We start from the raw sequence: 69,940 nt of genomic DNA, 5'->3' as shown, positions 1-69,940 counted from the left end.
ATCTGAAAGTCCAGTGATGTCTCTAATAAATTTCCGTCTCAAAGCATCTCCCTCCCCCACCTGTGGACTCCACCCTCGCTCTCTGGGGCTGAAACCGGGAAGATGGAACGAGGGGGAAAGTGAGGGTTGTCCTTCTGCCCATCGGGCTCCGCTGGTCAACACTGCCCATCAGAGCTCTGTGACAGCAGGCTGGCCCTTGCATGGGGGCTTTTTGGAGACCAGTCCCCACCAACCTACACAGAGCCCTCTGCCCTGGGCCTTTGTGGTGGACACAAAGGTGTACTGCCCAGACCCCAACTCCAGGAAGAGCCCGCTGCCCAGCCGCCGTGGGCGCCGTCAGCCCCTGGGGCAGCTGCAGAGAGTGGCCTCGTCCCAGTCGTGCCCTTCCCATGGCACCCGGTGACCGGGGGAGGGCCTGGCCACTTCAGCCACATGGGCCGGCTCTGACAGGCGCTTTCTTTCTTTTTTAAGATTTTATTTACTTATTTTTACATCAAGGGGAAGAAAGGGAGGGAGAAAGACATCGATGTGAGAGAAACACTGATCAGCTGCGTCTCTGACACACCCCAACCGGGGACCCACAACCCAGGTAGGTATGTGCCCTAACCTGGAATCGAACCTGTAGCCTCTCACTTTGCAGACGACACCCAACTGAGCCACGCCGGCCAGGGTCTGAAAGGCACTTTCAGCTCCAGCTGAGCCCCATGGATCGGTTGAGGCCGTCAGGACTGCACGACAGCTCGCCTTGCGTCTGCGCAGCCCTGCTGCCTCCCTCCCTCCGGCAGGTATCGACCATGGGCCACGCCATAACAAACACCCCGTACACAGGGCGGTCGCTGTCTGCCTCCCAAAGGACCCTCACCACCCCTTCGGCACGAAGCACATGCACTCTGAGGCCGACCTCTCCCCACCATCTCAGCTCCTGGCCCTGTGGCCCATCCCACCCCGCCTCCTACTGCGGGGACTCCTGAGCCCCATTAGGGGAGGGGTGCATCAGTGATACTGGCTTCACAGTGCCCACTAAACCACGGGAACTTTGGGGATGCCCCGCTTACCAGTACCCCATGAGATGCCAGCAGCAGGGCTCGCCCAACCGCCGCCCCCTGCCCTTGCCCTGCTCTGCCATCCCCCCACCTCCAGACCTCTCCTGGCAGGGAGCAGGCACTGTTCCCTCAAGTCAGGAATCGGTGCCCCACCCAAGCTCCGTGAGACACCTGCAGTTCCTGCCCCCCAAAACTCCGAGTTGCACTCTGCCACAGAGGTGGCGTGGAGTGTGCTCACGGGTTCTCTGCAGCTCGGCAGGCCTCCAGCCAGGGAATGAGACACCTGCCTCCTCTGCCGATTGGCCCACAACTGCTCATATAACGTAGGAAAACAACAAGCCCAGAGTGTCAGCCTAAGCTTTAAAGTATCGGACAGACTAGAATGGTGCCAGAAGCAGTATTCTCAACAGAGGCCACTAAGGAACCTGGCATTCCACACGCCTCCGGTCGCTGCCCGTGCAGTCCTCCGGCCCAAGTTATTCAAACAGCTGTCTTGTTCTGTTATTTTGAATGTGCTTTTGAGAGCTGCTTCGACTCCTTTACAGAATGAGGCAGGAAACCCACAGAGAGGCAAGACAAACCAATGAAATCAGGAGACCTGAGTCCAGGGCCTCCAGGTGACACCGGAGAGAATAGAGTGGGAGGGGCACTGCTCGCTGCAGGTACAGGGACTCTGCCCAACTGACTTTCTAGAGACGGGGTTCTCTGGTCACTCGGAAAAGCTCCTTGGCCTCGTCGGGCCACAAAGAGGTGGGAGATTCCGGAGCCTTAGTGATGGCCCTGTCACCTCCTGCTGCCGTGGGGATGGAGATTAGCAGCACTTAGCTCTCAGGCCCCCTGTGCGTCTCCACCCCGTGGCCCCTGAGTCTGCTGGGTACACCTAATCCACCCTCCTCTGCAAACAGCAGCTGGTCAGGCCGGGCTCCACAGCCGCCTCTCTGCCACCCACCGTCCTGGCCAGGGACACAACATCTCTGCGATGGCCCTCATCCCACAAACCACCTCCCCTCATCCCCCCGCCCCCCATGTGGCTCGGATGGTGGGGACTTCCCACCCTGCCCTTGCGTCCACTGCCGTCCACTGCCGGCACTTCCTCCGTCCCAGGTCCTCCCCGCCGGGCCCCTCTCCGGGCTGCACAACAGGCACCGAGGTCCCATCTGAGCTCTGGCTCCAGCTCTGTGACCTTTGCGAGCTATTTCGTCTCTCTGTGCCCAACGATTTCATCACCTTTTTCATCTCATGGCACACAGAAACTAATGAACTAAAATTCTGCGCACACCAGAAAATATATATTTTTTGCTAAACTGGCCCCCCCCAAAATAGGTATAACTTTGATTTGTTCACACTGGATGGCTATTGCTGTGTTGGCTGATGTCATGTTTGATTTGACATCTAAGGGAAAAGAGGCCAGTGCCCCTGACCACACAGTCGGGGGTGGCGTGTGTTAAACGCTCTTGCGGTTCACGGGGTGAAGATTGCTGATACTGGCGCTTCGGAGGGCTGAGGGGACTCAGTTAGTGAACACGCCTAAAGCACTTTACAGTGTGTGGCTCGAGGGCTCCAGAAACGCAGCTCTTAGCCACCCTGCTCTCCCTCTGAGCCCCAGCAGGGCACCGGGCAGCAAGCCTCCCTCTCACCCAGGCAGGGCCTTCAACTCCACCTTGTCTGACTCTGATGAGGAGACCAAGAAGCAGCTCTACAACGCCCTTCAGAGAGTGTCCTGAGAACTGTGAATGGATCTCGAGAAATCTAGTGGGCGGACAGACGGACAGCCGCATGCCAAGCCTGCCCATCGGTGAACCCCATCCTCACTGTCTCTGGTGGCTCCCGGATCTGCCACAGGGGAATCATGGTGCCTCAGCCTCATTACTCCAGCAGGGGAATCTCAGGAATTGCATGCTATCTCCCGATGCAAAGCGTGTTTAGAAAATGCAGTTTTGATACGAAAATAGTAGTACGTGGGGGCCCCTGCCCGAGAGAGGGAGCCCCCACACCACCCCTCCAGCCGAGCGGGCTCCGGAAGTCTGGCGAGGGCAGGCTGATTGGCAGAGCCTCAGCTGCGGTGCCCTCCAGGGGTAGCCAGTCTTGGCTCCCTGTTAGAAGTCCTTAAACGTAGAATCCCACAAACCCAGAGAGAGTTTGGAATGCTGGGAGAGCAGATGACAATGTCACTCAGCGGTGTGAAGGACTGTGGGACTGAGCCCCACTCCCGCCACCGTGAGGGGGGATGGAGGCCATGCACTTGAAACTGTGGGGGGTCTGAGGATTAGGAGGCCTCCAGCAACCACCCTTTCACTCCAGTGAGGCTGCAGCCCCCAGGCTGCCCACCTTCGCAGCCCCGAGGGGCCCGAGCTCAGCCACACTTTGCATTTTCCGGAGGAGGCGCAGAGAGGACACAATCTTCCATAGCCCTCCCAGGCACGGCCACCCCGACCCAGGCTTCCTGCTGCCCGGCTCCCACACCACGGAGCACACACCTTGGAAGATGTCCCCGGCAGAGACACGCCAGCCTCTGCCTGCACGGTGGGGGACGGAGAGGTGGCGGCTTCCCATTTTCACTTCATCAGTAAGCAGCAGCTGGAAGAGAGGCCGGAACCAAGGGTCTTCATTCCCCATAGAAGTGGGAAAAGCCAGTCCTCTCTCGCCAGGGGTCGGCTGGCTTGAAAATGCTGGGTTAACCCTTCAGGCGCTCACTTGACCCACCCAGACCCAGGGAGAAGCTGTGTGCGCCCCAAGAGAGGAGCGCCTGGCACGGCACCTGCCCAGCACTTCCGTGCAGTGACCATTACCTGCCTGCCCGCCGAGGGGTGGTCCCTTATGCATCCTCCCAGCAACCTCTGGGAGTCCGGATTTCTGTGCCTTCACAGACCCTGAGTCTCAGGGAGGCAGCACAGAAGGGTCGGAGACAGACCAAACTCAGAGGCTCACCGGCTCCCGCCCTCAGGGAGAGGCCGCTGCAGTCTGTCTGTCCAGCCCTCGGCCTCCCCTGTTCTCTGCTTCACTCCAGGTCTGGCCACCTCAGGCTTGCCAGGGTCCTCACCTCCGTCACTGTCTGGCCTGGACAAGCATATGCTCAGGAAATCAGCTCAAGCGTCAGAACCAGAACCGAATGACCTTGACTTTTCCCATTCACCACGTGTTATCTATTTCGTCTGTGGGCCTCCGTGTGCTTATCTGAAAACGGGACAGTTCCTGCCTCTCACAGAGCTGTGTGTTAGGTTTGTGGAAATCACGAGACGACCCCTGGGCTGGGGGCCCAGGGAAGCAGCGACCGGGTGCTGACGGGTCTCCGCAGAAGCCTTGAAAGCAGACCTTCCCCTCAGTTCCCAGGGGCCAGAAGTGTCTTCTCCCCGCCCTCCCTGGTCTTCGAAGTGCTGGCCATGACTCTGCCTCAGGCAGCTATTTGACGAAGTTTGGAGGTCAACACATGTCAAGTGTAAACACCATGCTTGGCACACGGTGACAGCTGATCTTGGCTATTGTTACATTTTCTCTGGAAACAAAACACCAAAACACTCCCCCGGTGATCCTGGCCTCTCTCTGGCTCCTCCCCCCGACCTCCAGTCCACAGCGCCCAGCTCCCATGGCTCGTTACACACCTCTCCCAAGGGTGCCCTCCCTGGACGCCCCATGAGCACCCCCAACCACGCACGTCAGGTCCCAACCCTTCACCATCAGCCTCTTCCTGGGTCCCAGGCTGGGCTGGGCCCCACCTTGGCCACTCGCCCCGTCCCTAACTCTGTGCTTCCCTCGTTCCCCACTACAGCAGCTCACCTCCTCTCTCCCCCGCCCCTTCCGACACTGTCTTCAACGCGCCTGGAGATATTCCACAGGCCTCCCCAACTCTCCATCCCCTGGCCACTGGCAGGACACCAGCACTCCTGACTGTCCCCACGGGCTGCCAGGCACTGAGATGAGGCTGGGATGGCCACAGCCACAGCGCCCGGTGCTGAGAGTACGGCCTGAGAGGCGGCAGGTGGAAGAGGAGCCCGGTTCTCAACCAGCCCTGTTGTCCGACAACAGCTGTGGCTCCCTGAGCCCTGACTCCGGGCCAGCGCCAGGCAGGCCTCCATTCGGAGGAGCATGGGGGCCAGCAGGCAGGTCAACGGGGCTGGTCAGGGCGGGGCGGGCAGGAGTGAAGTGGGTGAGAGAGCACAGGCTGGATGCAGAAGACAGCAGGCCCGGCTGGCAGCCATCTCTGCACCTGGGAAGGCAGGTCTAGTGGGAGGGAAGGGCTCAGGCACAGGGATATTTCACTTCCCGTGTCACCATACAGCCGCTCTGCCGCCCCGCCCCAGCCCCCTCCCCCGCTTCCCAGGCAGGACGAACTCTGGAACTCTCGGCCGCCTGCCTGGGCGGAGGCCCCTTCCCTTCCCTACCCCTGCCCCTCTGCTCATATCACCAGGTAGGGTCCTCTCCTGCGGCGTACCGCTCAGGTGACATCTCTGCCAGAAGCCTTCATGACCGCACTGGCCGGGGTCGGGCCCAGGGTCTCGGCTCCCCTGGCCCCTTGTGCGCCAGTTGAGCACCTGTGTTCCGCGAAGGCCCCCAGACTGTCACCTGGTCTGCCCCCGACCTGGTCCATAACTCAGGACTGGAAAAGACACACCCTGCCGTTCCCGTCAGTAGTTCCAGCTCTGATATTCAGCATAAGCTCAAGAAATGTTTGTGGACCAAATGGATGAGCAAATACAAGGGGCTCCCTGCAGACACAGCCTTGCCGTGGATGTGGAAGGGGGCAGGGCCACACATGGGACAGACCCCAAGATGGGTGGGAGGGTTATGCAAGCTGGAGGCACACGCAGGCTCAATCCAAAGAGGTCCCCAGGGGGCACACAGTCGGCCTCCTGAGGGCAACATAAAAAGGCGGGGTGTTTTACGGATCTGGGAAACTGTGAAAACAACAAGTGCGCCACACGAAGCAAGTCAGGAAGCAGCACCTCGGCTCCAAGCAACCTCTGCAGAAGCGGCAGGTGGGAAGAACAGGTCTGAAGGCCGATCCCTGAGCAGCCCCCTCTCAGACCCATGGAGCAATGGCACGTTCAGGGCAGCGGCCGCAGCCGACACTTTCCTTCCCTCTCCCTTTCTCCGAAGCCCAGGGAAACCCGGGGGAGTCAGCAGGCCCCTGGAATGAAATAAGGCGTTCCTTCTCCCTTGCCCAAGGCAGGGTTGTCCCCTGCCGTCCTGCTTTCCCCCTCGGTCTGAAAGGCAGGCTCTGCCTGCTTCGGGGTGAGACTCTTCCTCAGCCGCACTTCACAACCTCAGAGGACTTTTCTAGACCATGTGGCTCTGTGTTACAGCTGGTGACATTCTTTCCACCTACGCTCACCATGAACTTGAAGGAGAGGGGTAGGGAGGGAAGTCCAAGGGTCCAGAGGTTTGAGCACCAGATCTGGCTTTGCAGGACTCACAGGTTCAGATCACTCACTTCCTCTGGAAAATCAGCCCTAGACCCAGGGTCCCACCCCCACCCCCACCCCCAACTGTGACAGCAGGTGGACCAGTCACCCCCACCCTTGTCTAGAGAGAAGCAATCAGATGTGAGCGTTACATGTTGCTAGGGAGCGACTGGCAACAGCTGGCTGAGAAATAAGTCGTGTCCTTGGGAAGGCATGTTCCTGGCCGCTAATTAAATGTCGCTGAAGCATCTCTTCCTTCAGGGAGCTGCAGAAATGTGCGGAATGAATGCAGGCAGGAGCAGGCAGAGAGCAGCGGGTTCGCAGGCCTGCTAGGACCCCCACGCACAGGAAAGGCTGCGGGGGGGGGCGGGGGCAGGGATGAAATCACTAAGCCCCTGGGAGACTGGAAAAGTAAAAACACAGCCTCAGACAGCTCGGCTGAACGAGCCCCTGCAGGGTTACCTCACCACCTCTGCTGCCGCGGTTAAATGCGTGGGTTAGATATTTTCTTAGAAGCTCATTAAAACCCGAGAGAATCGAGAGAAGGCTCTCAAAAAGAAAAATGTGCACGTTCACGTCCGTGAAAACACTATTCACAAGAGCCCAGAAGCGGAAGCAACCCAAGTGTCTTTTGATGAATGAACCAGTGAACAAAATATGGTTTCGACACCCCATCATACGTAGCGTTAAAAAGGAAGGACAATCTGACACACACGGGGACATGGACGGACCTTGAGGACATCATGCTGAGTGAAGTAAACCAGACCAAGGGCGACAGACACTCTGAGATTCCACTTCCGCGAGGTGTCTGAAGTAGTCAGAGCTGCGGAAACCAGGGGCTGGGCGGGAAAGCACCAGGAGCCGTCACTTACCGGGGACAGAGTTCCAGTCTGCAAGGTGAAAAGGCGTGGAGGGTGGATGCATGATAATGTGAGTCTACCTGATGCTGCTGAACTGTGTACCCCTAGAACAGTTTAGGTGGTTAAGGTTACATTTTGGTTTTTTGCCACAATTAAAAATTTTAACAACTCACTGAGAATTGTAAGTAATACACATTTACGGTAAAAGAATTCCACAGAGAAAGGGAATAAGCTAAAAAGGAAACATTCCCCTTCCTTCTCTCTTGGGCCCACTCTCCTAACATAATCATTGTGAACAGCATTTTTAAAAGTACTTTACTTATTTTTAGAGAGAGGGGGCAGGAAGGAGAAAGGAAGGGAAAGAAACATCAATGTGTGGTTGCCTCTCATGTGACTCCTACTGGGGACCTGGCCTGCAACCCAGGCATGTGCCCTGACTGGGAATCAAACCAGCAACCCTTTGCTTCATAGGCCTATGCTCAATCCACTGAGCTACACCAGCCAGGGTGCAAAAAGTATCTTCATTGGCTTTCAAAAGAGCTCCCTGACTCTATGAGCATGTGTCTATTCAGAGTTATAGTGGCTTCAATTTCAGGACACACTGTAGCCTTTTTTTTTCTTTTTTGCAAAATACAGGGTGGAACCAAAGTAGGTTTATAGTTGTTCCTAGGGGAAATAATACAATAATTAATAAATAGGGATACAATAAATCCTTTCATGTCTTCACAACTGTAAGCCTACCTCGGCCCCACCCTGAACAACATCACCGTAAACACAGCGGTTCAAGGACTCTGTCTCGGACCTTCCGAAATCAGTCTGGACACATCGGACTCTTGGCTTTTAATGGCGGCATCAGACCCCATTTCACAGACAGTTATTTAGCGTGCCCTCTATTGTACTTTTCCACTTTTTAATAATGAAACAGTTACAATGAAACGGCCTTACCCATGTCTTGTTTGCACATGCAAATGTTTGACCTTTAATACATAGAATTTAACTGGGTCAATAGGTAAGCATAGTTATTAATCCGCATAGTTATTAATCCACAGCTCTTTGTCTTTCAAGAAATCTGGATTGACTTCCTCCCTCACCAACAGTGGGTGAGAACACCCTACACTTTTGACTTGTGTAGGGTGAGAGTGCACTACGCTACACTGGGTCATCAAACATTTTTAACCTTCTAGTACATATGCAGAACCCCTCTCTATTCCTTCAACAATTAATGAAAGCTAAGGGACAATCTCTTCTTCTAAGCACCAACCCTAGAAAGTTAATTACTAAGCTTGGAAGAGAAACAGCAGCGAGACCAGCTGTCTGGTCTCAGGAAGCTGAGTGGGGCCGAGAAGAGCAGCTTGACGTGCAACCCGGGGCCTGGGAACCCGGCGCTGCCGTTGGCTAACTGGGCCGCGTGACCGGCAGGTCTCTGGGGCACTGGGAGAGCTCCCCCCAGGGGATGCACCTTCATCATCAGGGAGTGAATGACACATTCCATGGGGAAGCAGTGAGCTCCCACCAAAAAGCTGTCCACCACTCGGCTCTTCCCAGCACCACACTCAAAAAACTGAGTAACCGGGAGCTTGGTGGGGGGCAGGGCGGTGAGCCAGGGCGAAGGCAAACACCACATCAAAGCGCGATCCTGACAGCTTAGGCAGCATGTACATGCAACACACGTGGTCTCACAACAACGCACACACTCACTGGCAGTGATGGTGAGGCGAAGGGCACACTCAATTTGCACACGCACAAGCGATGGCAGCAGGGACGTCACCATGGCCGCGGCCTGGCTGACCCTGCTAAGATGCCATTCTCAGACACACTCCAATTCTGAAACGCGCATCTCAGAACAGACGACTGATGCCAGTACCTTCCTCCCTGTGGTGTTTAGGCCTGTCACGTTGGTAAGCTCTTAATGCACGTTCACAATCGACCACAGTGACGAACTCTCAGTAAACAAAGCTCCTTCTGGCCAATGCAATCGGCTACCAAGAGGGTGAGGGATACCCTGGTCTTCTCGGACCAGGGTGTGCTGGGGACAGAGGCTCTGGCAGAATGGCACCACCTAGGATGCCCCCAGCCTCTGGTTGGTGAGCAGGGTCGGGGCGTGGAGAAGGGGCCAGCGCATGGTGCCTGGGCGTCAGGGACAGGAGAGTCACGGCGAGGCCAGGTGCCCTCTCTGGGACACTACAGAGGCCAAGGGGTCAGAGAGAGGGAGAGGGCGGTCAGCACTTACTCTGCACCGGATGAAGGGCTTGCAGTAAGACTCGTTCAGTGCTCACGTCAACCCTGCAGAGAGATGGCCTCCATTTCACGGAGGAGAAACCGAGTCTCAGTAAAGTTCTTTCAGCTCACACAGCTAGTTGGTGGCAGAGCCGGGGTGCACACAGGGCTCGCCTGCCAGCCTGAGTCACTGCTGCCGTACCCCCGTCAGGACACCGTGGGACAGGGGTGGGAGTCTCACCCCCATCCCTCTGCCTCCTCCCTCATGTCTGCCTCTGGTAAGCGAATGTGGTATGATGGAGCCTCGGACATTTTTTTTTTCAAACAACAAAGGGTGATAGCTTGCAAAGGATATACACTGAGCCGATGAATGTTGCCAACAAAATTGCCCCCTGGAACATCGAAATCACCTAATGTGCCCAATTGCTTTCGGAGCACGCACTGCAGAGGACCGTTATGCTGATTACCAATAATTATAATCTGCTCATTAAGGAAAGTCCCAAAGGTCTCCTACAAAGGAACACTCGGGGCTGAGATGGAGTTACTCTGTGTACTTGAAAATAATGAAGCTGCCGTTCTTTTAAAAATTATCTAATTTAGGCCTTTCACAGATTTATGCTGTGCTTCTCTGCAAGGCCTCTGAGCAAGCGAAGGGGCTTTGCCAAATTTCAACAGAGCCTCTCTCTCAAAGGTCTGCACGGATTGCGGACATGCCAGCTCTCTGAGGAGCAGGGATGAGCGGGGGGAGGTTCGGGGAAGAATTCAGGTCTGAGAGATACGCTGCCCCAAACTTCCTGCTTTTCTTCAACATTCTGGTTCCAAAGAACTTGTTTCTCCAAAGACCCCTGGGATCACCGAGCCCTTGTGAAGAGAAGACTTTTCCTGAGAGCAGCCTTGAAGCCTTTGGAACAAAGTTCATTTAAACAAACACACAGAAGCTGAGAACCTAAAAGGGGCCAAGGACTCGACAGGCTGGGTGCCTGGTCTCCCATTCCAGTTCAGTCCCCGTAGATGTAAGAAACTTCCAGGCCAGCTGAGGCACCGCTCTCTGGCCTAGAGGAGAGCCCAGAATCGTACAGAAACCCAAGGACTGGAATTCAGGAACAGAAGTCACCACCGGGTCTCATGGAAACCAGAACTGGTGTGTTGCCCGGCCAACAGGACTCTCTTTGCACCTTTACTTGGCTTCCAACCACATGAAACAGAATACCCAACTGGAGGCGGCTTGCGTGGGAGGGAGACGAGCCGTCTCACGGACCTGGAAGTGCAGACGGAGGGCAGATAGAAGGTCAACTACGTATCTGTGATCCAGGCTCGCCCCTCCTCACTCTGCCATCCGGAAGGTCAGCTTCCTCCTGAGGGGACACTTTCTGGGTCTGGTCATGGGGTGCTGGACAGTGGACATGTGGGCTTAGTGTCTCCTCATTGACATTTCAAAAGAGAAAGGTCCCCCCCAGCCCCGAAGTCCCACAGACCTTTATGTCACGGTAGCACGCGACTCCTCAGCTCGGCCCTCGGGCGGCCCGGTGTTGGTCTCGCCCCAACTCCAGTCAAAGCAAAGAGTACAGGGCCATCCCAGTCGGTTCAGACCGCTCGGGGCCCCTCCCGGGGGTGAAGCCAGACATGTGGGAAAGCAGAGGGGGGATGGGAAAAGAACACATGAGAATAATTCCCAAGGTTTTGGCTCGAGTAAACGGAGATACTAAAGCCATACAGGAAACCTCAACCAACTCAGAAGCGGGGTGGGCATTAGTTTTGTTTCGGACGCCATGGTTTTGAAATGCCTCTTAGAATCCAAACCGAGACACCAAGTAAGCTATGGGATCTATGAGTCTGGAGGTCAAGGAAGAGGTCAGGACCAGAGTCACAACTTTGAGAGGGATCAGCATACAGCTGGCGATGGAGAAATCAGCTGAAGAAGGAATGTTCATAGAGAAAGAGGAGAGGACCCGAGGCCAAGGGCCGGGGCTCTCCAACACCTACCGGCGGCACAGAGGAGGAAAAGGAGAAGCCAGCAAAGGGACCGGGAACCAAGAATCAGTAAGGCAGCAAGAAAAACCAGACACGTGTAACTGTCCTGAAAAACCGAGAGAAGCCAGTGTTTCTTGATCCAGAGAGAAATCGTTGGGAGGCGGAGTAAGAGCAGGACGAGCAGAGAGCACTGCACCGGCAACACGGAATCACCGGTCACTGGTCCCCGGTCTCCGTGCAGTGGTGGGGACAGAAACCTCCCTGGAGGGAGTTGCGGGAAGACAGAATGAGGGGAAGCAAAAACATTCCATTTAGACAACTCTTTCGAGACGTTTTTCTGTGATGGGTAGCAGAGAAATGGCAGTAACCAAAGGGCCGTGGGGCCAACGCAGCAGTTTTTATTTAAAGAAGGAAGCTCCTCAAGCACGTTTACACGCTAACAGGAATGACCTATCAAGAGCTGGATGATGCAACAGGGAGGCGATAATTCCGGGAGCAAAGACCTTGAGAGGAGTCCAGAGGAGACGGGTGGAAGTAAGTGGGGGAGGAAGGCGGTGGCTTTTCCTAGAAGCAGGGATATTTCACTCAGGGGGAAAGGCAGAGAATAAGCACAGACAGATGCACATCTGATACGGTCAAGAAAAGGTTAGTTCAGTGCTACAACCGCGTGACTGCTTTGGGATCCTGATTTGGTCATGACCTACAAAGGACCCGGGAGGGTGTCTCAGGCGCCCAAGCCTTTCCACTCCCCTTTGCAGTACCGCCCTTGACCTGCCTGGCCTCCCCACCTCTAGTCTCCTTTCCCTCCAGGAACTCTTCCAGACCGCCAAAGGCTGCCTCTGTGAAAGCCACATCCGCCCCACACTGCAGCAACCCTAGCACGTGCACAAGGCTTCTCTTCAGGGGTCAGTCCATTTCCCTTGCCCCCTGCCCCCTGTGCCCAACTTACTCTCTAGCCATATTCTCACCGCGTGCCAGTCCACCACCTCGACAGCCCTGTTCGTGCCTTTGAACATGCCCTGGTCTCTCCTTGAAATGTCCTCTGCCCTGGTGCGCACAACACACTCCCATTCACCCAGCGTTGGTGTCCCTTCCCAGAACAGCTTTCCTCCTCTGCCCCCCCCTGCAGCCCCCTCCACGTTCGTAGACACACGGCACTGGAGCTTTTGCCGTTTTGCATCAGCATTCCCTTCATTTGCCTAGCTCACTCGTCATTTTTAACTTCTTAGGCATCTACTCGACTCACAGTAGGTCGGCACAGGCGCTCAAATGCTAAATGAATTTAGCTGCTCAAACGTTCAAGGTGAGGAAGGGAGCCGAACGGTTTTGATGGGGTTCGGCATCTCACCTCACACTTCTTACGCTCCCCAGGGACGGTGGCCTGGTGCAGAAGGACACAGCATCAGCTGTCGGCAGCCACGGCTCCTTTCACAGCCTGTTCTGAGACCCAACATTTCAAAGTGACCTTCAAAGTCAGACGTCGCTAACAAGCTCACTACATAAACCATGGGTACGTGATGAAGATGAAACATAAACAGCCTGGCAGCCCTCGGGAGGGGACCAGCGGAGAACGTGACAGAAGGCCGCCGGCGGGGGGCCGGCAGGTGTTCGCAGGACAGCTGTGATGGCTCAGCCGTCCAGGAACAGCCAGTCCAATCTCTTCAGGGGACACCTGGAGCTTGCCAGCTCCCGCCACCCAAACCGCGGTACGTGCTAAACAGTGTCTGTTTCTCTGTGACCAGAGAGCCGCACACGCCGGCACCTGCACAACACAGATGGCACAGACGGGAGCATGTCTCCACGCGAGAACCTGCAATTATGCCCGGCCCCCCAGCTGGGGCACAATTACCAGGCGAAAACCCAAGGGAGGGCAGCGATCCTGGCAGATGACCGCCTTCCATGCTGGCACACACCGCTCAGTCTCCCGAGGGCAGCCTTTGGGTCCAGGGCCTCTACCCCCTTTCCCGTTCCTTCCCGGAACCTGTGTATTTGGCAAGCTTTGGGTGAGATCAGAACATAAAGCAGTCATCAAACAGGATATACATAAGTAAGAAAATATCAAGACTTTATTTTGTTTTCTTACAAAGATAGTCCTGCTTGGTGGCTGAGTAGAAAGGATGTACATAATTCTCGCGAGTAAACAAGACGCACCTGCTACAGAATGCATGACCAGGTGACCAGAAGGCGGGGGTAAGAATGTAATGCTCTCATTTCATAGCAATAAAATACAAAATAAAACCAAAAGTAAATGAACTTCATTAGTGCTGGACATTCCCACAGGGAAAAAAAAAAAGCAAGAGGACTTGAAATCAACCAGTCGTTTTCATACACAGTGAAAAATGTCATAAATCTTTTTTTTTTTAAAGTCATTAGGCTGAGCCACGCTCATCCGCGCCCCAGCTCCCCCCTCTGAGGAACGCCCGCCAGTCTCAAATCCATGCAGCTGGCAGCCAGGAGCGCTGCTTTGGGGTCCACCGGACAAGAAGGGTGCAGTCCTGGGAGACCAGCACACCTGGCCCGGGCGAGGCACCTACGTGCAGCAGTGTCTCATGTGGAAGTTGACAACGTACTCAGCGTTAGTCCTCTGCACGGAAATCGCAAAGGGCTCAAAGGGGTGAAAGGTAAAGGCAACAAGGCGTCGCACTGCGTGGTTGATGGGGCGGCCCAGCAAGCCCGCCTGGATCTCAAACTTGAGCAGACCAGAGTCCCGGGCATAGAACCTAAACAGAACAAGAGAGAGAGAGAGAGAGAGGGCGGGGGACGGTAGACATACTCACCACCATCTTCAAACGCCAGGGGAGCACAGCAGGGGAACCCGGCAACTTGTTCCTTCACCTTAACAACGAAATCCCCTCTTACAGTTCTCAGACCTGTGAAATCCCCTTCGCCTTATCAGCTCCTCTTAGGGGCAAGGTGATTGGATTTCACTCTGTTGTCCTCTTATAAGTCACTGGGTCCTTTCTCTCCCCCAAGTGACGGCCCTTAGTGACAGCCTTAATTACAGCCCCCTATTTCCCCCAAAGCTCCCTGCCCTCAAACCATCTGGGCCAGAGCTACAGATGAAACGTGAGCCGTGTAGGCAATTTAAAATTTTTGGGTAGCCACATTAAAAAAATTTTTTTCCAAGGTAAAATAAATTTTCATCATGTATTTTATTTCATCCAATATTGATACTGAAAATATTGTCATTTCAATCTACAGCCGATATAAAACATATGAACGAGCTCTTTCACATTCTTTTTTTTCTTTTGCTCTAACCCTCTGAAATGTGATCTGCATTAGACACTGGAGCACACCTCAACTTGAACTTGCCACACTTCAAGGGCTCACCGGCCATGTGGGGCTGACGGCCACCGGCCACCACACAGGACAGTGCAAGAGATGGACGCACACATGAGTTTTTCATTTTTAAGAATAAATTCTTTGGCAGGTTCTTCTCTTTCACACACAAAAACAAAATACTAAGCAGTTTTTAATCTGTCATCAAATACAGTGAGACTAAAGACACCATCACCCATTCCAGTACTTACATACCCACAATGCAAAGTAAGTGCCCTGGGCTACTGAGAACTACAGCCGATCAGCAAGGCTGGGGCTGACCTGGGGAGAGTTCTAGAAAAGGAAAAGCCTAAATTGAAGAATTCTAATTTCCCCCTTGGAAAGCAAATATATACTAGACACAAAGATATCCATACCCTTTGAGTCAATAGTCCCACATCCAAGAATTTGCACCCTCAGAATTTAACTTAAACAAACAGCGACATGAATAAGTCACCAGTACAGCATTAGCTCTAACAGAAAAATGCAGAAAGAATAATAAACGCTTACTAAGAGGGGAATGGTTAAATACAGAAGGAACATCTATCTGAGGGAGTACTGTGCCCGCGTCAGGACTGTGGCTGTGAGGACTACGTGGCAACGTGGAGACACATTTCTAAAAGACACGCGGACCACACAGTACCACGCTCACCACCACCACAGCTGTGCAAATGCAAACAAGCACGCTGACAAGGACTAGAACGAGATGCACGACCCAGGTGTTAGAGTGACGGCATGGCCTCCTCAAGTACCTTTAACAGCCCTCCACTTCCCATGTTAAATTACAAATAAATAAGAATTACAAGGAAAACGCCTTTACTCAGGGACTATAGCATTTCTGGGTGGGTTATTAAGTTAATCTTTTTTAAAAATATTTTATTTCTTTATTTTTAAAGAGGGGGAAGGGAAGGAGAGAGGGAAAGAAGCATCTGTGTGTGGTTGCCTCTTGCACGCCCCCTACTGGGGACCTGGCCCATAACCCAGGCATGTGCCCGGACAGGGAATCGAACCAGTGGCCCTTTGGTTCACAGGCCAGAGCTCAATCCACTGAGCCATACTAGCCAGGGCTAGGTTGATCTTTTCAAATCAGAAAGGCAAGTCGGAAGGGTGAGAAATGTATCTCATGCTACTGGACAACATCAAATGAGGCCCATTACATGTTTTTAAGTGTGAAAAGCACGAAGACCTTAGCCGCAGCGTCCCCAACATACAAAGGGCTTATAATTTAAAGTGGGTTATCTGAGCGTCTAAATCTGCCCACCAGTTTGCAGGAAACACAGCGAGCAGAGAAAGACGGTGACTGTTACGGCGGGGATGCAGTGAGCAAAACCTGGAACATGAGGAACACTACCGGGTGGACGACCTGGTTCCTTCAATAATTTCCCTGCAAGGAAAATCAGAGGGAAGCCGAACCTACAGAATAAAAAAGACTGAAGGAAACAGTGACCAAATGCAATGCAGGAACCTTGTTTCGATCCTGATTTGGAACAAACCAACTGAAAACAATACTTACGAGACGACAGGCAAATGTGAAATTGGATTAACTATTTGGCCGTCTCAATAAGGTTTTGTTCATTTTCCCTAGATGAAATAATTGTATTGAGGTTGTATTTTTTTTAAGCCTTATCTTTTAAAAACTCATAGGGAAACATGAGGAAAGGGTCACAAGGGCTGGAAGCTGCCCCAGAACAGCCCAGGGTGGCCGTCCGGAGGAAAAAGCGGTATTGGCAGAAAGGGGTGAAGCAGCCCCGACTGTGAGCTGATAACTGCGGAAGCTGGGCAATGGGTTCCTTATACTCTTCTGCTATCTATATGTGTACAATTTTCCATAATAAAAAAAAAATGTCATGTGGTGTTTGGAACTTGACTGCAATTTCCCAAAGGAAATGTTATATGAACAGTGATCAATTATGCAGAATATTTCACAGAAGCCCTATTAACACACCATGAAGCTGGGTGACAAAACACCACCCACGCTGTTGTCATGAGAGAAAGCCTCATGCGCCCGCTCCGGGCTGCAGCCACACACTCTCCTCCCCCAGAATGGCCCCACGGGGACAACAGTGCCTATTCCTGCCTCGAGCCCCTTGTACGGCACACACGGCAACATGAGCTCCCAACTCGGAGAGACAGGGGGCTCTGTGAACTTCACCTCGGTGAGGCAGCGACTGACTGTCAGAGGTTACTTGCAAGGTCCCAGCAATAACACCCAAACGTTTACGAGTGTTACCATCTACATTCCAAAATCCCCCAGGTGGGAACTCGGGAGCTTCTCCAAAACCTCCCATTTCCCAAATTGCTTCTGCTCTCCTTTCTGTTGGGTAACTGGGGAATGAGATAATCTGGGCTAGATAAAATGAAAAAGCCTGCACCGTGAACATTATCATGGAATAGCATTAGATTACCACATGGAAAAGCATTGTTTCCTTCTCTGGTCACCGTTAAAAGTAAAGCACACTTACCCAACCTGTATGTTTTGAAGAGCAGCAGAGTGTAAGCTGTTAATCGATAAGACTAGTGCCTAAGTGATCAAAGAGCCAGCCTTTCCGACTCAACCCATGAGCACCAAAGGACACAATGACACTGAGTGATGTCCGAGAGGAAGGGAGAGAGAGGGCAGGTCAAGACCAGCCCTTTGGCCGTCTGCCGCGGGAGCAGAGATGGTGTACCTGATAGGGTGATCTCCGCAGGTCTTGGGCCGCTCCATGACGGACACCCACTTGTCATCGTAGCTGAAGAGCGACAGGTCAAGGTAGGGGCTGCCGCTGTAAGACTGGGCGCTGATGGGGAGCTGGCCCAGCAGTCGGCGCACGGCCTCGGTGTGACCCCCGTACTTGGCATTTATGATAGTGTCTTTAAACCTACAATGAAGCACCAGTGGGGAAGACTGTGTTAGCGGACACACGTTTTCAACGGACAAACACGCGGAAAAACAAGTCCTTCTGTACATAAAACTCCGAGCACTGACGGAAGTCAGAGCGCACAGACAAGTCTGGCTAGCTTCGAAGACTCTCAAAACAAAACAGAAAACAGGAACAGGGACCATTACTTCACAAACATTTAAAAAGAAGACTCTACAGACAAGTTTAAGATGGGTATAACCGACAACTACGACAACATTTCTACTTGAATTTACCCTCCCAAATAACAGTCTTAGCCTGCATTAAGAAGGAGTGAAGGAAAGCAGAGAACCCTGAGGAAAGCTGCCTCTCTAGCTGTTCCTAGGACCAGTTACCAGCCGACTTTCACCCAACCTTCTGACAGGTCACTCCTTCTTTGTCCAAGTAACTTGGAGAGCCAGCTCCCTGGGCCCTGCAGACACACCAGCATCTGAATGAATAGTAACACGGACAGAGGCACTATCTGACTTCCCTTCAATAATAAATAAAAAGGGAGCTGCTATTTCTCACAAGCGTAACAAACACCAGATTTAAAACCCTTGGGCCAGCTGTTCCTATTCTTCTGGAAATTTACCCTAAAGAAGCAAACCCCTTCAGGCAGAAAACTCCCCATGAGCACAAGAAGGACGAGTTGAAGGAAAAAATAAAATCGACGTGGAAAACAAGTTTTCAAATATTATATAATCACAGGGAAAATGTTAAATGGTAAGTAAAAGAAGTAGGTTACTTGTGCCTGTATAGAATGAGTAAAACCACACAGAAAACAAACATTTATGCCTGAGAGGCAGACTGGCAGAAACACATCAGAATGTCAACTGCTGTGTGTGCAGAATGACATTTTGGGTTTCTTCCTTCCTTTTCACTTGCCTGCGGCTTCTTAGAATGACTATCAGCTGTCAGCATGTATTTTTTTTTAACCTCTATACAAAAGCATATCATATTGTTTAACCATCAAAGGGAAAATAAATAAGTTGTTCTTAGTCTAGCGGCGGCGAAGGAATATAACAACAGCTCGTCCCTGAAACAATGGAATAAAAACTAACGAGATCAAAAACAGAAGGTCCCTAACTGTGACGAGACCAGGAGGGCCGACCAGACGGTGGTGAGTCCCGCTTCACCGCTAACCCGGAGCGCTGGGTGGGCACGAGCCCTTCTCTCCTCCCCCCAGTGGGAGCCCACTGGCAACCCTGCCTTCCCATGGCTCCTCTCGGCTCCTCTCCCTCTCGGTAGTCAAGCCTGCAGCCTCGGTGGAAGTCATCAAATATAACCTCAGGCCACACGGAACTTCTTTCTTTCCCTTTCGTTTGAGCTGGGATCCAAGTTCCCAGGCTCTTTTTTTTCCGGCCCTTTTCTGGCGAAGAGCTGGTGCTGCATGTCACCATCCACTCTCCAACCCTCCTGCCTGGTGGGCTTCTCGAGGCAGAATGAGGGAGGCTGGCCCGTGCTTCGAGATGATCACAAATCAGAGCCTCCATGAAATCCACAGGCTGAGGCAGTTTCTACCCCCCAGCAGCTCCCATGGCCTCCACTCCCCAGGCTCCCCATGGACGGAAAGACGAAGCGGTCCTCCCTCCGGCTCTTCACCAGTATAGCTCGGGACTCACTGTCCCTCTTCATCTGTGGTGAGTTCAAACTCTCAGAGATGACGCTTCCAACACCATGGCCTCCTGGTTCCTGGACCTCCCCTCTGTTTCAACCGCCCATTCCCACAGTCGTACCCTCAATCTCACCATGACCAAGGACTGCCACTGCCCGGTCATCTCAGGGTGCAGCACCCCACTCTGCAACCACCTTCTCCCCCCACTTCCCACTCACCCCCTCTGCTCATCCCGGCTTCCACCAGCCTTCGACCCCACTTGGCAGAGTGGTACAACCATTGATTCCACCCACTTTTGCCACCCTACAACCTCATCACGTCCCCTCCCCCTTCCTTAGCGAGCCTAAATTCCACAGCCAGTCATTCCACTGCAACTCATCCTCAGCACCCTGCCTTCTATTGCTCGGTGGTACCTGCTTGGAAAAACTACGACTCTAAGTTCAGCTCCACCTACTCCATGCCTGTACCACTCGGGAGAGCACCATGGCTGGAGATAAACATGGGACAATGCTCGCTTCAAACCCGTAACCACGGCCCTCCTGAGGGCCCTGAATGCACAGGGTGCTCACGCTGCATTCATTCCCACAGTCCCTGGGGCTCCCGCTCCTCCATGCCCACCCTGACCTCACTGCATTGCCTGCTTTGTTACTGACAAACGTAAGTCGCGAGAAGAGAACTTTCCCAGCCGCCACCAGCACATCGTTCTGATTTAACTGCCATGTTAGGCTGGCAACTCCATTTGGCCTCCAGACCCCACACCCTCTCCTATTCTTAACCAACTCTTTCCGCCCTTCCCCGCGCCATCAGCTTCCCCTGTCCACAGGATCAGTCCTGTCTGCGTCCAAACACGCCATTTCCCCCGCCATTTAAAATAACTAACAAAAACGGGCCCTGGCTGGTGTAGCTCAGTGGATGAAGCACGGGCTGCAAACAAGTGCCGCTTCGATTCATGCCCTCATGTGCCTGGGCCACGTGACAGGCAACCACACAGTGATGTTTCTGTCCCTCTCTTTCTCCCTCCCTTCCTTCTCTCTAAAAATACATAACTAAGCCCTGGCTGGTGTAGCTCAGTGGATTGAGCACGGGCCTGTGAACCAGACAATCGCGGTTCGATTCCCAGTCAGGGCACATGCCTGGGTTGCAGACCAGTTCCCTGCAGGCCAATTCCCAGCAGGGGATGCATGAAAGGCAACCATACATTGATGTTTCTCTCCCTCTCTTTCTCCAGCCCTTCCTTCTCTCTAAAAATACATAAATAAAATCTTTAAAAATAAAAAATAAAAATACTAACAAAAACCAGCCACCGTTTGCTCCTCCAGCTACTTGTGCATCATTCTTGAGCTTCTCCTTTACGACGAGACTCCTCAGAACACTTTTTGGTGCCCCCCTCCCCATTCTCCTCCTCCCATTCTTTCTTCACGCTGTCTCAAACAGACACCCCCTGACGTCCCCGCCACTCCTCTCCGCAAGGTCACCTGTGGTCTCCAGGGTGCTACGTGCAGGAGCAGATGATCGGTCCTGTGATCTTCGACCTGTCAGGAGACGCTGACGCCCCTCCCACAGAGAAACTGCTAGACCGCCCGCTCCCCTTGGAGAGCCCGGTCCCCCCACACTCACCCCACCGCGAGCTCTGCCGTCACCAGGCGCTGGAGACGCTCTCTTGCGAGTCGATTAAAGCCAACAACGCTGGAATCATCTTTGTGCTCTCTCACAGCCCACCTCCCTCCTCCACCAACCTTTCAGGCTCGACCTCCAAAACACAGGTACTTCCCATCCCTAATGTCACTGGCCTGACCCAAGCCACCATTATTCAGTAAACAAGTAATGACTGAAGGCCTAGCACATGCCAGGCATGCTTCCAAGTGCTTAGGATATTATAAATAACCAAAAAAAGAGCTTAAATCCTACTAGCAGGAAACAAAATGCAATGATTTTTTTTTTATTGGTTCATTGCAATAGTCTCCTAACTGCTGTCCCTGCTCCGACGTTACCCCCCAACAGTCTCTTCTGAACACAGCAGCCAGAGTGATCCTGTTAAAACACAAGTGAGACCATGTAGGCCCTCCACTCAAAATCTACACGATCTCACCTGCAGATAAAGCCAAAGCCTCAGAATGGCCTCGTGTGTCTGGCCCCATCTCCAACCGCGTCTCTAACTACTCTGCCTCCTGCTCGCTCCAGCCCAGCCTCTGTGGCCTCCCTGGTGTTGCTCAAATACAGGAGCAAATGCACCTCAGGCCCTTTAGATTTAATGTTCCCTTTGCTGGGTGTATTCTTCCTCCCGACGTCCACACAGCTTGCTCCCTGACCTACTTCAAAAGCTTTGTTCAGCCCCGGCTGGTGTGGCTCAGTAGATTTGAGCACTGGCCAGCACTTCAAAGGATCACTGGTTTGATTCCCAGTTGGGGCACATGCCTGGGTTGCAGGCCAGGTCCCCAGCAGGGGGCGTGCGAGAGGCAACCAATTGATGTATCTCTCCCACATCAATATTTCTCTCTCTGCTTTTCTTTCTCACTCCCTTCCCCTCTCTCTAAAAATAAATAAATAAAATCTTTTTTAAAAAAAAGTCTCTGCTCAAATATCACCTTCTCAATGAGGCTTGTGTGAGGACCCTGCTAGAACAGAACTGACGATCTCTTGTTAACAAGCAAAAACCATCCAATGTTCTACTGCCTGTAGTGTTTCCTTGGACACATTCCCCCCGGACCATCGCCACCCTCCTGCTCCAGCCTGTCTAGCTGGTGTCTGTCATCCTGGAGCTTCCCTTCACCATCGTCCTTGGAATTCGCTTTGCTTCTCTCCAGGGTCAAACTATTTCCTGTACCGTTCGAATTGTGTCTCTTGGTAAAACACATCTTCCAGGTGCTTTCTGAAAAAAGGTACAGAGAGAGCTATTTTCTGCGGCAGCATGTCTGGTAAATGTCTTCACTCCAACGATTAGCCGAATATGGAATTATCGGCCATAAAGTCATTGTTTTCAGAGTGGCCTGAGGGCACGACTTTCAGGACTCCAAGCTTTCGGGGCTGTGGTTCAAAGTCCACCGCCATTTGGACGACTTGTTTTTTTTTTACACGTGAGATGTATGTTGTCTCTGGAAATTTCTACAATCTTCTCTTTATCCCCAATGTTTCCAAATGTCATGGTGACATGCCTCAGTATGAGTCTTTTTTTTTTCCACTGTACTGGATTCCTGACGAATCCAGTAATGTGCTAAGGAAGGTTTAACAAGCATTTCTCCAGGGGGGAAAGGCATAAGGGAGAAGCCTTGCCGGTCTCTGTGGCGTGATCCCCCTGTGACGGTCAGTGTCAAGGTCCCCCTGTGGTGTCCAGAGCTGAGCTGTAGCACATCACTGCCCGGTACCGTCACCACTCAAATAAAATAGACGCAAACATCCGCAAGGGCACATATAACGGCGACATGATTGGAAAATACTTCATTTTCAATGACAACCACATTTAACAGTCTGCTTGCAAAAAAAAAACTAATTCAAGTTTAACTCACAACCAGCTAGTTACACAAACCAGCACAAGCCTGTTTGTGGTACCATTGCAGGGTCCTGCCAGTCTGGAAATGCATGTTCTCAGGACTGGAAAACTGTCTCACATGACTCCCTGGCCTTCATTTTCTCTCCTGCTCCTTCTGGAATTAGCCAGATGTTGGGACGCCAGGGCAAAGCCTGTGAATTTGTCTCCACCCTTTCTCTTCCATCTTTATTCTCCTATCTTTTTGTTCTTCCTTGGAGGGTTCAGCCATGTCTAACAAGTTTTAAATTTCTCAAGTGTCATTGTTCCAGGAGAGTTTCTGTTCTGATAGCGTCAGGAACTCCAAGGAACGCAGGGCCCTGTCTTCCTTCTGCTTGTTTCATTCTGGTCTCTGCCTTTCGGGGTCACGGCTTTCCTTCAGTGACTCGGTGTCCATGTTTCTCCTGAAACTTTTCTTCTAATTATAACAGATCCATTCTCATTTATTTTTACCGCCAGATTTCTGGAGACTATAAATTTGAGCATTTAGAGCCCTGTGTTCCCAAGAAATAAAGAATAATTTTAATTGATGTTAGGTTATATTTTCAATGCAGCAAAGTAGGGTAGGATGGTTAATAAAGTGTTACATTAGGATACAATTCTGTGGGGGAGATGAAATAGATGTATGAATTGGAGGATAAGATTGTAGTAGGCACCCTGGCTGGTGTGGCTCAGTGGACTGAGTACCAGCCTGCAAACCAAAGGGTCACTGGTTCGATTCCCAGTCAGGGTGCACGCCTGGGTTGTAGACCAGGTCTCCAGTAGGGGGTACATGAGAGGCAACCACGCACTGATGTTTCTCTCCCTCTCTAAAAATAAATAAAATCTTTTTTAAAAAAATAAGAAGAAGATTGTAGTACGCTTTCCTGAAGTTCATGACTACTGGCCTAGCCCCAACCGACTGAGAAAAACTAAGCCTGTGAAGATGGGCGGAACAGCTTACCGGCGCTGGATCTGCCTTGCAAAATTGTTGCTGGACGCCGAGCAGGGAAACTGGACGTCGCTGTGCAGGGTGGCGTTACGGAAGAGATCGCAGAAGTTCTCGAAGAGCTCCAAGAGCTCGTCCGACGTATTCTCGAACACGGCAATCACCTCCGTTGTCACCATGTTGTACACCACGAAGAAAGATGCCTGCGGGGGAGCAGAGAGAGCTGAGGGACGGCTCAGTGTGCTGCCTGGCCTAGCGGACTTACCAATTGGCTGAAAATTCGAGCTACCTCGGGACACATGCAAACCCCTCCACTGCAGCTTAGGGCCGAAATGTGGCTCTGAGTGGCTCTGGGAAAGGGGCAGTGGGGGGCCTTGGTGGGCTTCCTCACTCACAGGCCTCGGGGTTGCCAGGTTTCCCACTGCACCTGTGCAGCCGGAATCACGGAACTGGCCAGCATATATGTATAGAAAGGTTTCCAACCTTTCATTTTAAACTGTGCAAATTCAATTATTTTTCCTTCTAAGTGCTTACTTCCTACTTGCTCCCCAACCCACCCTGTGGGAGGAAAAAAAAATACTTTGTTTAAATGCCAGATTTAATTTTCCTTCCTGCTGAGAAACTAATTTGCAGCCTGGAGTTGCCTGTTGACAAATTAGTTTCTCTTGTATATATGGTACAGTTGAAAGTTCAATTTAGGGGGTGTTTATTTTTCTTCTTAATATTTCTAACACGCAGAGAGCGGCCTTAAGTACATTGTGTCCTAAAACTGCCCAGGCAAGTTGTGCCCAATCGGGGCACTGCCGCTGAACAAATGAAACGCCAGAGAGGTCCTTCCGCTTCCTTCGCCATAAAAGTGCCTTCGGCCGAGAGCATCTGCAAGACAGACTGGTGACATAGCAATCTCAGAGAGGGCAACTGAGAAGCCTTCAAATGCCACAGGGGGGCAGAGTTACTGCTTTTCCTTGAGTGGGTGCCTTGGGTGACGAGCCCTTCCCCTTCAAACCTCCAGCTCTCTGCTGGGCTCAACAGGCAGCAGGAAAGCGCCAGGAACAAGGTTTATCACAGCAAAGGGGACAGAGTAAATCAATCTGCAGGCTTCCACAAGGATGCTGGAAGTCTTCAGAACCCTGAGATTAGTCTTCCCCCTCCCGTGATTAAGTTTCAATCTCCATTAACAATTCCTGGAGCCATTTGGCCTACATGTTTTACTAGTAATTAGTCCTTCCCAGAGCTTGTATTACATGACTTTTGTGAACCCCTGGAAATTAAATTTGGCTGCAAATTAAAGAGGCTGGAGGGTAACCCGAGAATAATACCCCTCATATTAGCAAGGCTTTGTTTTGGATGCACTTTTTACTCATTAACCTTATTGGAACCTATCAAATTAAACTGAGGAAGGAGGGAAAGACGACTGGGGCAGAGAGACTGGGTTTCGAGTTACCATTCTGTTAAGCAAAGCACAGAGCCCTAGGAACATTTCTGGCTGTAACTTAGTGCAACTATCAGAAAAAATAAAAAAAAAAAAAGAGGTCCTGTTTTTCTCGAAGAAGAAAGGGATAATCTCAAAGGCAGCCATGGTAGACCTCTTATTCCCTCCAGAACAAAAAAGGTAATTAATTACAGCTCAACTTCAAATAAAGGAGCGACTCAGGTCCTGCCTGTCTGTCGACCTGGGCACCACTTTGATCACGTCGGGGCTTTATCAGGATCCACCCTGATTTCGTGAGTACAGAGTTACACGAACATTTTCTAAGCTTCCCCCTCCCCGCCCAACCCCCCAGACAGACTGGGAAATACAGGACAGGAGGGTGCAGAGGCCACTTCACCGCCAGTCTCCCATGCCACACGAGACGAACTAGGTGCTCCGCCGTGACGGCCCCCCATGGGTGACTTTGTCATTGACAGGGAAGAAAAAGGAATCCAGAAAAAAATGATCTCTAAACCCATAGCACTCCCCATTTTTTAAAGAATTCATGAACTGTGACTCAGAAGGAGAGTGTCGGAAAACATGCCACCTCAAGGGCAGGCCAGGTCTCGGGAGACAAGGCCCCTCTCCGGTCTCTCCTAACGGCAGCCCAGCCCCGGGTCAACGAGCAGCAGCAAACCCAGGTGACGTCGTGGTTTGCGGGTCTGCCACCTGTTCGGAATTTCAAAGTGGCATCTAAGGAGACAATCCGGACACAGGAGAGCAGGGGCAAAGGTACAGAAAGGTGGTCTCTTACTTGGTCTGCACTGGAGTGGAGTGTTTCTTAAAGGGAAACGCCCAGGTTACCCTGAATTTCAACACGGTGTTTCTATCCCAGAATCTCAGAAGATTCCGGGCTCTTACCAACATCTTAGTCCCGTCTGGGCCATGCTCTCTCCCCTACCAACATCTTTCACCCAAATGAAGAACCTCAGGCCCTGCAGCCCCGATGATCCACTTGGGGGATCCAAAATCTGGGCTTCCTTTTCATCTTTTACTGCTCTCCCATCTACGTGCGAAAGGCCAAGGTGAAGTCCTGAGTCTTAACTCCGTCGAATGAACTGGCCTTTAAAGGAGACTTTGTGAAGAAGTATGTCGGCATTAACCACTGAAGCAGGAAAGAGAGGCCAGATTTTCAGAGGATTTTTTTTTTTGGTATGGTGGGCTCCTTCTTATTGCCAGAACTACAGCCAACAAGTAGTCTTGCAAAATCAAGGCAGGATTACCCACAGGTGGTCCACACCTTGACCTTGCACCTCATCTGGGCTTCCACCTCAGGGGCACTAAAAATGTTCTGCAGTCCCCGGCTGGTGTAGCTCAGTGGATTGAGCTCGGGCCTGCAAACCAAAGGATTGTGGTTCGATTCCCAGTCAGGGCACACGCCTGGGTTGCAACCAGTCCCCGCAGGGGACCCACGAGAGGCAACCACACATTAATATTTCCCTCCCTCTCTCCTTCCCTTGCCCTCTAAAGATAAATAAATTTTTTAAAAAACATTCTGCAGAAAGTATAGGGTAATAACTGCAGAGGCGACTATGTACACGGCAACAGCTTGAAGTCTGGCTTCCGGGCATCCAAATACACACACGTGGCCAGAGAAAAACGCAGCTGCTTCAGGTCTGACGGAACCCGAGGACAGCAAACACCGAAGACCACACACAAGACGTGTGTTTCCCAGAGGGCGGCCAGACCCAGACGCAAAGGGAGAAGCCGCCGCCTGCCGAGGAGATCGGAGGAGCGGCAGGCAGGAGGGCACTGCGTACCTGCGACGGGTCCGTGACCCTCAGGGTCACCACGTCCTCGCTGGTGTACTTGATGAACAGGTGGTTTTCGTCCAGAAGCTGCATCTTCCACATGCGCAGCTGCCGCAGCTGGTCGAAGTACTGGAAGAAGCGCCTCTTGGCCATGGCGCTCCCGTCCTGCTCCGCGCGGCGCCACAGGTACACGAGCAGCCGGTGCTTCAGGGAGTTGATGAAGGGGTCCCGGAAAGGGTTGGCCATGCCCGTCTGGCTGTCCCGCTGGACCTCGGGGAAAACAGCCGACACGGTGAGCAGGTCGTCCTCGTAGCAGAAGCGGCCGATGGTCCTCACGTCGATGAAGGTGCCCTCGGGCGTCACCTGGAACACGTGGATGGTCTGCTGCTGCACCGACAGGATGGCCAGGATGTTCTTGTACAAGTACAGCCCTTGGTTGTGCGACAGGACCACCTTGTCGCACTTGAAGGTGCGTGTGTCGCACAGGCGGCCCGTGTGCAGGTCAATGATGTGGAGGGAGTAGTCCTCCAGGGGGGACCGCGGGTTGGGGGTCACGGACTCGCTGTTCCGATACACCTCGTAAAAGGGGGGGTGCGGTTCGTCAGGGAGGTAGGCGGCCGAGCCCACGATGACACAGCGGCAGTCGTCCGTGAACAGGCTGCACTCGCGGTTCAGGTGCTCGCCGTGGGCCGAGACGTTGGTGATGTGCAGCAGGACGAAAAACCGCTCGAAGAGCCGGCCGCGGATGTTGACCGACCGCTGGTCATTGCCGTTGGACAGGATCTCCCCCTCGTAGCCCTGCAGCAGGTCCTCGGCTGCCTGGCAGCCCTGGTACTCGTAGATCTCGAGGGACGTCTGGTCCGAAGAGAAAGCGATGAAGTAGCGCCCGTCGGGGGAGAACTTACGCAGGAAACAGGGCGGCTTCTCCACGTTGACCACCGTGAAGTTGGGGAAGACGTTCTGGTGGAAGACTCGCACCTGGTGCCAGTGGGTGCCCGCCTTGCCGGAACTGATCCGCCGGCGTTCCAGGCGGTGGATGACGTTCTGGTTCTGGATTCTTCGAGGTTTGATGGTGGGGACATGATACTCCATTCTCACATCTCTACAGGGAAAAGTCAAGTCTAAGGAAATACAACAAAAGTTACCAAAACATGTACACATCGAAGAGACATCCCTCCCTTATACCCTGAACCCGGTAGATCCCAAGATGACAAGGGTCAGCATCTCTCCTTCCCTGACTATAATCAGGAAGCGGTCCGACATTTCCAAGTCTAGAAATGGGTTTGAGAGACGGGCCGAATTCAACTGGAATATCTTCAGTGCAGGCATAGCTGCTGGGAAGAGTCAACAAACTTAGAACTGTAAAAAATTTTTTCAATGTATGTTCATTAAAAAATATAGGCAAGGACCTATGTCCAAGATTGCTCTATCCAGCAAAACTTTCATTTGGAATGGAAGGGCAGATAAAGTGCTTCTCAGATAAGGTCAAGTTCATCATCACCAAGCCCTTATTATATGAAATGTTAAAGGAACTTATCTAAGAAAAAGAAGATAAAAAACATGTATAGTAAAATGACAGCAAACTCAGTTATTAACAACTACACCTAAAACAAAAACAAACTAAGCAATCAACTAGAACAGGAACAGAACCATAGAAATGGAGATCACATGGAGGGTTAGCAACAGGGGAGTGGGAGGAGGAGAAAGGAGGGAAAGGTACAGAGAATAAGTAGCATAGATGGTAGGTAGAAAATAGACAGGGGGAGGGCAAGAATAGTATGGGAAATGTAGAAGCCAAAGAACTTATATGTACAACACATGGACATGAACTAAAGGTGGGGAATGTGGGTGGGAGGGGGTGTGGAGGGTGGAAGGGAATGAAGGGGGGAGAAATTGGACAACTGTAATAGCATAATCAATAAAATATATTTTTAAAAGTAAAATAAATTTATATATATGTGCGTGTGTGTGTATTTTTAAAAATATTTATATTTACTGGGCTCTTAAGATGTCTGTACTACCAAAGCAATCTACAAACTCAATATAATCCATACCAAAATCTCAACAGCATTTTTTGCAAAACTAGAATAATGCATCCTAAAATGTACATGTCATCTCAAGGAACCCCAAAAGGCCAACGGTTTTGTAAAAGAAGAACAAAGATGGAAGTCTCACAAGTTATGAATTCAAAACATATTATGAAGCTACAGTAATCAAAAAGTGTGGTACTGGCATAAAGACAAAGATACCAGTGGAATACAATAGAGAGACCAGAAACAAACCTTCATGGATATACATCTGAGACTCAAGAAGTTCATAGGACCCTAAGCACAATAAACACAAAGAAATCCATGCCCAGACACATCAAACTGTGAAAAACTAAAACACAAAACAAAAATCTTAAAGAAAAACAAATAATACATTGCTTACAGGAAACAACAAATGCCTGTGGATTTCTCAGCAGAGGCGAAGAGGAAAATACAGTCAGTCACAGAATTTGCTCTGCCAATAAGAGAAAAACGCAGTAGCTACTTGAGAGAAGCACAGGTCTTTGCAGCACTAGAGTTTAAAAGGAATCTCCCTCAGGAGTTTTTACAAAGGAACTTAGCATGATGCAGCGGGCCACACCTTCCACATTTGAACAATACTAAATTTCATATACCTACTCCTTGTCACATGTGGCCATTTAGAGGTAGCCTTAAAAACACACTACTAACCTGGCTGGTGTAGCTCAGTGGATTGAGCGCAGGCCTGCGAACCAAAGGATTGCGGTTTGATTCCCAGTCAGGGCACAGGCCTGGGCTGCAGGCCAGTTCCCAGCAGGGGGCGCATGAGAAGCAACCACACGTTGATATTTCTCTCCCTCTCTCCTTCCTTTCCCCTCTTAAGATAAATAAATGAAATCTTTTTTTTTTTTTAATGCTTTTGCGGTCACATCCTTTCCACTGTGGTTTAAGCACCTTCCCACTGTCCTTAGTGATAGGACCAAAATCCTTCACAGGACAACCACAGGTCTCCGCTCACCCTCCCCGGCCCCCTTCCCCACTTAACTGACCATCCGTCAGCAGGTGTGCTACCTCCTGCCTGAGAGCACCTTGGCACTTGCCGTCAACCTCCACCTGTAACAGCTCTCCTCACTTCGCTGAGTTGACTCCTATGTCAGGTATCCGCCTAATCATCCCTCAGTCAGAGAAATCTTCCATCACCTCCCCGCTAGATGCAATACCAATCTCCTAGCCATATCTCCCCTTATTGCACTCTCCACGCTTGCAGCTGTGTCTCTGAATGTTACGTATGTCTGTGCCCTCAGTGACTGCCTACTCCTGCCCAAGCCCACACGCACTGCATGCCGTGTGCTCATCACGGTGCCTCACACATCTTAAGCCTCCTTTCCCTCCACACTGCACCTGCCTCACGCCAAGTTCTTTGTCGACGCAGGTTCCAGCAGGGGCTGTCTGTTCCCTCTGCCTGGGATGTAGTTCCTCTGCGTCCCAGCCATAATTCCTCAAGTTGCAGCTTCAGCGATGTCTCCAGGACGTCCTCTCTGACTACCTTTTCTCAAACTGGCCTCCCGTTACATTTCTGTTGGCTCCAAAGTAACTGTCACAATCTATTACGTTTACTTGCAAGGTTATGTGCCTGCTACTGGTTGGACTCCCCGGACAGGACGTAAGTACGTCTGCTCAAGTTCCCTCGGTGTTGTTCTCAGAGCCAGCACTGGGGCTGGCCCACAGTATGCGTTCTGTACTTTATTTACGGGGCGAAAGCAAGCCTGGCTGAATTGGGCCACTAACTCATTTCGTGGTACCAATCCTCTGCCCTTGGCTGGGTCTCCGTTTCCCCAGGGGAGCAGGTGCACAAAGCCCTCAGCTGCTTGTGACAGCTTCCAAAATGGGCAGGATGGAGGGGCGGGTACACCCCCCACCAAGGGGGCACCCCCTGAGAGACAAGTCTGCAACGGGACCTCAAGGGAAAAAGAAATCTGTGAAAGGACAGGGGCCGTGGGATCTCCGGGTCACATGGGGGCAGCCCCAGGGCGGTAACCTGAGGAGGTCTCAGGGAGGGCCCGCCGGGCTTGGAGGCTGGGCTTAGGAAGGAGAAGTCCTCACCTGTCCGTCCGGCTCAAAGGGCGGGGGCTAGGGACCCCCCAGCCACCTGCGCTGCACCTCCCCCGGCCCCGCCCCCGCCATGCCTCAGGGCCCAGTGCCGGAGACCTCAGTCCCTGCTTCCGCCTGCCACCGGAAGTGCGGCTCAGCGAGAAGCAATGCGGGGACTGGGAGGCGCCATCCAGCCGGTAACGACTGGCTTGACAGCGCACCCTCGCGTCCGGAGGCGGATGGAAGCCACAGAGGTCCCATGACTGGGAAGGGAAGACAAATGAACTCAGTGCTGTAACTGAAACCAGCAAAGACACCTGCGTTTGGGCCGCCTGTCACTACCAAACCCAATAAGCAATGATAGCGATTGAATCTTTATGGGCGCTTTATTCAGATGGCTGGCGGTCTGAGAAGATGGCAGGTTCATACCCTAACAGACCATCTTGTCTTTTCTTCCCAGGCCGTTTTTTTTTTATAGCAAGGGATAAACAAGGTGTGGTGAAGGGTTTTGAAATTCAGGGAGGAGCTCATTGGATTAAGAAAACAACTCCAGCATTCTCGCCCTGGGTGGTGGTCTTAAACTGTGCCCCAGGCGGTGGTCACCTCACCCTGGAGTACAATGGCTCAGATATCATCTGGAACTGCTTGCACTCCTTCTGAGGAACAAGGTGGAACCGCTGAGGGTCTCCTGGAGTCAGGGTGGGTCCTACCTTCAGTCCAGGAACAAAAGCTTTTCGTGCACTGACTACTAAGCTTATTAGCTATTACTCAAACTAAAATTTTCCAACTCTGAAACCCTCTATCATTCTGTGGTCTCATTTCTATGAGATCAGCTTCATAAGGAAGTATTCATTTTGTTGCTGGGCGTGTAACTTGGCATCGGACTGTCCAGTGGGGGGTTAGGAACACACCTTACTGCAGACCCATGTAAGGGGGCACATTGTAATGCAACAGCAAGCTATGATACCGAAGAAAATGACAAGGATTACAACAACAAATGCCTCTCAAAGTCCAGGGGTACCAGGCAGCCAGAAGGTTAGTGTAGATAAGTCAATAGCAAAGGATCCCTCTCTGTTTTATATTGGACACCACATCATTTATTTGTTTTACTTTATGCTCTATGGGCTGTAAACTACCAGTTAGGTTAAAACAGCTGAGTCCTTTAAATTCCTCACATCCATGGTTATGCCTTAGAAGAAGGTGTCTACAGCTGCACAATTTTCCAGGACTGCTTCTCTGACTTGTCCTAGTTCTTGACTAATAGCACTGGTGGGCTGCGAGGTGGCATTCAAAGCTTTGGCCATAGCGCAGGCTAATCTGACCGCAGCTGGCATTACAAATATAGTTAAAGACACATACATATTCAGCGCTGGCTGGTGTAGCTCAGTGGATTGAGCACGGGCCTGCGAACCAGAGGATTACGGTTCGATTCCCAGTCAGGGTACATGCCTGGGTTGCAGGCCAGTTCCCAGCAGGGGGCACGCGAGAGGCAACCATACATTGATATTTCTCTCCCTCTCTCCTTCCCTTCCCCTCTAAAGATAAATAAATAAAATCTTTTAAAAAAGACACATATTCAGCAGAGCTAAAAAGGTGTGAGTCACTGTTACAATCGGGTGTGAGGGAGAGGTCCCGTCGGACTCAGGTCAGGTGGGGCTTCTGAGGCGTAAACACCATCAGTCTTCCCAGAGAGCATGGTCCCCCAGAGCTGTTTGCTGGAACATAGGAATAGACATTTTACACATCAGAAACCATTCTGTTCGCAGTTTAACATGAACATAAGCATAAGATACATCAGTGGTGCTGGTGCAGTTCACCTTCACACCTGCTGAGAGCACAAGACAGTTTTAGTGCAGTTCACCAATGTTACACTTTTGTCAGGGGCTACATCAGCGACTTTCAATGAAAACATTCCCCTGTCCTTTATAGTCACTGCCGGTCCCCGATTATAAATGTCAGAGTATGTCATTTTCTTTTCGATACACTCAAACACAGTATAATTTCTAAGGCTTTCCAAAGGGGCACAGACACCGACAAGACATGTAGCGAAAGTCTGTTCAACCTAAGTTCCTCCTGCAAAGCAAAAGTCAGAAATATTCAGAACATTTTTTTGCTAAATATACCCCAATATTTTCAGCCCGTTTGAAGGGAATAAGTTGTCCATAACAAGAGGTAAAGAAAAGAACGTAAGTCATTGTTTCTCAAGGATGACTCCCAGGTCCTCCTCCAGGGCTCTCTTCATTCTGGTGTGAGGGGTCCAAGGTTTTACTTCTGCCAGCTCCACCACGGTGGGGGTGGTGAGGAGTACGCCCCGAAGTCCAGCCCACTTTCCTCCTAGTCGGTTTTTGGAGATGCTGTCACCCAAGTCTTGAGTAGCACCTTGTCTGCAGGCTCGGAGGAAGGCAGCAACCTGTGTGTGTGTGGGGGGGGAGTCTCTAATACAGGCCAGGTCATTCCTCACAGCTCAGGTCTGACTTCAATGTTGCACATTTTCTTCACCTTCAGTTTTTTATCTACATACATATCTCCCACCCCAACTGTGACCTGAAATGGCCACCTGTACACAATTTCACAGGGACTCAACTGCATCCCACTTCGAGGAGACACCCTTCTCCTGAGCAGGGCAAGAGGCAAAGCTTGATCCCGATGGAGATGAGTGTCTTGACCCAGCTTGGCCATATTTTTTTCTTCAAGGTGTGATTTATCTTCTCTACCGTCCCAGAAGCCTGAGGTCTCCATGCCATGTGGAGTCTCCATGTGATTCCTAAAATTTACTAACCTGTGTAATTTCTGAAACAAAAGCAGGTCCATTATCAATCTGGATGCTGCCGGGGAAGCCAGCGCGAGGGATTATTTCCTTCAATAAAGTTTTCGCTGCCTCCCAGGATTTCTCCGTTCTAGTAGGATAACATTCTATCCATCCTGAAAAAGGTGTCCACAAAGACTAACAAATATTTCCACTCTCGGACCCTTGGCATCTGAGTAATGTCTATTTGCCAGTCCTCAAGTGGACCCTGTCCTTGGTATTGCTTTCTCTCTCTGCTTTGATGGGGATCTGTATTGAGGTTGTTCTTCCAGCACACAACACATCCAGCAATTACTTTTCTTAGGGCTCTAGAAATTCCAGGACCCGTGAGCCACCGTTTGACACAGGTGGTTAATGAGTCTCCTCCATAGTGAGTGGCCTCATGTAAATGCGTCATGACGGGCTCTACTAAATGTTTTTCATCAAAACCCCAACGCTTAGCTTTAAGTCTGCCGTCGAATAGTCAGGGTCCAATTGTGACAAGCCCAGAACAAGCACCGAGGGCATTATAAATACTCCTTTCGCAGCCTCTGTTGCTGCCCGTTCAGCCAGACTGCTTCCTCTAGCTGCTTCAGTGCGCTCTCTCTGATGCCCCGGGCAGTGGGTGATTGCCACCTATAAAGGTATCCGAACAGCCTCTAACAATTTAGGAATTTCTGCCACGCACTTCATCTCCTTTTTATTGGAGGTTAAGAGTCCTCTTTCCTTCCACATGGAACCAGGTGCATGCAAAATCAGGAAAGCGTACCTTGAGTCAATACACACATTTGCTTTCTTTCCATGAGACAATTCCAGCGCCCTCGTCAGTGCAGTCAGTTCGGCTTTCTGAGCAGAGGTTCCCGGCGACCAGGCCTGGGCCTCCACTGCTCCTCCAAGAGTCACAACCGCACACCCGGCCTCTCTGCTTCCTTTGTCCGTACCACTGCTTCCGTCTGCATGGAGAGCCCAGTCTGCCTCTTCTGGAGGATGGTCCGGTAATTCAGTTCTGCTAGAAGACTCTTCATCAGTTATCTCAGCACCGTCAGGTTTTAGCGCAGCCGAGTCAGGCTCCGGGGGAAGAGAGGCGGGGTTTAACTCCCTCACAGTTTGGAGGGAGACGCTGGGACCGTGGAGAAGAAGGGCCTGGCGCCTGCCCCTGCTCCCAGCAGGGAGCCGCACATTCCCTTTGGCTCCAGCAGGCTCAGCACTTGCCGGGACACGTAACTGGCACAGGCTGTCCCAGGGAAAACGTTTTCAGCTTCCTGCAAGAGCTCACAGGTGGCTGCCACTGTCAAGCAGGCTGGCCACCCTGGACAGTGTGGTCTAATGTCCTTGACATTATGTGATGGGCTGCAAATGCCACTAAGCATTTGGGTGAGGAATCCTAGGGCAACGCCCTGTCTCTCACCCACGTATCACTGAAAGGGCTTCAGTGGGTTTGGAAGCCCCGAGGGTGGTGCAGAAGCCAGGTGTGCCTTCAGGGACTCCAAAGCCCGAGTGCACTCCTTTGTCCATTTAAAGGGCGATATTCCGGTCCCTTCAGAGCCTCAGACAGTGGTTGAGCAGTGAGCCCAAAGTCTGGAATCCAAAGGCAGCAGTCACTCGCCATCCCCAGGAATCTCCTTAACTGTTTCCTGGTATTGGGAAGGGTCCTCGGTGGACTTCTGTTGCACGGTCTGCACCACAGTGCTCAGACTTTTCCGCTCAGGGACGCCTTCCCCATCCCCTCAAGGAGGCAGCCCTTATGCTGCACTAAGAGAAAGGCCATCCCCGTTAGGGTCCCGGTTGGGCTCAGTTACAGGCATTGCCCTGGGAGGGCCCAGAGCCCCAACTGGACTTTCTTGGTGTAACCTCCGAACCTCTTCATGTGCCTTATCCAACACCAGCCTCTGCTCATGCCCCGTAAGCAAAGGATTCCATAAGGCTTGTATGTCAGCCCAGTTGGGATGATGAGTGGCAAACACGGACACAAACAAGTCAGTCATTTTAGCAGGATCATGTCTACAAGAAGGGTGTGAGCTTTTCCAGTTTGACAGATCTGATGTAGAAAACAGAGTATGCACCCAATAATATCCGGCAGGATGGCCCTCTGACCCCACTCCCACTGAGAGTCTCCAAAAAGGATACTGACTTGCTCCGACAGGGGCTTTTCCTCCACCGAATCGGTTCCCTGACCGATTCCAGACGGCGATGGCAGTTCAGGCGCACTTTGCCCAGCCCCAGGGCTGCGGGAACTCTGACCAGCTTGCAGCGGCCATAATATCCGGATCTTCCTGGCCCCTCTCCCAGATCCAAGCTTCTATCTTTCACATGAAAATTCCCTTTTTTCTGAACCATTAACATATTTCCTTTTAATTTTGCCTCTTTATCATGTAAACTGAAAAAAAAACTTCTAGGTAAGGTATTTTGTCCCACTTCCCTGATTTTTGACAAAACAATTCATTACAGTATAACACAGTGATTTAAAGACCCATTCGGTGACCAGCACCCTCCTGAGTGTAGATTATACAGGACACAAGCCGAACAGTATTACAATAAAACCACATATGCTATAGATACACGCTTGTAAGTTGGCGAATTAGCCAGAATTGGCCCCAAGGGGCCGTTTCCCAGAACGGAGGCTTCCCCCCCCGTTCTACCAGACGGACCTCCAAACGGGGGTACCCAAACCAACCAGACGTCATTTTCTCAGACCGAGCTCTGTTACCCAGAAAGGTGCCTTTACCAGACGACCTACGTCGTGACCCAGGATTTTAACCTGAACCAGAAAGCGCAATGATTCAATCAAACGTGATACGCGACGTGAGGTGCTGGGAGCAAGTCCCCAAATGAGATCACTTGGCAGCTGCTTGGGATTCTCCAACTCCAAACCCCTCTCAGTCCAGGCAGCCAATGGGACTCCCCGCCAAAAACCCAGACTTACCGGAGAGTCCCAAAGTCTGTCCCAGAATGGAGTCGCCAAAATATGTGACCGGAGAAGACACCCGCTTTCCGGCTGCCTGTCACTACCAAACCCAATAAGCAATGACATTGATCAAATCTTTATGGGCGCTTTATCCAGATGGCTGGCGGTCTGAGAAGATGGCAGGTTCATACCCTAACAGACCATCTTGTCTTTTCTTTCCAGGCCAAGGTTTTTATAACAAGGGATAAACAAGGCATGGTGAGGGATTTTGAAATTCAGGGAGCAGTTCATTGGATTAAGAAAACAACTCCAGCATTCTCGCCCTGGGCGGTGGTCTTAAACTGCGCCCCAGGCAGTGGTCACCTCTGGAGTACAATGGCTCAGATATCGAACTGCTTGCACTCCTTCTGAGGAACAAGGTAGAACTGCTGAGGGTCTCCTGGAGTCAGGGTGGGTCCTACCTTCAGTCCAGGAACAAAAGCTTTTCCGTGCATTGACTACTAAGCTTATTAGCTATTACTCAAACTAAAATTTTCCAACTTTTAAGTCCCCTGTCATAACGGGGCACATTTGCAAAAAAAAAAAAAAAGATATAAAAATTATTTTTTCACCCCTTGCTTCGATGCGCATTTCATTAGCTGAGAGACAATCTGCCTTCTGCTGTCTCTTTCTAGACAGTGAGCAAGTTGAGGACGGGGACTCCAGTTATTATCCCTGCCTGTTCAGTACTTAGAGCATTTCCTCATAAAAAAACTCTGTGGCTAAACGAGTCCCATAACCTTTACTCGACTTTCACTTACGTTTATCTCAGGCTCTTAAAACGAGGTTCCTCCCTGGGAATGTCTGCTTTGTCCTACTTCCGCACAGCCTGTCCCCCCCCCCCCCAGTTTTTCTGTCCGCCTCCTTCGGAGCGTCCAGGTCCCAGCGCAAATGTCCCCTCACCAGCGGGCTTTCCTGCCGGTTCTCATGCCGCCGCCATCGTGCTACTGCTTCCAAGGATGCAGGACTCACCACAGTCCGATGTTGTCTGGTTCATGCCTTTGGTTCAGGATGAAATCAAGAGCCAAGGGCAGGCTATGCGCAGAGAAATAGCATAAGCAGACTCATGCTCTGGAAGGTTCACTCTGGCTGCCACAAGGAGAGGGAGCTTTGGAAAGGCCAGCCAGGAGCCCACCGCAATAGTGCAGGCCTGGGTTAAGATGAAGGAGGTGGGAGTGGTGAGGAGTGGTCAGTGGACATACTGAACATGGAGCCCCCAGGACTCGCCAATGCACTGGATAAGCAGTGTGAGAGAAAGAAAGGGCAGAGGCGAAGAAGTCCCGAGGTATTTGGCCTAAGTAACTGTGAACACGTTTGCTCAGAAAGTCGTAGCATGGGGCCCCTGGCTGGTATGGCTTAGTGGATTGAGCACCGACCTGCAAACCAAAGGGTCACTGGTTCGATTCCCAGTCAGGGCACATGCCTGGGTTGTGGGCCAGGTCCCCAGTAGGGGGCGTGTGAGAGGCAACCACACATCGATGTTCCTCTCCCTCTCTTTCTCCCTCCCTTCCCCTCTCTCTAAAAGTATATAAATAACATATTTCTTTTAAAAAGTCATAGAATGTTTGGGTTGGGCTACCTTTGAAGTCACCTCCACGAAGGCAGGGCCCATTTCTGTACTGCAACTATGGATCCCTGAGGGTCAACACACGCCAGGCACACAGGCCTTCATGAGCACCTGCTGGATGCTGACAACAGCTTTCTGCACACTCCGGGCAGAGCCTCGCTGGGGCGATCTGCGAGCACACCAGACACCGCATTTTCTTTCTCCTCCTCTGAAGCCTGCCCATCTCAGAGGTTCCCATTTCCAACCCCTGCTACCCCTTCCGCTGTCCTCCCGCCCCGGGGAGGAACACCGAGTCCCGAGCTGCTCCTGCATCCCCTGCTCCTGCCTCCTCTGTCCCTCTCAGGAGTCCTTGTGTACACAGGGTCCCCACCTGAGTGGGATGATGGAGTGGCAGGGAGGGACCTGAAGGACTTGAGAGCTTTCTCTCCGCGCGCCGCAGTCCTCCTGTGGTTCTTCTGCCGGGGCTTTTAACAACTCTGCCCGCCGTCTGCATTAGCCGCCAGAGGAGGCCAAGGGGGGAAGCAGCAGGGAAGGTTCTGGTTCTTTTTCCATTTCTAGAGAAGAGGCTGGTAGCGCTCTTTTCACCTCCGTAGTGTGCCAGACGTTCCTTGTCCTGAGTATTATGCCGTCCCACGGCCATCATCATCATCATCTTCATCACAATCCTTTACTAAAAACAATTGCAATCAGCATTCAGGTACCTATTTACTGTCTGCCGGACCCGATGCCAGTGATTCCACCCACACCATCTCACTGCGTGCCCTGGACCAGCCTGGGAGTTAGGTGCGATCATCCCCACTTTACAGACACAGAAACTGAGGCTCGGTCCTACCTGATGCCCACCCTAAATTTACTTTACAGGGTTCACCTCTTCATAATAATCAGTGATCGCCATTTGCAGGAAAGGCTCGGTTTCTGGGTGCAGGTCTTCGGGCTTCAGATTTCAAACCCAAATTCTTACCCACTGTCCCTCCATGCTGTCGGCTAAATGCTCCGTGCTTTCTCTCTATGGTCGGTGACCCCACACCTTGGGTCTTTCTCGGACAATCTTGCCACTGACTCTGGCACCTGTGATTTAGTGCTCGGGCAACCGGATGAGTTTCATTCTGCTCAGTTTTGAGGGGGAAAGAATAACTTCTAGATTCGTTTCAGGTCAAGGTGAGCACGTGGCCCCAGCTGTTTGGGGCTTTTACTGTTTTACCTACTTTTTTTTGCCAAGGATCTCTCTCTCTCTCTCTCTCTCTCTCTCTCTCACACACACACACACACACACACACACACACACACACACATAGCTTTCTCTTGGCTTGAAAATGTCGAGGGAGAATTGCCCTCCTTCACAGAGCAGAGAAGAAAAGCCTGGGCTTTGGAATAGACTGATTTGGCTTGAAAGAGGCCGCCCCTGAGTGTGCCTGGGCTGACATGCCCGGGGAGAACGAATTAGGCCGGATCGAGAGACCCCGCTGGCTGGGCCAGGCGCTGGGACCCCAGCACAGGGCAGCATGAGCTGGGGAGGGAGGGTCTTTTCTCTCCACTGGCCCACCCAGGGGACTTGGAATCAACCTGCTCCGAGACGTAGCAGCAAACCATTCCAGATCTCATTCCTGCCCTCACCTAGCTGCTCGGTGCAGCGACTCTTTCCAGATTCTAGTTGGAGAGATACAAACAGCTCATTTCGATGTGATGTGGTGGTGAGTGCAAGGTGGGTGGATGGGCACCGAAGCAAGGATTCCAAGAAGAGATGCCACAGAAAATGCTGAAGTAAACGAGGGGACAGTGTCCCTGGCGACGGGGACCGCACAGACAAAAGGTGTGAGACACAAAACAACACAGCACCTACCGGCAACAGAGTGCAGTTTGGCGTAAGAGGGACATTCACAGCCGAGAGGGGTGACAGCTCTGAGGCTCAGTTTTCTTATCTCTAACACAGGAGTAAGGCATTAGTTCAAACAATGCCGGGTCTGGCCAGGTGTTCCATCAACGATCGTATCTATGCCCCAGTAGATTTGAAACTTCTAGGCAGCAACCGTGTCTGAAAATTATATCCACTTAAAAAATTTTTTAAATTTATTTTTAGAGGGGAAGAGAGGGAGAAAGAAGGGGAAGCAAACATCAGTGTGTGGTTGCCTCTGGCACAACCCCCACCAGGGACCTGGCCTGCGACCCAGGCACGTGCCCTGACAGAGAACTGAACCGGTGACACCTTGGTTTGCAGGCCTGAGCTCAATCCATTGAACTACACCAGCCAGGACAATAAGCCATTTTTGATTTTGCCTTGCTTATATTAGAGGCCTAACATGTGCTTGTTGAATGAATGAATGCGTTAAAGTCAAATTGGGTGTCTGGAGCTCTTCTCCTTCCAGATGCGGGCTGGGAGGAAGGAGACACAGGGACCACGCCGGCACCTTCTCTCCTGTGGAGTATTGGCCCTTAGGCCGGGTTCCCCTGGGTGCCCGGTGGCCACTCTGTTTGACCCTCCACTCCCAGGGACAGGACAAAGGAGAATGGCCGCAAATAAAAGGAAGAGGCTGGGGACCCAAGGAGGCTAAAGCCCAGGGAACATAAAAACCCTGAGCTGCAGGGAAAAGCACTCTTCTTCCCATGAAAGCAATGAAATTAGGGGTAATTGTGAGACACGGAGATTCGATAAAGCCAGGGAGGCGCTCAGGTGCGGGGGGGGGGGGGGGCCGGGACTGGCGGGGGGAGCTGGAACAGCTGGTCCTCTTCTCCAGCGCCAGCCATTGCCCTCTGTCACGCTGGCTGAACAAACAGTCCTTCCTGGGCCCGCACCCACACTGCCCTGTCATGGGGCGGCTGGGGCGGCCGGAGGCGCTAGGGTGGCCTGCCCACCCACAGGGCACGAGCCTCCTCCCGGCCACTGTCCCCTGCCTGGGACTTGCTCTGAGGACAGGAGACTCATGGGGGTGCAAAGGTAGAATCACCCTGCTGTCTACCTGTAGGCCACAGGCCACCAGAGGGCCTGGAAGGAACCAGGGGACAAGCCGTGGGGCAGGGACAGCACACCCCTTCCTTCCCTGTGCCCCCCACTGTCCCCCCTTTCACCCACCAAGACTCCAGTGGTGAGAGCTCACATCGTGACTCAGAGAATGGGGTGCAGAAAGTGCTGGTTAGGGCAGCACAGGCCTGGGGGGTACACCCAGCAGGCACCAGCCAGCCCGGGTGTTCCTCAGTGAGGGAAGCTCTGCAAGAATGTGTGATGTCTAACTAGGTCGCTGCAGGGCCTTGGGGGAGGAGGCAGCAGAAGTGGGGCGTGGGTGATGAATGGATAAGAAAGTTGTAGTGCATATGTACAAGGGAGTATTATTCAAGCATCAAAAAGAATAAAATGCTGCCCTGGGTGGACCTTGAGGGCATTACTCGAAGTGAATTAAGTCAGGCAGAGAAAGATAAATACTGCGTGATCTCACTGACGTGTGGAACAAAATCAGAAAGAAAAGAAGCCAACTCATAACTACAGAGGGCAGATTGGTGGTTGCCAGAGGCAGGGAAGAGTGGAGGGGCAAGAGCAGCGGGGAAGGGAGTCAAAAGGTAAAATCTTCCAGTTATTAAAAAAAAATTAGCCCTGGCTGCTGTGGCTCAGTGGGTTGAGTGTCGCCAGTTCGATTCCCAGTCAGGGCACATGCCTGGGCCGCTGGACAGGTCCCCAGCCCGGGGGTGATGTGAGAAGCAACCATTGGTGCTTCTCTCCCTCTCTCCCTCCCTTCCTGTCTCTCTAAAATAAGTAAACGAGTATTTCTTTTAAAAGTACTTAAAATAAAACATGAGTAACAGAAAAAAAAAAAGGTAAGTGGAGAAAAATGCTGTGTCCAAGCTGCTGATCATAGCTCCTCAGAATGGTGCCGTTGTGGCCAGAGCATCTCGAAGAGGACAAGTAATGCTTCCTTCAGGCCACACCCTGGACTAGTCCTAACACTAGTCTATGGGCCGGGCATGGCGGGGAGGGCGGGGGTTGGGGAGACAGGCGCACGGAGGGGATGCAAGAACAAGACGAGGCCCTGTCTCCAGTTGAACGAGAGTATGGGACTGAGGGAGGAAAGTCCGTTGGAAAGAAAAACGCTGGGCTCTTCTGGAGGACAAAGTGACAGCCAGCAGCTAAGGACCTCTGAATGGCCGTCTGGCCACCGAGGAGCAGGCTGAAGAGATGGGAGGAGAGCAGAGAGGAGCGGGGACACTTTCCCCCTCCACTCTCACAAAACATCACTCCCCGCTGGGGGCTGGGCCCCTCGGGCATCTGATAAGGTTGTTAAGTCCGCTGGAACACCTGCCCGGCCATCTGGCACTTTCATCCTCTGGACAGGGCCTCCCAGGCCTCCTCGCCCACCTCCTCCAGGCCAGAGGGCTGCAGGGGTTTGAATACTTGCCAGCAACAGTGAACCACCGCCCCCTGACCCCCAAGAACCAAGGCAAATTTCTATGTTCTCAGGGGACGCTGCGGAAACACCTCTTTGACTTTGCAAAGAGACTGTTCTCTACCCCTGACTCAGGCTGGGTTGGGCCCTCTCTCTGGCTCCTGGCACTTTAAACACGGCTGATTCTGAACTTGCCGAGATAACAGAGCAGGGCAGTCGGGGGCCTGGAAGGGGGAGAGTTTAAACAAGGCTGCCCTCTCCTCGTATCAGCAGCCCGGGGACCATCAATCATTTCCAGTGCTGGGCTGCAGGAGCTTATCAGCAGGGTGATCGCCTCCCCCGCCCTGCCCCGGCCTCTTCTGGGCTCTGGAAACCATAGCATTTGGGGGGAAACACAGTACTTAGGTTTGCAAGCCTAGCGAGGCTCTGTCTAGTGGCACGTGACCCATGAACATGTGTGTTTAGCTGTTCCACGAGAGCCCTGATTTGGGTTAAGAAAAACACACCTGAGGCTGCCGTGACTGTTCTGCATCCTGCCTGGGTGCTGATCACAAAGCTGTGTGCAAGGCCGCGATATCACCCAGCGGCTTGCTTAAACGACCTTTACGCATGTCCTCTCTCTGTACGACCCCTCTAGTTATAAATTTAAAAAAAAATCTACTTTAAAAAATGCACACCTGAGCCCTGGCTGGTGCGGCTCAGTGGACTGAGTGCCGGCCTGCAAACAAAAAGTGTTGCCAGTTCGATTCCCAGTCAGGGCACAAGCCTGGGTTGCGGGCAGGGCCCCCGGGGTCAGGGGGCATGCGAGAGGCAACTACACACTGAGTTTCTCTCCATCTCTTTCTCCTTCTCAGCCCCTCTCTCTAAAAATAAAAATTTTTCTAAAGGGCATACCTGAGCAATGCTAAGCTCTCAGGCTTGACACCTCAGCCCACACCCTCTGAGGGCCCCTGGCTGTATGTACCTGTACCCAGATCCCTGCCTGGGGTGGGAAGGAGGACCAGCAGCAGGGTGCAAAGAGGTGGAATTTGGGAAGGGCACATCCGTGTTTGATTCTTGACGCTGCTGTTTCCTAAGTCACTCTGGGCCTCTCTGGGCTTTGGTGTCCCCACCTGTGAAGGCGGGACAATATTCCCTGATGTGCCAGTTGTTGTGATGATCACAGATGATGAAGCGGAAAGCGCCTGCACAGCACCGGCCCCCGGGTCACAGCTGGTCCCTCAGGAGCCTGAGTCCCCTGCTTACCTGCCCTCATCTCAGCCTGCCACCCCCAACACCGGAAACAGACGTCCAAATCCCTTGATACGAGCTTCTCTCTCTCCACCTCCTCTTCCAAATCCAGCAATTTCTCTGTCCCTCCTCCAACTGCAAAGATCCAGCTTGACCCTTGGCCCGTCCCCAGTTCTCTGTAAGAGTGGGTCAATCCTTTCTAGGGTCCATCCCACAGACCACCCCCACCCCCACCCTGCACTCAGTGCCCCCAGCAAGAGTCCAGCCACACCAGGTGTGGCCCCACCCCTACCTGTGGGTTCAGGAGCCCTTGGGCTGGGATTTCCATGGCGAACAAAGAGGATGTTAGCAGCCTGCCCAACACTTGCTAGTGGAGCCGGGGGTGGGGGTGAGGGGCACTGGTTCTCCAGGCCCAGGCTGGGGGTGGGGCAGGCTCGGCGCCCACACAGGAGCTGCTGTGCGCACTCGGGAACGCAGACCCGTCTAAGGTGAGGTGCCCGATGTGGACGGACACACGAAAGGCATCAGCGCCCCCCTGTGCAGCCCTGCGCTAGCATGCGTCCCCGGGACACATCCTTCCTCCAGGAACCTCTGAGTTTGCAAAACCTCTGCCTCCTTCCTCATGGGCCCACATTGGCTTCCCTCTCCTCCCTGCCAGAACCAACCCCAACCCTTCTCTGCACTCCTGGCCCCCAGGTTTACAAAGACAACCATGTCTCATCCTCCAAAGGAGCTTCCTCCAGAGGAAGGACGTCCTGTCCCTTCAACACCAGCTCAGACTGCGCCTAAGAACTTCAGTCCCTGCTGTGCCCTGCCCTGGGTTGCATCCTGGAGGCGGTAAGGGGTAAAATGAAGAAACAATGGCTATTTGCACACGGGCTCCAGAGTGCCCACCGTCCTGCACCCCCTGCTCCCCAGCCCCCTCTGATTGATTCCCGGTTCACACTAATTAGGCCCTGCTTGGCCAGGGACAGGAACAGAGCTTTGCCATTTTCTTTAAGGAAACCCTGTGAGAGGCTGACCTGCTGGTGGTTGCCAGGCAACCCTGATGATCCTACAGGAAAGGCAAACTCCAGAGAGGCCGGGGCCAGAGCCTAGTTAGCAGCTATTGAATGTGAGTCTCTGCTCCACTGAAAGGTGCGAGAAAGGCCTGGCTGGCGTGGGCTCCCACCGCTCCGGCTGTCTTTTTTAGATGGAGTGTGTGTGTGTGTGTGTGTGTGTGTGTGTTGGGGGTGGCGACACAAAGTGAGCAAGGACAGAAAAAAGTGGTGTTAGTCTTTCTTTTTCTTTCTTTCTTGCTTTTCTTTCCTTTTCTTTCTTTCTTTCTTTTATTTTTCTGGGCTTTTTTTTTTTTTTAACAGAGAGGAAGGGAGAAAGAGAGGGAGAGAATTATCGACGTGAGAGAGGAACATCAGTCACTGGCCTCTTCTGTGCACTCTCACTGGGAACAAAACCCGCAACCCAGGCATGTTCCCTGACCGGGAATCGAACCGGAAACCTTTTGGTTGGCGGGATGCTGCCCAACCCACTGAGCCAAACCGGCCAGGGCAGTAGCATTAGTCTTTAAAGTAAAATGGTTATAACAGATACCAGGGCAGGACAGTTTATGAAGTCATACATTTTCTGTTTACCCTTTAACGTCCCTTCCTGCCTCCTCAATTCCAGAGGCCAGGCTGGACTTGTACTTTCTTACCTCGGAACAGGACAGAGAGCAGAAACAGCCAGTAGGCCAAGGCCCTTTGCTTCTCGTAAAATCTGAAGCCACAGAACAAGAGATAATGGGAAGAATCTTGGAAGGGGTCCGGGGACAGGTGTGACGTTGGGGAAGAGAGCCTTCCTGGGGTCCGGAAGCCTGTGTCACTCTACTTGCTATTCAAGGACGGGACAGACTCTGCGGCCTAAACATCCATGGACCGGGGACTAATAAATAGTGCGACCCTTCCAACGAAACGTTCTGCCACTATGAGCTCGGAGGAGAACACATTTGGGTGCTGATATTGAATCTCGTATTTTCCAGCATAGTTTAAGTAAAGATATAAATTAAAGTGGAGAACTTGGTCTTTACCCGAATGAGCTGAGAACTTACACCCGCGCAAACACCTGCACACAGCTGTCAACAGCCGCTTCAGTCACAACTTCCAAGACGAGGAAGAAACCAAGATGCCCTCCGGTAAGTGAATAGATAAATAAGTCACGGTCCCTCCAGGCAATGGAATATTGTTCAGCATATTACTAAGCATAAGACGCTGATCGAAAAGGTCTACATATTGTAGGATTCCAACCGTATGATGTTGAGAAAATGCAAAACTGGAGACAGTAGAAAAATGAGCGGTTGCCATGAATTAGGTGTTGTGGGGAGGGAGGGTTGACCAGGCAGAGCACAGAGAATCTGAGGGGGCAGTGGAACTATTCTTCATGATATGATAATGACAGATTCATGTCTTTATACATTTGTCAAAACCCAAAGAGCACAGAACACCAAAAGAGAACCCTAATGTAAACGACGAATCTTGGGTGGCAGTACTGTGTGGATGTGGGTGCACTGATTGTGACAAAGGTACCTCTCTGCTATGGAGGAGGCCGTGCAAGTGAGGCAGGGGGACAGGGGAAATCTCTGAGCACGTTTCCCGCAGCCCGAACACTGCTCTGAAGCACAAACTCTAAGAGATGGACGATACCTGTGTGGATTTGACATAAACTGCAAACCTCCCGTTCACCCGGGAGTCACCTCGAGTCCAAAACTCATGAAGGCTCCTGAGCCCCAGCGCCCGAAGCAACAAGACATTTCTTACCAAGAGGAAATGTTATTTTAGACTGAAATCCTAGCCAAGGCTGCCAGCGGCTGTGGAACACAACTCCGTAAAAACGCGGCCCTTGGAGCCCGTAACAAGATTTCTACCTGATGATAGGAAAACAATGATTTTTACCGAAATCTGCCCCCGGAAATGGGTTTCTCCCGTTCCGGCTGAGGGCTGAGATCAGTTGCGAAACAACAGTGAGGATCCTGAGCGGTCCGCGGCCAGGGTTGTATCTCCTGCGCACACTAATTAACTCAGCATCTTCCTTCCCAAGGGCAGGGCGAGATGAGCTGCTCGGAGGCGAGTCTGGCAGGCCTGCCTGTCCCAGGAATGCCAAGAACTCACCTGTGATCTCTCTCAATCGATTTGCCCTGGTGACAAACTAATGGATCGCTGCGACAAGCTGCGTTCGGTGGCCGCCTCTGCCGTTTTCCACTAGAAGGCTCCTCTGAAGCAGAGCCCGGTGGACTGCCGAAAGGAGTGATTGATGTGCACCATAGGCCCAGGACCTCCTCTCCCACCTCCCTCGGCACTCGGCCTTTATCCGCACGCTCAGAACACCCTGGGGACACATGAAGGGGAGATTGAGTACCTTCTCTTTATCTACAGCCTAATGCAGAATTAGTGGGGGCTCTCCTTGCAAATCTCAGGTCGAACGCTTCTTAGCTCATTATGTTTTTGCCATTTCATTTTAGGAGACAACAATAGAATCCGCCTCAGGCTGAATGTATACTTTTCAAAAGCGCTCTCTTGTGAGTGAGCCGCTGTGATGCTCACTGAAAGCCTCTCAGGTAGAAAAAAAGAAGGGTCACCGTCTCCAGTGGGTAGAGAGAATTGGGGCACCGAAGTTGAGGGACTCCTCAGAATCAAACGTTAATTTCTGTCATCAAACGACCTTTCGCAGGCGATCTTTAGCATCTCCACAAGGTCCTGCAGTCACCACCAGGACAACTGCCAGATCGAGTGCTTCACCCTGGAAAAGAAGCCCTGTACTCACTACCAGTTGTCCCTTCTTTTCCCCATTCCCTTGTCCCCGCCAGCCACTAATCTGCTCTTTGTCTCTATGGATTTTCCTGTTCTGGGAATGATTTCATAAAAATGGACCCAGACAGCTCTGGCTCGTGTAGCTCAGTGGCTTGAGTGCCGGCCTGCCAATCAAAGGGTCTTGGGTTTGATTCCCAGTCAGGGCACATGCCTGGGTTACAGGCCAGGTCCCCAGTTGGGGGTGTGCAAAAGGCAACCACACATTGATGTTTCTCTTCTTCTCTTTCTCTCTCCTTTTCCTTTCCCTCTCTAAAAAAATAAAGAAATAGAATCTTTTTTTTAAAAAAGGGAATCAAACAATATGTGGCTGTTTGTAGATGGCTTTTCTCACTTAGTACAAAGTTTCCAAGGTCCACCCATGTCATGGCCTGTTTCAATACTTTGGTCCCTTTTATGACCGAATCGTAAGCCATCCCATGGATATTCAACCGCTGTTCACTCATTTATTAGTTGATGGACATTTGGTTGTTTGCACTTTTTGTGTTACGAATAACGCTGCTATGAACACTTCTGTACAAGTTCTTTGTGTGAACATGTTTTTCTGTTGAATTGAACATATATGTAAGCATGGAATTGTTGGGTCATATGGTAACTCTAGTTGACATTTTGAGGACCTGCCAGACTGTTTTCCAAAGCAGCTGCACCATTTTACATTCCTACTAGCAATGTATGAGTTTCACACTTATCCTTGTTCACACTTGTTATTGACCATTTATAAAGGTATAGCCATCCTGCTGACTAATTGTATGCCTTCTTTGGAGAATTGTATATTCAAATCCGCTGCCCATTCTTAAATATGGTTCTTTTTACTATTGTGTTGTAATGTAGTTCTTTAAGGATCCTGGGCCCTTATCATATACATGATTTGATAATATTTTCTCCCATTCTGTGGGGTTTTTGTTTTCATTTTCCTGGTGGTGTTCTTTTTAAATCACAAAAGCTCTTCATTTTTATTAAGTCCGATTGATCTATTTTTCTTTGGTTGCTTGTGGTTTAGGTGTTATACTTTAGAAATCTTTGCCTAACCCAAGTTCACCAAGACTTACACCTGTGTTCTGTTTTAAAGAGGTTTGTAGTTTTTAGCTCTTATATTTAGGTCTTTGATCCACATCGAGGACATTTTTGTATCTGGAGAAAGGGACAGGTTTAAGTTTTCTCTCTCCTGCCCCGCGATGGTCAGGGAAGGGGAACTGTCAAGGCCGCCCCAGCGGAAATGAGGGTTTCTGCAAGCCCACTCTTTGGGAGTCTCTCCTGCCCTGCTCAACTTAGGCACAGGAACGGGCACAAGGGCAGAGGGGCGCACCCGGTATGAGCCCCGCTGACCGTAAGGCTGGCTTCAGCACCATTGCTGATCTTACTCCAGTTTCTGCCCCAGGGGAGCTCAAAAGCTCCCGGAGCCCAGCCACGCGGCAGGAGAGACACGGCGGCTCGCAGCCAGCCTCAGGATCTCCCGGAGCAGTTGCCATAGCCACAGGGGACTTTTACTGTGAAGCGCGGAGACCCCCTCCCTCCCTTCTCCGCTCGCCTGCTGGATGACGTCAGGGACGTCCGGGGCCCTGACAGGCCACCTGTGGGTTGGTCTCGGCTTTAAAGCGGCTGTTCTCCGCGGGCCCCCGCAGTCCTGGACTGTGCTTTCGCGCAGCACCACGCCGGGGCCTGGACCCGACTCCCGCTCGGGCAGTGCTGCCGCCGCTCGGGACCGAACGGATTGCCCCAGAGAGGCAAGTATGCATGGGGTGCTTCCCCAAATACGCTTTTCAACCTCCAACCTCCCCGACCCGGTCCGCGCCCCCTGCTCCGCAACTCTTGCGGGAGACGCGACGAGCCGGCGGCGGGACGGCGAAGGGTTTTCTTCCAGAAGGAAGTGGAGAGCAGCCGTCTTCCTTCCGGGCGGTGGCGACCTAGGCCAGGTAAAAATGTCCCGACCACGCTGTCCCGTCCAACGCTCCCCCGACGGGGTCCAGGTTTCGGGGTTGGAGACGGAGCCGACTGGAAATGGGTTTCGGGAGCCGGAGCCCGGGAGGCAAGAGGGCAGCCGGGCTTGGCATCCGCCAGAGGTGCCGTGCCCGCCGCCAAAGTCACTAGGAAGGGGGAAGGCGCCGAGAGCGCCTGGGAAGAGGGAGGGGGCTCTGCGGCCCAGCCGCTCAGCGCTCCTCCGGGGTGTTCGGCCAACACGAGTGGCGGGGCGTTAGTCCTCTCGCCCGCCTGCGCCGCCAGGCCTAAACCCGTTCGTCTGGCCCGGTCGGGCGCCCCTTCGGGGATGGGCAGCACCAAAGCCTCCGTGAGTGCGAGCGCGCGCTCTCCGGACTCCGCCTCCCCAGCCCGCCACGACCTCGCTTCCGGCGCTGCTCGCCCCTGAATCCCACTTGATCCCAGATGCAGTGGACCTGTTGCTCACAGAAAAGCGGCCGGGTTGGCTGCTCTAACCCTCCTCTCCCTGCCTTGTGGGCCACATAAGCCGCCCCAAGATCTGAGCGCCAGGAGTCCTCGACTCCTCACGCTGACGCCCAGAGATCCCAGTACAGAAGAAGAAGCAAGGCATGCCCCGAGAGGCAACTGGGTAATCATCCCAGTGCCGAGGGCTCTTCCTACCCTCTGCTATCGCGGCAAATAATTCCACTAACCCGGGCAGGGGAAAGGAGAAGCGCGGGGGATTGCGCTCCAGAGAGCCCAGTCTGCTGTAAACAAACAAGCAAACAAACGCATCTGTTGGAAACACGCTCTAGTCTCTCCTTTTCCCCCAGGTAAACAAATCGTCTGCCCCAGGGGTCCGTACCTCGGGGGTCAGATTGGCTGCCAAAGATCCCCAGAACCCCTCCTCCGCGGCGAATCTGAGCCTCCAGTTTCAGCACCAAGGGCTGGACAGCGCCACGGCCGGAGAGCGCCCAGGGTGGGCTGTTTTGGTGGGGGGGGGGTTCGCGCCGATCCGAGGTCTACCCCACGCCGTACGCGCTTGTGGTTTCTCAGACCCCACGCACAGGAGGCCAGGAGGTGAGACACGTTTCGCCGAGGGAGGGGGAACTCATTTCCCTATTCCTCCAGGGGTTTAGGGGCCGGATTCTAGGAGGGCACTCTAACTCCCTTTCCCTGAGACCAGTTAGAATAACTTCATGCGGAAAAGAGGCGCGCGCCTGTAAGTGGCGAGCGCAGGGCGCAAGCGCGACAGCGGATGTACCTGGACGCCCAGGCCCGGTGTGCTGTGAAAGAGCGACACATCCAAGTCGCGTCCTCCCTCTCCCCTTAATCTCCACGCGCCATCGCGGATGAAGGGAGAGCAAAGCATGGGATGGAGAGAGGGGGCCCAAACTAGAAGGATGTTTTATCTGGGTGTAGATGAAATCTGTCCAAAACGAACACCAAGGTCCGCATTTTTAGCCAAAAGAGTCCAATTGCCCTTTGTATGAGGAGCGGAATGACTGCCTTGCCTGAGGAGGAAAAAAAAAAAAAACCCACGGAAGAGGGGGAGACATTATCACAAAAGGGCTAACGGGGGGGGGGGGGGGGGAGGGGGGGGGAGGAGAACGAACGAGACCCGGGCACTACAGTGTGGTTACCCGGCAACCAGCCTCAGCTTCCTGTTGCCTCGGTTACAGTGAATGAAGGGGCTTTGGTCCTTAATTATCCATGAGCACCTTGATTCTTTAAAATATCTGCAGGGGTGATTTTTTCCTTTTAACTCAAGATGCTTGGTGAAGCAACTACCACCACAATCGTCCCCACCGTCTCTCCCATTCCCTTCAGAGAGGTAACGAAACCCTATCCTGCCGTGTCTCTGGGATTTACATTTGGGCTTTTTTCCCCCTTTTCTTTCTTTTTTGGTCATTCTTTCGTTAGATGGAGGGATTGCTCTCCACTACCTTTGCCCCTTTAAATGAAAAAAGCACATTTGCTCGTCATGGAGGATCAGGAGGGAAAACAGGAAATTGTCCAAAAGGTGTGTCTCTGGTAGAGAGAAGCTTCCTCCTTGATTAGGCCTTGGTTTCTCATGGGGGGTGGGGCAGGGGGGGTTGTCTTTTCCTCACCAGCGCTGCCTCCATAATTAGCAAACACACCACTTCAGGCTTCTAATCCTCTGATCTTTTCCTTTTGCCTTGACTGACAAAACACTCACTCCACCTTTCACCTGTCAGCCTTGCCTGCCTGTGTTCATTTGTGATATTGGGGTGGGAAATCCAGTTACCCGGAATTCTCTGAAGGCAGCTGTGCCCTCCTTCTCCGAAGGATTTAAAGGAGAATGGCTAACAAGTTAACAGAGCAACCTATGTCCTGGGTACTCTTCCTCCCTAGAACACTTCTAAAAAGCCATGAAATTTCTCTTTCCCGAACAAAACCTTGCTTTCAGCAGGGCTGTCAGGAATGGAGGGACTCTGCTTCCAGCAGTAACTGACTTATCTGCAATACCCTGGATCTAAAACATGTTTCTTTCCTTTTCTCTTTTCCACCCTTTCCTTCACCTATTGTGAATACGAAAAAAGGAGAAGTTAATAATTACAATTTCGATCAAAGTTGAAAGCCCCAAAAAGCCCTCCATGGATTGGCTAGATATCATTTTGGGGTGATTTACATTAAAATGCTTTTTTCCCCTTATGTTACTATAGAAACTTCTTTTTAGTCCAAACCAGACAGCCAGTGTGCTTTTTGTATTTTTCTTCCCAAAGAAGTGCTTTCCTTTATGAATTCTCCATCACTGATCACATCAATAATGTCCCATAGCAACAGTGGGGTTTTTTCTGTAATTATTAGTCCCTTTCTGCTCATTTCCTTTATAGACAAAGCGGCTACTTTCCTTTCAAGAAGAGAACTGAGATCTTATTGGCCAGGAAGGGAGACACATTCTCTCATTGGTTGGTGTGTATTCCCTTTGTCAACCAATCAGAGCATGCCATTTATCCTTTTCTGACTAGCTGGATGAGCAGGGTAACTAGAATGATTGAACCTGCCTTAGTTTCATCCAGTAGCAAAGGATGGACCTCTGAGTTCTGGGACCCAGGATCTGGGATTTGCTTTAGTGGGTCTGGATTCCATTTGCTTTGCAAGAATAAATTTTGCGACCGTGTTACTTGTATTCTACTTGAACACATCTGAGCAATAAATACATTGTTCTGTGGATTTTTTTTTTTCATTTAAAAATGTACCATGATTATCTTTCCAAGTTATGCAAGTGACTGGAATCAGCACACTGGGATGCAGGATCTTGGTCATTTCCTCAAGAAGTGTAGAATTGGTCTCCACCCTTGGGGATCCGGTAAAAAGTTTTGGAGTTGAGGATGGGAAGGTGGAAGAAGGAAGAGCTGTGTTCTCTATGACAGACAGATACTTCAGCTTTTGAATGCACTCTGGCAGACTTTGGTGTCCTGGGTAGTTTTGTTTGTTTTTCTACTTTAATTCTTCACAGCCACCCTTCTGGCCTGCGTTTTTAGTGACCAGCGGGAATGCCCGGTGAACGGAGACAACGACCCTCTCATTCCGTGTAAGAGCAGACCCCTCACTCCCCAGGAAGGCTTGTGATGGGCAGGTGCCCGTGACCTCCAGAAGCGGAGGTCATCCCGGTGGTCCCTCCTGGCCTTGGCAGTGGGCGGGTCAGGCGTGTTCCCTCTCCCTGCACCAAAGAGTCCCGTTTAGCGATATGGGCATCGTCCTCATTCCTCCAAAAGGAAGGTGCTTCAACATCGCCTTTCTTCCAAGACAGAAACTCCCTGGCAACAGACAGCTCTGGAGAAGCCTTAATGTGAGTACCGACCGCTTGGTTCTTGGCCGGAGGGGATCCTGGGAGTGCACAGGTGCTCAATCCTGACTTGCTGTCCAGAGTCTCCTTTAATGGCCCCGTCTGTGCCAGGGTTTCCGTGGGACCATGAGCCCTTCGACCTCAGGGCTTATGCGTGGTACCCCATTCACTCCCTAGAGCCTGCTCATACTCAATGTAGGGGCTCAACACATGTTTGAACTGAAACTTACTGGCTAGCACCAGAAGTCTCTGAACTTCCTCTCTGTGACAAGGACAGCTCTGGCCCCGGTCCCTCCCCCACCTCTCCCCTCCAAATGGTTCCTATTCCCTAGCTCTCTTCACAAAAGAGAAATGAAGGCCCGGTTAATTGTTACCATGGTTATGTGGAGTAGCCACACTGAGGATCCCCACCACCCATTACCGTCAGGGAGAAAAAGAGGGGAGGGGCTTGGGGATCCCTGTCAGGGGGGAAACCATGGAAACCAGCGTTGCTAAGGGGATGGCTCTAAATTCAGAGGAAAAAAACTACAGGGGCAGATCATTTTTTTCAAGGTGCACTTCTCTGAGAAAGAGCAGCCTCTTTCCCCACCTGCATCTTCCCCCAGCCTGGACAGAAGCCAGAGGTAAAGAAATATAGAAAACAGGGCCACTGTCAGGCTCAGGTCCACCCTCATTGGTCCTCAAAGGAAAAGAGCCAATGAGAATGGATTGATTGTGTCCACACCTCACGATCCTATTCTTTGAATTCCATCCTCTGCCAGGCTCTGGGCTGGGCGCTGCTCTCACGGTGAGCTTAGAGCAGGAGGATCCCCTGCAAACTTTGTGACACGCATCCGCATACCTGTTACCTTCTGCAAGTTTAACCAACAGCTCCCTGAGGAAGACCTGTTTTCCCAGGATCCTGACTCCTCTGGCTAACACCCTGTACCTCAGTTAGCCTGGTTCTCCGATATTGGCACTCAAGTCTCTCCAAAACCATACTCCGACGGGGGCAGACTCATCTTCCTTAACAGTGCCAAAGACACACAGGTTCTTATTGGTATTTTCAAAGAAGTAAAAGACAGTAAGCTCCCCGCTTTCTCCTTTGGTTAGCTGGGGTGAGGTGGAGGTCCTCAGCTCCCTGCGGCTTGCAGTTGAAGAGCAAGCACCCCACCTGGGCGTATAGAGAGAATGCTTCTCTCCTTCCTCTTCCCGAGAATTTCCTGGCTTTCTGGGCCCACCGGTCTAGGGCTGACAGCTGAAAAGGGGCTGGTGCTGTCTCCCTGACCCCTTCGAAGACTCTAGGCAGGCCCTTCCCCACTCTGGACGGAGAGACCCAACAGAGGGTGGAGGGCTGGGCCATGAAGGGAGAGTTTTCCATTAGAGAAAAAAATGGGAAGCAGCACCAATAGGGGAGGGTAATTACCTTTCAGCTGCTGCAGAAACACAATTAGGGCCTTGCTCTCTCAGCCATCGGGATACTGTGGCTTTTGCTAATTAAGCGGATGTGCCCTGGCAGCACAATTAGAGGCCGGCCCGGGGCCAGGGGTCTGGCCTCTCCTCCATTGGTGCCCCGGCCTGGGGAAATTAACCAGGGAGCCCCGTGTGGAGCCTGGGGGCACTGGGAGAGGATTCCACCCCCGCCCCCTGCCCATTTCCCCTTTTCCTCTCCTTGTTCTTCCTCTGGCCCAGCACCCCGACCCCCTCCATTCAGAGCTGTAGCTCCATAAACCCTTGGAGGGTGTGCACACTGGACCTCAACTTGCAGGTGGGGAGGGTGGGGGACTAGGTAGAGAGTGGTCACCATTACCTGGAGCTCTCTCTTTGTTCCCTTCTGCAGGATACTAGGCTCTTTGTGATTAATGAAGACAGGTAGACAATGAGCCACCCACCTGCCTCCCTCCAAAAATAAGATTTCCTTATCAAAGGAAGTATGTCAAACTCTGGAGAAAAGAAATCACAGCTGCCCCCGCCCAGTTCTGAGGAGAGGCTGGAGGGAATTCTGAGGTGGGGGAGGGCTGGCTGACTGACGCCCCAGGTCCTCCGAGGCTGCTAGACAGCAGTGGATTGGGGATGGGGATGGGGTTGCGGACACAGGTGGCCCGCCCCATCTGGAAGACTAGTGATTTTGTTGTTGTCTCCCAGCTTCAGCAACAAGTCCCAGTCTGCCGCACGGTGCGGGCCCTAGCAACAGGGTCGGGGCGGGCCACACAGCCTCGCTGGTTCTCCCTCCCTGTGTTCTTTTTGGGTCCTTCTCTGTCTCCTAGAAAACACCTCTGAAAACCACCCTGGACGCCCCTGGGCAGCACACCCCAGGTGGAGTCTTCCAAAACAAGGACTGACAGTGGTGTGAGTGGAGAGCCTTGGATAGCCTTGGGTGGGGTGGGGTGAGGGGTGAGGCAGGGTCTCTGTCCTCAGGAGCAGGGGGGGGCTGCTCCCACACCACCAGCTGAAGGACAAGGAGAGATTTCCCCTCAGTTACTCTCTAATTTCCGAACAACCATGTTGGGTCGGGCACCCACAGTACAAGGTCCCCTTTGGCCCTGCACTCAGGGTCTGGGGGTCTGGTTGTATTTGGCAGGAGAGAGCCACAGTGTGAGTGGGCACAAAGGGCCCTTGACTGCCATGTCAACAATGCTGGGTGCCTTGGCAGGAACGTAGTGGACACACCTGACCGGGAGCTCATCTGGCACCTCCCCCCCGCCCACGGCTGACCGTGAATTTATGGACATGGACGGGGCACTTTGGTTCCAGAATCTGCCTCAGTGCTGCAGGGCCCCCGAGGTGTCACCCAGGAAAAAAGCAGGTGGGGATCCCTAGGCCTCTAACTATGCTGCCCACTGTCGTGGGAGTGGGGGTCATAAACACCACTTCCCGGCCTTTCTCTGCACCTCCAGGTCGGGGTCACCTTGCCCCAAGGTGGTCGCCAAGTCCCAATAATGAGACCTTCAATAGGGATAAATTTTTCACATAACAAACTCAAATGCCCTCTTTACTCCTTTCCAGGTGAATTTTCCCCTCAGCCCATCACTCAGCGGGCACAAGGCACCCCTAGGGCCCTCAGGTCAAAGAAGGGAAGCGTTGGTCGGCAGCATCCAGAGGCAGAGAAGGCTGGGATGATGGGACAGTCTTTCTTTCAGAACACTAAAGCATCGATCAATCAATCAACAAAATAAATATGTTAAAAGATGCGAAAAAACAACAAAAATGCATCTTATAAACCTAAACTGTGTTGGGAGTTGTATTCCTTCAGGAAACCTAAAAAAATTCAATCATTAGCTGAGCTCAGTCACCTCTACCACTTTCTAGCTGTGTGACTTTTCACTGGGCACTTAACCTCTCTGAATCAAATCCACCCTTTGCTTTCACCTAGAGGCTGCTGCTATCATTACATTACCGCCACAGCGGCTCCGACGGCTCTTTCACACTGGCTCCCTTCCCTGTTTCCTGCCTCTTAAATTTCCTAACCCTGCCTGAAGCCAGCAGGGGGCTGGTCCTATCAGAAATCTCATTCACACTTGGGAAGGCTGCAAAATGGTGTGACTCAGTGGGTGTCTGCCCTTCCCTGGAGAAGACGGTCCTGGAGAGGAAAAGGAGAGAAAAGGAAAGTCCCACACTGCCCTCAGCACCCCGTGCTGCTGCGGAGACAAAAGGGGGAGAGGTCCTGCCTCGGTGAAACATTCGGGAAGGGAGTTGGGGTGCACTCCTGATTGGGGAGCTGGATGAGAGAGCCCCTCCTGATAGGGGGCAAGCAGCTGGGCACCTACTTCCTGAGGGGGCCATGGTCGGGGAGAGGGAGCCCTGGCTGTGAAGTCAGACGCACCCCAGTTCCATTTCAGGCTCTGCCTCTGATTAGCTGTGCGGCTTCCAGCCAGTCACTTCACATCTCTGAACCTCAGATTCCTCACAGTGGAATTACAGTTTTCCTCTCCCCTGACCCAAGCCACAAGCCCACGATCCCTTCCAGGAAGCAGTAATGAATGAAAACCACCATCTCTCTATTGGTCCCCCCTATAATGGAGGGGTTTTATCCTATTTGAGAGGTTATCCTTTCCCTCCCCAAGTCAGCATCCTGTTCATTTCATGAGACTCAATGTATATTGGAGAAAAAGAATGAATATGGGCTAAGTCCCCCTCTTTCCCCAATGTAATAAATGCAGAAATCAAGGCTTAGAGAGGCTGTGTTGTTTATCCCTATGACACTCAGCAAAATAGACAGTCTGAGAACACAACAGGGTTGGTAAGCCAGAGGCCAGGCCATCTGGGTCACCTAACATTAACTTCCTGGACCCGCTTTACACAGCCAGCACGCCCTGGCACCTGCTTCCCTGGAAAAGCAAGGAAGCAGCGCCCTCTGGTGGGATTTCTAGGTAATTGCTGTTTAGCGGCGATTTCTGACCGTGGCGGCAAACTGAACCACTTACTGAGGTTTCACAATTACCATATTCAGGCCCCGCCCCAGACCAGTTACATCAGAATCATCGGATGTAACTCAAGCGTCAGTATTTAAAGCTCCTCGGGCGATTCCGATGTTCAGCCGAGACTGTGCCACAGATTTAAGGCTTAATTTTATGTGTCAAATACTAGTCTACAATAGAACAAGTATGGGTGGGAAAGAAAATTCCCCTGGATCAAATCCTTCCAATTTTTTTCCATTAAAAATATCAGCCATGTCCTGTGAGACTTAGCCCGGGTCTAAGAGCCCTGGAAATGCTCAGAAGTCGAGGGAAAGTCTAAAGGTACCATAGGTGTCTTGGGGACAGACAGGCTGTATCCAGGTAGGTCCAAAGTTAGTTTGCATCGAAAGTGTGAATAGAGAGGGAATAATCTGTTTGAATAACATGAGTGAATTAATTGCCTCTGGCTCCCAGAGTTGTCAGCTTCATCCCTCTCCACAAGGATTCTTAAATTTCAGTATGCATTAGGATCTGTCAATCAGTTCGGTCAAACAGATTGTTGTCCCCCGCACCCACCCCACCCCCACTTCCACCTCCGAATTTCTGAGTCAGTAGGTGCAACCGATTCCTAGGTGATGCCTAGGCTGCTGGTCTGGGGCCACTCTTAGAAAACCACTGCCTTAAAAAGATGGCCAGATCGACACCCCCCTTCAGGCCTACACCTGATCCAGCAAGGCCTTCGGAGTCTGAGAGGAAAGATTTACCTCTCTAATGGCCTTATCCTTTGTCCCGCTTCCCTCACACCTATACTCTGGTCAGAAATACCAGGTTCTTTGACACATGTCCCTCAGGCCTCCTGGTACCTTTGCAATGTCATTTCTGCTTGCAAAGTACAGCTAGAAGTCGGCTGCTTCCTTAGGTCTTTGTTTGGACCCTAGCTATTTCTCCTTAATTTATTTAAGTGTCAGTTTCCTTAGCTGTAAACCATAAATACTAAGAGTACATAGCTCATCTATTGCCTGGCACACAGTGCTCACAATAAATGTGAACTGTTCGTTATTCTCATTGTTATTCGGGTTGCACCCGATTATCTCTTAACCATTCTGTTGGCGCTCCAGATCTGAGAAACCAGCCAGAGACCGTGCCTATTCTGTGTATCCCAGTGTTCAGCCCACAGTAGGAACTTACTACGTATGAGCACAGTATTACAAAAGGATAAAACCAAACCAAAACAAAACTTCAAAGGAGCAAACCTGACTTTAAACATTTTTCTTACGTGCCCATCCCGCATTTCACTGAATGCCCACGACAATCGAGGAGGTAGAGGTGTGATCTGTGTAAGTCATTCTACCTTTGGTGGCACGAAGCTCATAGAAGCCCACGTCCCGACCCAGGGAGCGGGATGCACTGGAGGCGGGGGACACAGATGCCAGCGGAATCCGGGCGAGAGGAGGCCACACTCTGCTCCGGATTGTTTAAAATTTCCCGCGGGCTGCGCTGGCCAGAGGGACAAGCCACGCCCCCTTAAGCATCCCGCCCCTTCTGCTGACACGCGCCAATCCGCAGAAAGCCAGGTCCTCCCAGAAAGCCAATCAGAAGGGGTCTTAGGCAGGTGCCGCCTCTCAGCGAGCCAATAGGCGGACGGCCGGAACGGGGCTTGCCCGGGCAAGTGGGAACTACCGGCTGCCTGGATGCCACGTGCCGGTGGGAGAAACGTCCGGGCTTCAGGTGATCGCTGGGACCCTTCTGGGGACAGCGGGGTGGAGGGGGCTGGCGCGGCTTGTCCCTGCTCGCGGGGTTCCGTACGTGTATCCATCTCCGGCCTGCGGTGGGGGACGCCGGGACCTGGCCGATCGGTTCTCCGAGCCCGCGGGTGTGTAGGCCCGGCCCGGGGAGCCTCTTGTCCCGCGCCCCCGCCCTGATCGTGGGTCTCGGGCCTAAGGGGACAGCGATGGGCGATGGGGACTCGGCCTGGCGGGGGCCAGACCGCCGCGGCCAGTGATTGAGCAACACCCGGGTCCTTCCCTGGGTGCGGTCAGGCCTCCCACGCATCACTCCTAGGAGGACGCAGGCTGTTGGAGGTCATACGGGGCTGTCCTCGGATTCCCTTGCCCCGCAAACTTTTTAGTAACACAGGGGATCTTATCCAACCAGTTTTTCTCAAATTCGGGAGATGATTAGTATCTTGGCTTGGGGGTGGGGGTCCCGCGCTCTTTAAAATACGTTCTGTTTCCCCCCTCCCCTCCCCCAAAATGACGGTTAAGAAGGTGCGGGGGTACCTCTGGAAACCGTTTTAATCCGTTCAAGCGCCTTCAACAGACATCTTAATGGTTTCTGGCAAGTAACTGCTTGGGGCACGTCCCTAACCTAGTTCGTCTCTCGAATTAATAAACGAACCCTCCTTTTATGGGGAGGGGACGGTGACCACGTGTGGAGCAAGTCCCTCTTTAGTCACAAAGCCCACTGCCTGCCTGATCAGCCAGCAGGTGGGAGGCCCTGATGCCACTGGCAGTTCAGACTTTGTGGGGACACTGCTCTGAGGACTCTGCTGGCTGCAGGTCCTCAAAGCCCAGGGTCCAAGGGGGCTGGAAAGAGATCTGTGACTGCCTTTATTGTAACAGATGTGTTATTTGAGCAAAACCTCTTCCCCAGCCTCTCTGAGCTCATCTGGGGGCCCAGGCCAGGGGGGCACATTCACGATCATTTAACTGGGTATTGACACGCCAGCCAGATCAGGCAGGTGGACCAGGGCTGCATTCACCTCTTTTTTTTTTTTAAGTCCTCATCCGAGGGCATTTTTTTCATTGCTTTTAGAAGAGAGGAAGAGAAATATGGTTGCAAAAGAGAAGCATCGACCGGTTGCCTCCCATAGGTGCCCACACTGGGCACCCACCCCACAACTTTCTGGTTACCACGTGGCGTTCCAACCAGCTGAGCCACCCAACCATGGCTGCTGGCACCTCTTGAAACATAGCCGCTGAGGTCTTTTCTCAGGGAACCTGTTCCTGGTTTCTCTGAAACACTGTCAGGCAGGGTCAGGGCAGCCAGTGGCCCTAGTCCCTGCCTCAGGCTGGCCTGCAGGGCCCTCAGCCCTCTCCTCCTCCTCCTCTGTCACCAGCAGCCTCTGTCTCAGGCTTCTTAGGCCTCTTTGTCCCTGTGGCTGGGCAGAGGCCAGCTGAGTGAGGCTCTGCATCGGCTCCACCATGTGACTTGTCTGGACTTGTAGTGATGAGTCCTTGTGAACAGGAGGAGGCTTCTCAGGGAGGATGAGTCAGGATGGGTCGCTGCCGTGCCCTGGCCCAGGCATCCCAAAGGGTTCTTGACCTGCCCTCTTCCTCCCATCGCTCTTCACTTCTGCTGTTGCTCAGAGTCGTATCTGCTGTGAGGCAGGGATCCTGTCCCCCGTCCCTAACAGTCTAGGGAGAGGAATGGTCCCAGCAAATTTGGGGATGAAGCCCAGACTTGGACCACCCTCCGGGAACGGCTCTCACTCACTGCCCACCCGTGTCCTCACCCAAACTCCTTCCCCTCCCACAGAGACGTGTTTTGCCTCCTGGACTCTGTGTCAGTGTTTTCTCTGTCTGAATGCCCTTCCCTCCCTGGGCCCTTGGCAGACCTTCCTGAAACCTGTCCGAGTGTCCCCTCGCCTGCCAGGCCTTCCCTAACCAGGCATTTCTGCCTGTTCCAGTGAGTCCGATGCCCGTCTGTAGCCCAGCGCACTCCCATTCTGAGTAGTTTCCGACTGCCTCTCTCTCTCTCTCTCTCCACCAAACCGGCAGTTCCCTGAGTTCACAGTCATCTCCAGCTCGGTGAGCCCCACAGCCTGGCTTTTGTCTCTTGTTAACTGAGCAAGTACCAAACCTCCATGCTCCAGTTTCTCTTACCTGTAACATGAGGATAATAATACTTTGTTTGGGTTGTTGGGGAGATTGAGTGACTCCGTGGAAAGTACTCAGAGCAGCAAGCAGTCTGCTTGCGGTGTTGACTGCATGAGGGCAATTATTAAAGCAGGTCCTGGACTCAGTCCAGGAGCCTGAAAGACAGTGCAGGCTCTAGGGCAGCGGGGCAGGGGAGCACTCACTGCAGGAGGTGAGCAGGGGAGGGCAGGCCTTGGCCAACCTCATCCAGCCCCTCCGCCCTGTGTTCTCTCTCTCCAGAGTGCTGCCCCATCAGAAGATTACCTCCCAGGCCTCCCTGTCCCCGAGTAGTGAGCAGATTGGGATGGTACCTGGGGAAGCCCCTGAGTCTGCCCAGTGCCTGTGCCCTTTGCTGACAAGCCCGAGTGCCAAGGATGTGCTTCGGAGGAAGCACAAGCGAAAGAGCCGACAGCACCAGCGGTTCATGGCCCGGAAGGCCTTGCTGCAGCAGCAGGGGCTGCAGAGGGCGCCCCCAGAGCCAGCATCCTCCCCCGCTCCTGTGCCATCGGAGGCACCACCAGGCACTGAGGCCGCCAGCCGTGGGAGGCAGCATCCAAGGGATGAATCTGGAGGTGCCCCATGCAGCAGAAAGCCCACCCCCGGGGAATGTGCTGGGCCCTCGCCCAGCAAGTACGTGGCTATCGACTGCGAGATGGTGGGCACAGGACCCCGAGGGCGGGTGAGTGAGCTGGCCCGCTGCTCCGTGGTGAGTTACCATGGTGACGTCCTCTACGACAAGTACATCCGGCCGGAGATGCCCATCGTGGACTATCGCACCCGCTGGAGCGGCATCACTCGGCAGCACATGCGCACGGCCATCCCCTTCCAGGTGGCCCAGAGAGAGGTGAGGGCAGATGGGGACCCCTACCCTGTGTGGATTGGTGTGACAGGGTGTGAGGAGCAGCCCTGGGTTTGAGTCACCACTGGAAGTGAGGGACCCTGGGACAGTTACTTGACTTCTCCAAACAGTGGGTCCCTTCTCCATAGAAAGGAGGAGTAGCACCCCAACCCACCCGCATATAGGGATAGCTGGGGTGTCATACTGGGTCACGTTTGTGGGAAGGCCGTCCCAACAGCCAGGTGTGAAACGACATACGTTCTGCATTTCTTTTTCTGTTATGAAAGTATAACGTCTCTGTACAAAATTTGTAAGGCCCACCTGAAGGTGTTAATATTTTGGTATATTTCCCTATGTTAGGTTTTCAGGGCTTTGAGAAAACTTAATTAGTGGTTGAGAAATCCCCAAACGTGCCTGAGCATAAGGAACACCTCAGGCCTTATTAATCTGAGCCTTGTCTCCAGGCCCCTCCGCGGTCTGATGCCTTAGGTCCCTGGGCCTCCGGAGGCCCTGGCATGCACGCGCCTAGGAACCATCACGCCGTGCAAACTGGCACAGTGAGAACCTCAGAGCTCGTGGGGAAAGTGGGTTAGCAACACAACCCTCAAGGAGCGTTGTAATGACACCCCCAAAATAAAATCATGGCCACCTAATAACAACGGTCCCACAGCTTTGCACTTGTTAAGTGGTTAAGCGATGTATAAGTGCAGCCGTAAGGATGGCACTTTGCCTGGAAAAGACCCGACATTTTCCTCATGGAGGTAGATGTCGGAAGGGTTGCAGCTTGTTACAGTGAACTGGTCCAAGAAGTTACCTGCAATCAGATGGAAAGTGGGGCAGTAGGTGAGGGTGGCTGTGGCCACTCACACAGGCGGACGGAGCTCCCTAGGAGGTAGTTGAGGGGTGTATGTTTTGTGCAATCGCGAGTTATTCTCAGATCCTGTCTAACACATCGATCATGTTGGAACACTTGCGTTGGGAAACAGCATTACGGCAGAACGTACCAATGTTTCTGGGTTTCTCTTGGGTCTAGGCAGATTTAGTAAATACTCGTATATAGCCTCTTGTATCCCCCTTTTTCACATGACTAGAGTGGTGTGGCCAGGAGTGTGACCAGAGCGGTGGCATGTCCTTGTCCCTGGAGACTGAGTGCGCCCCATCCCCCTGCTGTGAAAGCTGACTTGAGCGGCAGAGGCAGGCTGTGCCAGGCCCGCAGCTGGCGATAACGGGAGCCAAGCCAGCAAAGAGGGCCGGAGGGATTGGAGGCCTGGGAACCCTCTGGAGCCTGAGGAGGGCGGGGGCAGGGAAAAGACGTGCACCTTGGGCAGACAGCCAGCGCTGCATGAGGCAGCAGGGTCCTGCATGTGGAGGGGCGGGGGGACAGGATCCTGGTGACAGGGACTGTGCACGGTGTGCCGGGAGAGGTCTGTGTCCGGTGCCAGGCATGGCTCTGTGCACTTTGCCCAGTGGCCCCTCCTGTGCATCACCAGTCAAGTCAGACATGGTCCCTGCGTGTTTACAGTGAGCTCACAGTAGGCACGAGGGCTGTTGACCAGCCAGAGCTGCATGTGTACTTAGGGCAGTAAACCCCCGGCAGGACAGAGCAGGAGTCCTAATGTCAACAGGGGGTTGCTGGGTGGCCTCCTGACAAATGAGCTGAGCTGCACCTGACCGGAGTTAGGGGAGGAGTCAGAACAGGGAGTCAGCAGGGTGGGAGGGCTGGGGAGGTCTTCAGACTGACAGACGGGCCTGTGAGCAGAAAAGAGGAGCACACACTGAGTTACTGGGAGCTCTCTCCTGCCCACGGCCAGCTTTAATGCCAGCAACCACCCACAGGATGGTGTTGGCATTCCCGTTTGCAGGTCTGGAGGGCTGCTGTGCACCCCTGGTGGTTTCAGGTAGTACGTAGAAGGGTCTGGACTCAGACGCGGGCAGCGCAGTTGATGGGAGCTCCCTGTCTCCCCTCTCCATGCTGCCTCCATGCAGAGGGACCTATGTACCCACTGGTCTCGGGCCTGCCTGACGGCAGGGCCTTCTGGCCTCCTTTCTCTGCTCACAGATCCTCAAGCTCCTGAAGGGCAAGGTGGTGGTGGGGCACGCCCTGCACAACGATTTCAGGGCCCTTAAGTACGTCCACCCTCGGAGCCAGACCCGGGACACCACCTGCGTCCCCAGCCTCCTCAGCCAGCCCGGCCTGCACACCCGGACCCGGGTCTCTCTCAAGGACCTGGCCCTGCAGCTGCTGCACAAGAAGATCCAGGTGCGTGGTGGGGAGCTTGAGGGCCTGGCCTCCAGCTCCTCGTCCTCCCTGCAGCCCATCCACTCCCGGGTCTCTTGCGTGCACGGCAGCCTGGGCGTTTCTCTGCAGGCTCCTCCTCCCTGGCGTGCACACCGTTCCCGGCCGACCTCTCCCAGGTCTGTCCTCGCCCAGGGCCAGGCTCTCCGCCTGCATTTGTAATCTGTATGGATTCTTCTTCCGTCGGGGCCGCTTGTAACTCCTGCCCCTGCTGTCCTTCACCTTCATGACTCCCTCTGCTCTTCGAGCCCTCGGAGGCAGTGATTTTCATCTTGCTTTATACTGGAGGAAATGGGCTAGAGAAGCTGGGTGGCTTGTGCGATGGCTGAGCTTCCAGCGCTTTTCTGTCTGCAAGGCCCATGCCCTCCTCACTGTCCCAAGCCGGACACCCCTGCTCAGACAGTGCATGGTCTTGGGCCTGTACACAGAGCCTGGTGTGACGGGCCTCTCCCTGGGGCTTGGCAGTGACCAGGGCTCCTGTCCGTAGGTGGGCCGGCACGGGCACTCGTCGGTGGAAGATGCCATGACGGCCATGGAGCTGTACCGGCTGGTGGAGGCGCAGTGGGAGCAGCAGGAGGCTGGCCGCCACCGCGCCCACCCCGAGGACAGAGAGCCTGACAGCAGCACGGACATGGAGCAGTACATGGAGGACCAGTACTGGCCCGAGGACCTGGGCCCTGGCTCCGGCAGGGGCGAGAGGGAGACACAGGGAAGAAGGGTGTGAGGGAGGAGGGGCTTGTGGGGAGCGGGGCCAGGAGAGCACTGGGTGCTCACCTGGGCGAGGCGGATGCAGCCAGCTCCCCCAGGTCCGAGGAGTTGGGATCGTCTGTTCTCGGCCCCCCTGCCCCGTGGACTTGCTTGTGGCACTCTACAGACACCGTGAACCTGCCAGGTGGACCGGCTGCCAGGGCCCAGCCCCCTGGGAGGGGTGAGAGTCAGCCTCTTCCTGTGTCTCCCTCCCTCGACCTTCAGAGTCACTGTCAGGCTCAGAGTAAGCACCCCAGAAGCTTTTGAGCTGAGGTGACTCCGGAGACGTGTTCCCCTTCTCTCTGATGGAGCTCTGGCTACAGCGCCAGAGGAGCTGGTGGCGGGCTCAGATGGGCCCTCGGGGCCTGCAGGCTCCTGGGGCACCGCCCCTCACACGCTTGGCACCAGGAGCAGGGAGGGCGGACAAGCTTCCGGTGGGGATCGGCGTGTTTATTTTGAACCAGATCAGGCATTTCCCCTGCCCACTCAACACTAGGCTCTCGAGCAAAAACCTGAGAAACCAGGAAATGGTTTGAGATCTGGAACACCTGGGCAGTTGCACCCAAGGGACCTTACATATTTATTGAGAGCAAGGCCACCAGGGAGCAGAGTCCACTGGGGCGCCAGCAGCTGTGTGGCGTGCCCGCCCTCGGTAGCCAGACACGTCGATTGATGCTGGGTTTTCTCCAGATTTCTTAAGTTATCTATCAGGAATCCACCCCTACCCCGCTTTTTCCAGGGCAGATTGGGGGTACTAGGGTAACCAAACGCTCAGGTCATGCAGGCCTTTAAGCCCCGTATTCGCTTGTCCTTGTCACGTAATAGCCCTGAGGCCTTAGGCACCTGTGTGACTTCACTCTTGAGCTTCTGCCCTCGCCCACAAAGTGGGGACAGACCTACCTCGTACGGTGGTTTGAGGATGAAATGCTGGCACAGTGCCCGGCACCTAGTAGGCCCCGGTCCATGGGAGCTGCTGTTTTTCTTGAAGGATCCATTCCAGCCTCTTCAGGGTGACACCTGCGTCAACCCCAGGTTGAGGGACTTTGGCCCTGACAGACCTGTGCTTGCGTGGCTGTCCCCGCAGGTGAGGCGCAGGCCCGTGGTGAGGACGCCGCACGGAGGTTCAGGGTTCTCGCCGCTCTCCACGGCGTGCGGCCTGTGTGTGCTCCGTGTCCCGTGCTGTGTACAGGTGGTGACTGGATTCTCATGGCAGAGTCAGGGCAAAGCAGCAGGGCCACAGCTGCTGTGGACTTGGGGCCGTCGGGGGTTCATTCACCCACCGTGCCCCCGACTGCAGAGCAGGGAGCCGGCGGGGCCACTGCCCACTGCTGGCCTGGCTCTGGCGCTTGGGTCTGGGTTCCGTGGAAGTCCAGCGGACGCCAACACGGGGCTGGCAGCAGCATCTTCTGCCTTTTTATCTGTGGGTAGAAGGAGGAGGCTGTTCGTAGCGTTCCAGAAACGGCCTGGGTTCTAAATCGGCGTTGTTGTGAAAGTGTCTTGGAATAAAACACTATTGGGAAAGCAGGTGAAGTGGCCTCTTCCGTGACCCTTGAAGCTGGAGTGGGAGGGAGGCCATCATCTTAGCCATTTTTAAGTGTAGAGTTCGGCAGCATTAAGTACATTCACAGTGGTCTCCAGAACTGTTTTCATCTTGCAGAACAAACTATACTCTTTAAGCAAGGACTGCCCATTCCTCCCCCCAGCCCCTGGCAACCACCATCCTACTTTCTGCTTCTGTGACTGACTAGGTGTCTGGGAGAAGGCGACTCCTACAGTGTTCGCCTTTTCCCTGGCTGGCTCGTCTCCCTTAGCACAGCATCCTCTGAGCAAATCCCCACTGCAGCCCTGGCTGGTGTGGCCCAGTGGATTGAGAGCTGGCCTGCGAACCAAAGGGTCACTCCTTTGATTCCCAGTCAGGGCACATGCCTGGGTTGGGGGCCAGGTCCCAGTAGCGGGCACATGAGAGACATACACATTGATGTTCCTCTCCCTCTCTCTCTCCCTCCCCCCCCTAAAAATAAATAAAATCTTAAAAATAAAGTCCGCACTGCAGTCAGTGCAGGAACGAACTTCCTGGGTGAGCCTGGATGGCGCTCATCTGGATGGGCCCTGGGGTGGCCTCCCCCTCTGGGAGGTCACCGTGACTGACGCAGCCAGGAACATAGACGTGCAAATAAATCTGGGGGTGAGTTCCCCCTTATTCAAGGTTTCCTTTCAGTCAACTGCAGTCTAAAAATAGGACGCTTTTGGAAGTTATTCATGACTTGAGTTGTGGGCCAGGCTGAGCAGTATGATGAAGCCCCCTCCTCCCCCCAGGACCCAACTCCTCCCGTTGCCCAGGGTCCCCGCCCTGTGGACACGCCCTCCCATCCGTCACACAGCATCCTGTTACTAGGTCAACTGTGTCAGGTAACCCTTACTTATGACCCCAAAGTGCAAGAGTGGCCATGCTGGCCATTCTGATGCACCAAAGACACGCCATGAAGTGTTCACCCGTAAAAGTTCTCAACCTGATAAGGAAAGGGAATAAAACAGTACCCCGAGGTTGCCAAGATCTAGGGTAAAAACGACACTTTCCATCCATGAAACTGAAGGAGGGAAAAAAATTGTGCTCGTTTTGCTGTGGCACCACAAGCTGCAAAAGCAGTGGCCACAGCGCGTGACGAGTGACAAGTGCCAGTTGAGATGGACAGGACACTAAATGTGAGGGCAGGAGACACGGGCGCCGCTGAAATGAGGGACGTGGGGCCCTTCACTGCAGATCAGGGGACAGTCACAGAGATTCAGGGGCAGGTGTGCGCAGAAAAGCACAAAAACTGCTGGAGAAGCTGTGTCTGCCAATGAAAAAGCTGCCAGAGGTGAAGAAGTGATTAAGGTGGGGAACTGCCCTGGTTTCAGACATCCCCTTGGAGTCTTGGAACATGTCCCCCAGGATGTGTCCCCCAGGATGACGGGGACTACGGTGTACCCAGCACCGGAAGTGCTGCATCACGGGAACTCCATTTGGTGTTTTGAGAAACTGTTTCTCCATAGTCACCGGGCCCTTTTACATTCCCACCAGCTGGTACCCAAAGGTTCTGACTTCTCGTCCTCACCAACACTTGCTATTCTCCAGGCTGGCAGTGTCCGGCCCCACCCTGCACTCGGTGCTGGGTGTTGAGAGAAGGCCACAGTGGCAGCCCCCGTGTCTGCGGCTGTCGGGGGAGGCAGGCCGGCTGTGCAAGGGCTCATATCTGCAAAGGCAGAGCCGTTTGCCCTGAGCGACACACCAGCCGTCACCTCACCCCACCAGACTTGTGGCCTTGGTGTGGCCATGGATGACACCCATCAGACCTGGGAACTGGGGTAGGGCTTCTTCCCTGGACCCGTGAATCACCAGTGCCCGCGTCCATTCCCGGGGGGCACGCACAATACATTTGCAAAACCTCTACATGGCCCGGGCGGGGCTCTTGGTGCTGGGGGCCCCATGGCGAACCAAGCGAGCAGGGGAGGAAACTAAACGAACAAGCAAAATACATGCTCTTCTGAATGGCGCTGATTCCTGCGGACGATGCAGATGGAGCCTGGGAAGCGGGTAAGAGGTGCAGTTTCAGTAGAGGCCGAGAAAACTCGGTGGGAGGCCAGAGGCAGAGGGAGCAAACTGGGTAGATGACCCGACAGAAGAGTTTTTCAGACAGGACAGCAAACGCCCAGGCCCTGGGGGACAGGGAAAAAGCCAGTGTGGTGACAGACGGGGGGTGAAAGGAGAGGCCAGGGAAAGTGGGGGGGAGAGGCCGCCCTTTGCAGCACCCTGACTCTCTCCCACCCCCGACCCCAGGCGGAGACCTGACCCTACCCTGCCCGCTCTGGGGCCCAGCACTCCTCGAACTGAAGTTACGCGGAAAGACGCCATCACTCGGACAAGGGCAGGGAGGAGTCACCACGGGAACACAGAAAGGCCTTCAATGTAGGTTCAAGTTTAAAACAGGGGCCTTGGGTCGGATAAATGCCCAGGATGAGAGTAGAAAGGCCTGTGGGGCAGGTGGGAAGGAGGGTCTTGGAAATTACACAAGAAGAGAGGTTTGTTTTTGTTTTTTCTAACAGTGCAAAGATTAGATTTGGGGAAAGGTAATCTTAGGACCTGAAGAACATGGGGATGGGAGTGAGAAACTGGGGAGCCGCCTGGGGCCAGTGAGGGCCGGGTGGGTGCAGCATGCGGAGAAAAGCAGGGGAGACTTAGAGATGCAGA

At 52.9% G+C, this 69,940-nt stretch overlaps 2 protein-coding genes across 9 annotated transcripts; one reads left to right on the top strand and one right to left on the bottom strand.

Annotated features, from left to right (window-relative positions):
* Window positions 1-13,530: 13,530 nt before the first annotated feature.
* Window positions 13,531-59,339, bottom strand: DET1 (DET1 partner of COP1 E3 ubiquitin ligase). 8 transcript variants are annotated; one of them, XM_037145050.2, is made up of 5 exons: window positions 59,266-59,339; window positions 26,988-28,099; window positions 23,772-23,959; window positions 17,478-17,669; window positions 13,531-14,210 (listed from the first exon to the last, which is right to left on the bottom strand). In XM_037145050.2, exons 2-5 carry the CDS (start codon window positions 28,068-28,070, stop codon window positions 14,021-14,023), a joined length of 1,653 nt encoding a protein of 550 aa, XP_037000945.2. In that variant the 5' UTR covers window positions 28,071-28,099; window positions 59,266-59,339; the 3' UTR covers window positions 13,531-14,020. The 8 variants fall into 8 exon arrangements, with proteins under 8 accessions (XP_037000945.2, XP_037000940.2, XP_053514935.1 ...); XM_037145045.2 differs by lacking the exon at window positions 59,266-59,339 and adding an exon at window positions 31,088-31,199; XM_053658960.1 differs by lacking the exon at window positions 59,266-59,339 and adding an exon at window positions 30,602-31,079.
* Window positions 59,340-59,569: 230 nt separating this feature from the next.
* On the top strand, window positions 59,570-66,311 carry AEN (apoptosis enhancing nuclease). The gene is made up of 4 exons (XM_037145044.2): window positions 59,570-59,642; window positions 62,072-62,675; window positions 64,729-64,929; window positions 65,453-66,311. Exons 2-4 carry the CDS (start codon window positions 62,136-62,138, stop codon window positions 65,687-65,689), a joined length of 978 nt encoding a protein of 325 aa, XP_037000939.2. The 5' UTR covers window positions 59,570-59,642; window positions 62,072-62,135; the 3' UTR covers window positions 65,690-66,311.
* The last annotated feature ends 3,629 nt before the right edge of the window (window positions 66,312-69,940 follow it).

This window comes from Artibeus jamaicensis, unplaced genomic scaffold (genome assembly GCF_021234435.1).
Source record: "Artibeus jamaicensis isolate MK-2021 breed Jamaican fruit bat unplaced genomic scaffold, CSHL_Jam_final scaffold_612, whole genome shotgun sequence".
In the NCBI taxonomy this organism is placed as follows: domain Eukaryota; kingdom Metazoa; phylum Chordata; class Mammalia; order Chiroptera; family Phyllostomidae; genus Artibeus; species Artibeus jamaicensis.
The sequence above is the reverse complement of the archived record's forward strand: the minus strand, read 5'-3'. Positions and strand labels throughout refer to the sequence as shown.

Excerpts from the sequence above, each read along its gene's own strand:
- DET1 (XM_037145050.2), bottom strand. The coding sequence starts at position 28,070 with ATGGAGTATCATGTCCCCACCATCAAACCTCGAAGAATCCAGAACCAG. Across the intron at positions 23,960-26,987 it reads GGGTCACGGACCCGTCGCAG|GCATCTTTCTTCGTGGTGTA; the intron begins GTACGCAGTGCC and ends GCTCCCCCGCAG. Across the intron at positions 14,211-17,477 it reads TGCGGAGATCACCCTATCAG|GTTCTATGCCCGGGACTCTG; the intron begins GTACACCATCTC and ends TGTTCTGTTTAG.
- AEN (XM_037145044.2), top strand. The coding sequence starts at position 62,136 with ATGGTACCTGGGGAAGCCCCTGAGTCTGCCCAGTGCCTGTGCCCTTTG. Across the intron at positions 62,676-64,728 it reads TCCAGGTGGCCCAGAGAGAG|ATCCTCAAGCTCCTGAAGGG; the intron begins GTGAGGGCAGAT and ends CTCTGCTCACAG. Across the intron at positions 64,930-65,452 it reads TGCTGCACAAGAAGATCCAG|GTGGGCCGGCACGGGCACTC; the intron begins GTGCGTGGTGGG and ends TCCTGTCCGTAG.